Source organism: Musca autumnalis, unplaced genomic scaffold (assembly GCF_047663935.1).
Source record: "Musca autumnalis isolate F117 unplaced genomic scaffold, ASM4766393v1 scaffold_5, whole genome shotgun sequence".
NCBI classification, from domain to species: domain Eukaryota; kingdom Metazoa; phylum Arthropoda; class Insecta; order Diptera; family Muscidae; genus Musca; species Musca autumnalis.
Genome location: NW_027412088.1, coordinates 93,724,302 through 93,796,390, shown reverse-complemented (window position 1 = coordinate 93,796,390; position 72,089 = coordinate 93,724,302). Strand labels below are relative to the sequence as shown.

Genomic DNA, 72,089 nt, shown 5'->3' with positions numbered 1-72,089 from the left:
AAATTTGACTGTAAAGTGGTGTGAACGATAACTCTCGAAGGGAACAACATCGTAAAATTTCTACCAGAAATAGCTGAAGTTTCTATAAGAACTCTATTGGCCCACTCCTTCGGAATTTGACTGCAAAGTGGTGTGAACGATAACTCTCGAAGGGAACAACATCGTAAAATTTCTATCAGAAATAGCTGAAGTTTCAATAAGAACTCTTGTGGCCCACTCCTTCGGATACCTCCCACACAAAATATCGGAAAAGTGCAGTTTGCGACCTCCTCTCGAATACCTTTGATTTTTGTTGTAACAACTTTCGCCTCCATTTCGATGCTTCCAATTTTTTCAGGGACAAGTCCATACTTTCTGAGAAAATGGCCCGAAACTGTAATAAAACCCTGTGGCACAATGTGTAGTGGCTTAAGTGCACGATAACTCTCCAATGGATCAGCCGATTCAGTCCAAGATTTGGCCTTCGTAATATTTTGTCCAAACTTACTTTAAGTTCGAAGATGAGCCATATCGGTTCACAAAAGTTCAAAACTTTTCACTAAAATAGGCCTCACGATAACGCTCGAAGGCATTGTAATATTTCTAAGAGTCATAGACGAAGTTGGAATATGGTCTATATAGGGGCACTCTTTCGGGTACCTCCCACACAAAATTTCGGAAAAGTGCAGTTTAAATCTCCTCTCGAATTTTTTTGATTTTTTGTAACAAATTATATTCAGTACCCAATTACGAAGGTAAAATTTTTTCAGGGCAAGTCCATACATCCTTAGTTAATGGCCCAAAAGCTGGAGCACACGATAACTTTCGAACGTATCAGCCGATAAAGTCAAAAATTTGGCCTTTGTAATATTTTGCCCAAATTTAGATTAACTTCGAAAATGGTCCATATCGGTTTTCTTCTTAGAGAAGAACATTTTTGTTGCTGTACAGTTTAGGATTTGTTGGAAGATCTTTTAGAAATTTATACCGAAGCTATTCCTTGTGGTCCTGTTTACAGCACAAGTCCATGCATCCTGATGTAGTGATACAAAAGCCGTAAATTATATGGCGACCAACTGAAAAGAAATGACTCCCAAAAATAAGGTCCACTTCCAAAATGATATCTCCCCCGCAGCACTTTTTAGTTTTAATTGAAATCCACATTTTATCGGCAAAATAAAATAAGTTAAGCGTACTAATCAACCGGCAATACTTATACTGTGTTCTCCGTGCTGATGTACTGATGCTGAAGGGAAATAAAAATAACATCAATTAGGCCATGAAGGCAAAAAACTCATAGAGAAAAAATATGGATGATAGTTGTCTTGCCGGAGGAGATAAGCACTTTCGTAAAAGAAAGGAAACTATGTAATTGGGTATTCCTTTATAGTTTTGTACTCGTATGCTTCATGATGGAGGGTATAAAAAGTTAAATAGTTATTTTTATATTATTTATTGAATTAACATTTAAAAAATTCAAATAATACTTCCACTTAATTATCTATTACCTCTGGTGGTGGAATGGAATTCTCATAGAACTGTCTATTCATTGCTCCATAATATTGGAATTTTGGACGCTTTAAAGGTTTCAATTTGACATCCTTAGTTATATTTGTTGTAGCTGCATACCCAGCTAAGGGTTTTGCTGTTGTTGTTCGTGGAATTTTTGTAGTTTTTGTTGGTTTCTTGCCGCTTGCGTTAGACCATTGCTTGATAGTTGATTGAGTCTTCACACGTAAATCTGTAACGATTTTCTTCACTTGATTCACAACACGATTGACAGGTGTCATCAGTTTATTGTGGTTGGAGTTGGCTGTTTGAAACAAAATAAGCGGCACTATTTACAACATTTGGAAAAATATGTTCTCTTTATTACTTACACAGAGGTGTTACATTTTCATCAATTTCCAAATTTGTTGTTGATGATACTGAGGCGCCACATTCGACGCTTATTAGCATAGTGTGAAGAAGAAGAAGTAGTAGAACTGTAGCACGTAACATTTCGTATAATTTGTCGGTGGCAAATGAGTTTCTTGAATTGTTCCTAACTTGTATTTATAGAAATTTTGGAAAAAAAAATTAGGAGAAGTGTTTTGTTGTGGGGAAATGTAAAGTGCTATGTATCAGATGAAGATACAAAACTTTCTAATACAACAGCTGTAATAATGAAAGGCATTCATAAACTTTTGGAAAGGGGGGGAGGCGGGATGGATTTATGTTTCTTTACGTTAATAACAAAACATACACTAGCTTACAAAATCAAAATGTTTGATGCCAAAGATGGTATTCAAGAATAGGTGCAAGTGAAATGGAATGCCATTTTTTAGTATCTTCACTCATTCTTTTTACAAGAGCGTGACCCCCAAAAGATGCAATTCATTTTCAGATCCTAAGCATGTCATCTTCACTAACCCGGTGGAATGGCATCTTCACTAACTCTTTGGCATGACATCTTTAACAACTCTTTGGCATGGCATCTTAACCAATTCCCTAGAATAACCCTTTGGTATGTCATTTTCACCAACCCTTTGGTATGTCATTTTCACCAACCCTTTGGCATGTCATTTTCGTAAACCCTTTGGCATGACATTTTTGTGTGTGTGTGGAAAATGGAAAATGCTGTATTAAAATATAAATCTTTATAGTTCAAAGGAATTAATGAAATAACTATAATTTAATTATCATCAAAAAGTGTATATCCAAAATTGCAGTTTTTTGTTGTAACAGTATTTTATATGGTTGTTGTTGTAACAGTGTTTATTATTATGTTTGTATGTTCGTTCCTCTGTTCAATCTGGCTCTAGGGTTCTCTAGACCCTAGAGTTTAGAGCAGGCAAGGAAACTTTTATAATACCAAAGAGTGCAGTCCGACTCAATTTTTTGCTAAATGATTGGGACTAACATAGCTTTAAACGTATTTAGATAAATAAAAGAAAATATACATGTGTATAAATAAAAACACAAAATGCATCTCTATTGGATCGATGGAATGGGTTCAAATGCTGATGAAAAGATCGGATCTTTCACGACTTCCTTTGAACCAATGCAAAGATCCAGTGAAATCATGGCATATCATGGAACCACTTCCATAAAATTTTGCAGGGTTTATATTAGCTCAATTAAATGGGATATACGGTTTATCGCCTAGTGCGGACGGCGCACAGTTGTTCAGAACCGTTTTTTTCCTGGTCAAAACTTTGTAACTTTTGAACTGATAAAGATATTTTCATAACTTTTTTTTCGACTGATAACACATTCAGATTTCCGATACATCAAAAGCGATCAAATTCGGGCTAGTAGTTGCAGAGAAATTCAAGATCAAAGTTAAAATGTTGAGTTCTTTTGATATTTTGCATCAAAATATGAGTATTTTTAAGTTTTTCATATATTCCAATTTATAAAAAAAAGTAAAAAATACAACAAATTAAAAAAAAAAACATTTTATAATTTGCATACCATCCACCCTAATATGGAGGGTATAATTAAATTTGTCATTCCGTTCGTTACACATCAAAATATTCGTCGGATACCTGTAACGTATATACATATGTATATTTTTGATCAGCATAAAAGTCGAAATAGCCCTGTAAGTCTTTTCATCCGCCTGCCTTTTGAAATCAAGATACATGTCGCAATTTGTAAAATACAGCTTTATAATTACATATACCCTCAGCATTTATGCTAACCTTTCGTGCCTCATCGAAATAATGGCTTAGGCCCCAAGTAAGTTTGGATGAAATCCGTTTCAGGCAATTTGGAGTCGATTTAGCAATGTCCGTCCGTCTGTCTGTCTGGCTGGAGTCCAAAATTTACTTACTTACTTAACTCGCCCATTACATAACATTTGTTCTATAAGTCGAACTAAGAAAAGATCTCCAATTCTCTCTGTTTGCTGCTTCGCTGGTTCATCATCGCTCATTTTTATGATATGACCTAGTCAACGCAATCGTTGCATCTCGATACGTTTATCAGATACAGCTCGTGGTTCATACGAAGTCGATATTCACCGCCAACGCAGATTGGTCCATAGATCTTTTGAAGAATTTTTCTCTCAAACACACCAAGCACTGCCTTGTCTGCTTGCGCAGGCTTCGGAACCATACATTAGCACGGATATTACGGGGGTGCCGAGGTCTTTACTACCTCAAAATTATAGGAACCAACGTCAACAGTTGGTCCGATCTCTGTGGACACATTACGCGTCGTCACTATCAACTTGGTCTTCTCACCGTTTACCGCCAGACCCACTTTAGCAAATTCCCTTTCAACTTTTGCAAAGGTATCAGTTACTTCCTTTACCGATCGACCCATGCTGTCAATGTCATCGGCATAAGCAAGTAACATATGGCTGTTTGTATATATTGTGCCACTTCTTTTGACCTTAACATCTTGTATAACCTTTTCCAGAATGTTGAATAAGTCACACGAGAGGCCGTCTCATTGTCTGAAACCTCTTTTGGTACTAAAATCTTCGGATTTTACCTGAGGACCGACTATCAGTTAATGTCATTCTACAAAGCCGAATGAGCTTTGCAGGGATACCAAATTCAGACATGCTTAGGAATACCTTTGAACGTAGGGGGCTGTCGCAGGGTGCTTTGTAATCGACAAAAATTGGTAGGAGTCGATCTGCATCTCTTGGGTCTTCTCCGGGATTTTCCGCTCGGTAAATATCTGGTAAATGGTGGATTTGCCAGGTCTTAAGCCGCTTTGGTATGGTCCAATTATTTCAGTGACCATAGGCTTTAGTCGTTCGCATAATATCCCTGACGCTATTTTGTAGGCAATAGGGAGAAGACTTATGCCCCTATAGTTAGAGCATAGAGTCTTATCTCTTCTCTCCATTTCTCCCGATACCTCTCTCGTGCGCTACGCGTTGCACTGATTGTAGAGTAGCCCTATATGCCGCATTTTTCTCTTCGGTAGCAGTACGACACTCCTGGTCATACCATGGATTCATATGTGGAGGTCTCTGGTATCCAAGTATGGATTTTGCGGCTGTTTGCTAATATGTTATCGGGACGAGAAGTGCTTTCATTAAGCAATTGGGCTAGTTGAGTGGAATATGCTGTGGCTATCTGTTGTGTTTGCAGCCTATCGATGTCCAAATTCTGCGTTGTGTCTCTTCGTGCTTTATTTGCAACGTTTAGACGGGTACGTACCTTTGCTGCAACAATGTAGTGGTCCGAATCAATGTTTGCGCCTCGGAATGATCGTACATCTAACACGCTCGATGAATGTCTTCCATCTATCACAACATGATCAATTTGATTACTTGTTCTTTGGTCTGGAGACAGCCAGGTGCCCTTATGAATATCGAGATGATTAAATCTGGTACTGCTAACTACCATGTTTTTTGCAGCTGCAAAGTCTATCAGCCTCATACCATTGTCAAATGATTCACTGTGGAGACTGAATTTCCCGACTGTTGGGCCAAAGATATTCTCCTTTCCAATTTTGGCATTAAAATTGCCTCAAAATTTGGCTTTCTTAACATTTTGTCCAAACTTAGTTTAATTGCGAATATGGGCCATATCGGTCCACCTCCCACACAAAATTCCGGAAAGTGCAGTTTAAGACATCCTCTCGAATCGTTTTGATTTTTGGTGTAACAACATGTATTCCCCCATTACGACGGTACAAGTTTTTTCTTGAGAAAATCGCCCGAAATCTGTAAAAACCCGATAAGCCACCATATGTAGAGGATACATCCATAACTCTACAAAGTTCAAGTTCTAAGATGGACCATATCGGTCCACTGCTTTCGTTACCTCCCCATAATCGGTCAAACTCTCGAAGGCTGTAACCGATTTCGTCTACACTGTGCACATCGTGATATAATATGGGCTATATATATGATCAGGTTATAATATGGGATATATATGTCAACTACTTCGTGTACCTTCCACACAAAATTTCGCAAAAGTGCAGTTTAGAACCTTCTCTCGAATCGCTTTGATTTTTCTTGCAACAGGTTGCACTCAAGGTCTCTATTGCCATGGTACAAGTTTTTTTCAGTTGCAAGTCCATACTTCTTGAGAAAATTACCCAAAAGCAGTAAAAAAAACCCTACGGCTAGTATGTGTAGTTTCGAAGATGGTGCTTATAGGTCTAGTCCTTTCGGTACCTCCCGCACAAAAGTTTGAAAATATTTGCTAAAATGATAAGCGCGTAGCTCATAAACGGTGCAACCGATTTGGATTTCGAAATATTTTGTCCGCAGTTAGTTTATGTTCAAAAGAGGGCCCTTTCGGTTCACTACTTAGGGTACCACCCACACAAATGTTCAACATTTTTGGTTAAGTGCGATAAAGGGTGAGCTGCGATATATTTATCGAGAGGAGTGACTCCCAAAATAAGACACACTTCCAAAACTGACTATGTCGGACCATTCCTTTAAGTAGGCAAAATGTGCTTGATCGAAATAATGGTTTTAGACCCCATGTATGTTTGGATGAAATCCGTTTCAGACAATTTGGAGTTTATTTAGTCATGTCCGTCCGTCTGTCTGTCTGGCTGGAACGCACGATAACTCTCGAACGGATGAGCCGATTTGGTCCAAAATTTGGCTTTCGTAATATTTTGTCCAAACTTAGATTAAGTTCGATGATGGGTTATATCGATCCACTTCTTCCGGTAACTTCCCCACAAAAGTTCGAAAATGTTCAGAAAATTTGTGCGCACGATAACTCTTGAAGGGAGTTACCGATTTGGTTTATACTTTGCATTTCGTGAAATTTCTACCTGGCTTAGATGAGATTCCAATATGGACTCAACCGGTCCACTCATTCGGGTATCTCCCACACAAAATTTCGATGAAGTTCAGTTTTGGACCTGCTCTCGAATTGCTTTGAGTTTTGTTGTAGCAATTTACATGCACTGTCCTGCATAAGACGGTTCAAGTTTCATCAGGGGCGAGTTCACTCTTCCTGAGAAAATAGCCTGAAAGGTGCAAAAAAACTCCTATGACACCGTGTGTAGTGGTTGGAGAGCAAGATAACTCTCGAACGGATCTGCCGATTCGGTCCAAAATTCGGCTTTCGAAGATAAGCCATATCGGTCCAATCCTTCAGGTACCTCCCGCACAAAAGTTCAAAAATATTCGGAAAAATTGTGCGCACGATAACTTATGAAGGGAGTGATCGATTTGGTCCATACTTTACACATCCTAATATATCTACCAGATATAGATCAGGTTCGAATATGGATTATGTTTGTCCACTCCTTCAGGTACCTATCACACAAAATTGCGGATAAGTTCACTTTAAGACCTGCTCTCGAATCACTTTGATTTTTGTTGAAGCAACTTGCTTTCGCTGCCTCAATTACGACGGTAAAAGTTTTTTCAGGGGCAAGTCCATACTTCTTGAGAAAAAAACCTATGGCCGCATATGTAGTGGCTGGAGAGCACTATAACTCTCGAACTAACCGATTTTGTCCAATATTTTGCCTTCCTTATATTTTGTCATACTTTCATTCGAAGATAGGCAATACCGGTCCACAACATCCGGAACTTCCCCCGAATATATAAAAAAATGTCACTTAAATGGTATGCACGATATCTCTTGAACAAATTTGGTCCAAACTTTGGATCTCCTAATATATTGTCCAAATTTAGTTTAACTTTTAAAATGGAGGTACAAAAGTTTAATATTTGTGTTTAAGTGCAGTTTAAGGCCTGTTTGAAGATCCTTTGGAAGTGTATACCGATGCTGTTCGTTGTTGTCCTACTCCTGCAACACTTTTAAACTTTAATTCTAATCCATATTATCGTCGGCAAGTTCAAATGTCCAAAAAATACCATAAATACATTCGATCTGATCGTAGGTGAAAGTTTCAATCCACATAGGCTGAGGGTATATCTCTGTCGGCAAAGCCGACTGATACTTTTTTACTTGTTTATACTCCAATGGAATAAACGTTATTTTTGTGATTAACAGGCAAAAGTTCATATTCATCTATCTGTCTGTCAGTCTATCTTTCTGTCTGACTGGATGGTGCGCACGATAGCTCTCGCACGGATTAACCGATTCGAACCAAATTTTGGGTATCGTAATTTTTTATCCACTCCTTCGGGTACCTACCACACAAAAATTCAATTTTTTTTGTAAAATGGTGTGAACTATAGCTCTCGAAGGGAGCAAGTTCAAACTTTGCACATCGTATTTTTCTTTCCTGATATGGATCGGGTTCGAATATGGGGTGCATCGGTACACTCCTTCTTCGGCTAACTCCCACATAAAATTCGGATAAAGTGAAGTTAAAGGGCTCCACTCGGATCGTTTTGATTTTTTTTAGCATGTTGTCTTTTTTACACCCTTTACGACGGTCCAAAAACTCAAAAAACTTCTATAGATGACAAAAGTATTGTTTGATTATTTTCTTAAGGTCCGAGGCTGAGGGTATATTTCTTTCGGCATAGCTGACTGATACTTCCTTTCTTGTTATTTACTTTTTTAATCCAAAAAAGTTAAAAAAAATATTGGTGGTCGGAACAGATTTTAATATTTATACCCTATACCACAATGTGGAAAAGGGTATAATAAGTTTGTTTTCCCAAAAATTCATGTAACGCCGCGAAATATTCGTCGTAGACCCCTCATGTGGTATACCAAACTTCATATCTCGACGAGATAAAGCGATTTAGCGATGTGTGTCCGTCCGTCCGTCCGTCCGTCTGTCCGTCCATTAAAAATTGTAATCAAGCTAGAGGCCGCAATTATGGACCGATTGTCACGAAATTTAGTATGGAGGTCGGGTTTGGACCAGAATAGAACTGATTAGTTTTTGGCGATGATCGTGAAATGTTAAAGGGATGAAATGGACCAAAAACAAAATTTTTGCTCGATTTTGTAGCCGCTCTGTAGGTCGCAATAATAGTCCGATCGGCGCGAAATTTTAAACGTTGTTTTGGTTTGAGATGAAGAAGTAGCGTGCAAGTCAACGGTATGATCGGATAATATTTAGCGGGTTAAATTGATCAAAACTTTTGTGTGAAAATTGGTAAAATTTCTAATGCACATCTTATAACAGCTAGCCCGGAAAGCTAGTGCACAGGGATAGTGGTATAGGGTATCACATGGTCGGCCCCGTCCGACTATAGTCTGTTCTTACTTGTTTTTATTTATTTAAATAAAAAAATTAAAATAACTTAAAAATACTAAAAACGTATATAAACTAAAGAAGGTAAATAATAATCTTAATTTGTAAAAAGTTAAAAAATTTCCTTTGTCGTACGGGAAAAACCATCACAACTTAACCGAACCATTTGCCAAAGAAGGGCTTAAAGCCGTGCAAACCCAAGCCATGTAATCCCAAACCGTGAAGGCCAAAACCACCAAAGCCTCCCTTGAAACCGAAATGTAAGCCTCCAAATTTGGCAAAACCTAAGCCACGGGCAGTGCGCACCGCAGAATCATCATCACCAGCAGCAGAAGATTGTTCAGTTACAGGTTCAACATCCAATAGTGAAACGGGGACAACAGCTACCATAGCTTCATTGGGATTTGTTTCATCTTCCAATATGGCGGGTATAGGTACGGCAATCTGGAAGGTGGGCTCAGGATTTTGTTGTTGTTCATTCTGTGTCTCTGTTTTTTCAGCGTCAATTACAGCGGGTAATGGTACGGCAATTTGTAAATTAGATTCAGGTGTCTGTTTATTTTGCTCCTGGGACTCATTTTGTTTGTTACTTTCAATGGGTACACCATAAATATTCGCCACAAGGCATCCCACCACAACGAATGTCACAACTATTGAATTCATTTTGTGTATTTTTTTTCTATTTGTATCTTAATCACCAACTGGAACTATACTGACTGTGATTTTTTCGGGGTATTGACATTTTATACGCAAGATTTGGCAGCCATTGGACTTCACCGAACAATGGGAAGTACAAACATTAAAGGGTCTGTTTACTAATCATATTTGATGGTCATCTTAGAGGAGGGGAGAAATTTGTTTGTGTAACCACCATTCCCGAAATTTTTGCTTAGTTTATTTGTAATCATTATTACCAAATAAGTAGGCATCTTTAACACCAACATACCTGAAGTGTTAATGGGAAAGTTCAATACACGAAAATTTACTACTCGTGTAAAATTTAATGTGAAAAACAACAACAACATAAACAGTTGGTTTCAGAAGATAGTTTCGCTGGTGGTTTTGTGCGTTTTATACGAGTATATGACCCCCAGCCTATGTGAATTGAAACTGTAATCTACGGACAGATCGAATACCGGCTACACGACCAAAGTTATTTTTCCCAAAATTATGCATTTCGAGGGTTTTCAGAATTTTATGGCCCTTTTTGAACAAAGCTCAAAAATGTTGCGGAGGTGGTACTTGAAGGAATGTATCGATATAATCCATTTTGGAAGAGGACCAGTCTGTCAGTTGGTCACCACATAACTTAGAGCTGTTGGACTACTATGTCAGGAAGCATGGACTTTCCCACGAAAAAAATAATATTGCTGTGAACTGGACCACAAAGAGTAGCATCGTTATAAATTTCGAAAGGATATTTTCGAACAGACCTCAAACTGCATTGAAACAAAAATGTTGAACTTTTGTGGGGAATGTATCCTAAGGAAAGGCCGATATGGACCATTTTAGAAGTTAAATTAAATTTGGACAAAATATTAGGAGATCGAAAGTTTGGTTGCTTCGTTCAAGATATACCACGCCTACCATTTTATTGCCATTTTAAATTTTTGGGGGGATGTACATACATGAAGGAGTGGACCGAAGGAGTGCTTCGAACTTAAACTAAGTTTGGATAAACTATTTCGAAGGACAAATTTTGGACCAAAATTGTTGATCCGTTCAAGAGTTATCGTGCACTCCAGCCACTACACATGGTGTCATAGGGGTTTTTACTCCCTTAGGACTATTTCTCAGGAAGTATGAACTTGCCACGGAAAAAAACTTTTACCATGGCGATGGGAGCAGTGAATACAAGTTGTTACAACAAAAATCAAAGCGATTCGAGAGCATATCTTAAACTGAAATTTTCCGAAATTTTGTGTGCGAGGTACCCGAAGGAGTGGACTAATAGAGTCTATATTGAAACCGCATCTATGTCTGGTAGAAATGTTCACTTTTATTCCCTTCAAAAGTTATTATGCGAACAATTTTTCCGAACATTTTTGAACTTTTGTGGGAGACTGCCTGAAGGAGGCTCATCTTCGAACATAAACTAAGCTTGAACAAAATATTACGAAGGCCAAATTTTGGACCAAATCGGTTCATCCATTCGAGTGTTATCGGGGGGTCCAAGCAGACAGACGGACTGACATTGCTAAATCGATTGTCTGAAACGGATTTCGTCCAAACCAATTTTTAAAAATTTTTCCGATATCTTAAATGAAAAAATGTTATCGTAGTAAAAAGTAGTAGCTTCTTGCAGGTTCTGTAGGCCTATTCTGTAACTTTTATCGATTGAAAAGTTATTAAAATTTCTTTTGTTTTTGTAACAACTACAAAACAAACAAAGGAAATTGTTGTAAAATAAACAATGAGTGAAGTTGTTAAAAAGTTACAGAATAGGTACCCGGGAACAGAGCAATTATTTCGATGAGGCACATTTTGCATGTATTATTGTGTATATACTAGGCCGGGGCGATTTGAAAACCTTAATGGGCCCTTCGCGTTTCTGATTCCTGGGGTTGAACTGAGCAAAAAAGTCTACTGGACCATATATCTACCGTGAAAATCGAGCCTCCCGATTTTGACTTTAAGTTTTTTATTGACGTTTTTTGGATATTTTGGCATATAACAGCCAAACCATTGAGATTTTTGATCCAACACAAAGACAAACATTGTAGCCAAGACAGTAATTGAAAACTCTCTAATACATCGCAAAAGCATTGGAACGCTCCTTCAGGCAGTTTTGGCCTTAAGAATGTGCAAACTTTTCGGAAAATGTCGATAAATGACATTGTGCTACAAAATTTGACCCGAAAAATATTCAAGTGTTCTGATGCAAAATTATATCGTGTTGGGATCCATGGACAACGACAATGCCTTTATTTCGTTTGGGTCACTTCGTTTTTTTTTATAACGGTAAAAGTAGTGAAAATCTGGTTTTCTTACATTTTCAAATTTAAACGGGCATATCTTACTTTTTTCCACAACGGATTTCTTTTGATCCTTCTTCCTTTTAAAGGGGTGAATAATGTCTTTTGAATAAGCTATTATTGTTTTAAATCGGTTAACAAATGGCTAAGTTATAGTGGTTTATGTCCCAAACCCCACAAAAACCTATAAAGGAATTTCTCATAATTTTCAAAATAAATATTGAACAAAACAAAAAAACATTATATTTTTGAAAATTATGAGAAATTCCTTTATAGGTTTTTTGTGGGGTTTTTCAGACATAAACCACTATAACTTAGCCATTTGTTAACCGATTTAAAACAATAATAGCTTATTCAAAAGACATTATTCACCCCTTTAAAAGGAAGAAGGATCAAAAGAAATCCGTTGTGGAAAAAAGTAAGATATGCCCGTTTAATTTGAAAATGTAAGAAAACCAGATTTTCACTACTTTTACCGTTATAAAAAATAAAACGAAGTGACCCAAACGAAATAAAAGCATTGTCGTTGTCCATGGATCCCAACACGATATAATTTTGCATCAGAACACTTGAATATTTTTCGGGTCAAATTTTGTAGCACAATGTCATTTATCGACATTTTCCGAAAAGTTTGCACATTCTTAAGGCCAAAACTGTCTGAAGGAGCGTTCCAATGCTTTTGCGATGTATTAGAGAGTTTTCAATTACTGTCTTGGCTACAATGTTTGTCTTTGTGTTGGATCAAAAATCTCAATGGTTTGGCTGTTATATGCCAAAATATCCAAAAAACGTCAATAAAAAACTTAAAGTCAAAATCGGGAGGCTCGATTTTCACGGTAGATATATGGTCCAGTGGACTTTTTTGCTCAGTTCAATCCCAGGAATCAGAAACGCGAAGGGCTCATTAAGGTTTTTTTCCTTCCACACAAATCGCCCCACCCTAGTATATACCCTTGTTAGTCTAAAGACTGAGGTTAGATAGATACAGCACTGAAAGAGGTCGTTGAGTTTATCGAGAGAATTTTGAAAGGCTAAAACTATACGTTAGCAGCCTTTCTTGACATAGAAGGTGCCTTCACTCAAAAACATAGGTGTTTCCTCCACATTGATCAATTGGATTGGTGAAATGCTCGGCAGCAGAATAATTAACTCAAACATCGGTGAGAGTTCCATTCTAATATCTGTTACCAGAGGCACCACAAGGTGATATCTGAGCAGCAGTACTGCGGCTTCTAGTGAAAGGGAAAACGAAATACTTAAGGAATTCGATAAACTACAAGTTAAGCCATTGTATAAGCTGACGACGCACAGTGGTGCCGCTTCCTTGTAAATGTGGACAAAAATAGAAGGAGTGAATTTTTGTACAAGTACTTATAAGGGCATAGAAATGAAAAATACTAACTTTGGTCCATATCGGATCAGATTTAGATATAGCCCTCCATATATATCTTTCCTCGATATTCCTATTACTCGGTCAATTTTAAGAGAATAGCCTTCAAATTAAATATCTGACATTTTCTTAGGCCCCTAATCAGTTTTACCGATTTCCTTTAAATTTATTATGCGATGTTTTCATAGGCCGTTGATCAGTTTTATCGATTTTGACAAAAGTCGGTTCAGATTTTGATCATCCATCATTCTCCGATTTTGCTATAACTCAGTTAATTTTAATTTAATAGCCTTCAAATTTAATATGCGATTTTTTGCCTCAATTTTACCGATTTAAACAATTTTTCAGATTTGGATGAAGTCCCTGTATATAAAGGTACTTTTGTTTTTAATATTCCTTCCTTAACAACCTGCCTGGAGTTGCCACATAGTTGGTTTAAATTTTAAATAAAATTAATTGAAACTATAGTCATGTTTATACGGTATTCTATCTCGATTTATTTGACCTAAAATGTCCTAAACCACATGCCAACTAAATCTAGATAGATCCATTATCATAACAATGTAAACTTTTTAAGGTCAATAAGGGCCACTCTTTATTTCCCAACTCAAAAGTTGTAATATACTCTCTGTCTAAAATTAGAACTTTCGTAGTTTGAATTTATCTAATACATATAACAACAATTTCCCTCTCCTATCAAAATTGTGGCATTAACTATCGGCAAAATTATTCCAGATTCGAGCCTTTTTAAGTGTTTTCGACAACGTATTAACAAAAATAACAGGAGGCAATCAAGTAACTTGAATTGGTAAACTGAGGCAAAATCAGGAAACTTGTATTTTTCGTACACACTGTTTATGAAAATGTGGTTGTGTATCAAAGAATCGTATTTTGTCGGATGTAATATGGTATCTTCGTAAATTAAATAACGTCCGAAGAACGGCATTAATCCTAATGATCGGTGCCACGAAGATCACTCCAAAGGGAGTCCTCAATATGCTTATTGATATCCACTCTCTGGATCTTGTAGTGTAGGATCTGACATACAAGCGCAGGCTCAAGGATTTTAATTGATGGCGCAGCCCTGAATACGGTCACCCTGCGATCTTACAGCTAATAGTGATTATATGTATATCGTTACAAATGAATTTTGATGAACAAATACCTCACAGGCAGGCCTGGACCTACAACTCACCACTTCTAAACGGTACATCCCACGGCAGCGGTTTCATTATATCGGATTGACCCGAAACCAAAAGGGTTTCGGCCATAAAATCTGTTTTCAGCACTGTGTTTATAAGGGGTCCATAAGGTTTCCGAGTGAAGTAGCTTCAAATTACGACAGCTACGCGTCCTAGGTACTGGAAAAGTATGCGTCCACTTGAAACGAAAGAGGAACCAACAAACACTTTCATGTGGAAGGAAGAATCTACGAAGTTTTGCTACGATAAAAAAATTTTCCTTTATGATATCGAAAAAAATAGTAAAAATTATTAGATTCTTGCAGTTCTGGAAGGACAAAATTTCTAAAACAAATTTCGTCCAAACATACTTGGGGTCTAAAACCATTATTTCGATGAGGCACCTTGATATTGACAACCTTGTTTTCTTATAAAAATTATCATTTTAAAACAAGTAAGGAAAGGCTATAGTCGGACGGGGCCGACCATGTGATACCCTACACCACAACCTGTAAGAATTAGTTATGTGCAACCGCCTTGCACGCTGATTGTCAACGGTGGCAAAATACACCTTAGTAATGTTGGCGATATTTCCTGAGTATTTCAGCCATGAAAAATGTCTCTACAAGTGGCAATTTAATACACGCCGTTCGGACTCGGCGATAAAAACTAGGTCACACATCAATAAGTTAATATGAATCCATTGACATAAGAGAAGCCTCCCTTGTCTTTACTGGGATGTTTGTGGAAAAATATATAAATTATACATTTTTTTAAAAATATTCGAAAATTGTCTTTGAATATCAGGTTGTTGGAATTCACCTATACAATGCAATTTGGTATATTTGATAATTGGGAAAATTGCGAGTTTATTGAAGATCTATCTTCCAAAATTGTGCACTTGTACCTCAGATATGCTTCGAAAATAGTTCACTGTGGGCATATATTGTGATATCTAAAATATATTTCATACCGGTAGAAATAACTAACAATGAATAGAAATTCAAAAATTTTGCATGCAAACAAATTTATAAATCCCAAAATTATTCATAATCAATCACACAGCAAAGAAGGTAGTATAAGTCAGCTGCGCTTACGGTGCTATACCCTCAGCCTCTGTCGTATAAAAATATATTTATTTTGTAACACGAGTTTGCTTCAAAATACGTGGTATCGTAATATGGGGCTTTACCAAATCAATTTTAGTTAGCTAACTTCTGAGTTTTGGAAAAGTTTGAGAATTATTTTTTCAGATTTGTAATTTTAGTTTTTTTTTTTGGAACTTCCATATACATATATAGTCCATATTCCAACCTGACACATGACTGGATGAAATAATACGATGTGTGAAGTTTCGACCTATCAGAAAATCCCATTGAGAGTTATCTTGCGAATTTGCAGCGCAAGTACAATCTGCTGTAAACAATTCAAAACGTTTCGAGATGACTCTTAAATTTCCCTTTTCCGAATTTTTTGTGGGAGGTACCCTAAGGTGTGAACCGATATAGTCTTATCCGAATCGAATGCTCAAATCGAATGCTCACATCGCCAGTTATCGTTCACAAAACCGTTATATATTAGGCAGTAGGCCCGTTATCTAGCACACACATTATTGCAATTTGCATCATGGGAAAGGTCAGTAGTTATTATTGCATATGTAGGCTATTTTGTCGGTATATGCCGTCCAGGAATTAAAATATGGACCAAAAATAAAATGTGTGTATTTTTTATACAATATGGTCTATGTCACCCGCTAAATAATATCAGATCATCATGCGAAATTATAGGCATTTTCTTCTACCTAAACTCTTATCTCGTGCAAATTTTCGTGACTATTGAGCTATAATTGCGACCTCTAGAGTGTTAATTACTACACTACAAACAAACAACTGGATATATTAGGCTGTAGCTCTGTTATCTGGGGGTTACTCTGTATTACGATGCGTTTGCGTTTGGTATTTTGTTAACGCAAGATATTTGCATTAACGCGCGATTTTGACATACGCTTTTGTATTACAGATTGCGACGATGCCAGAAAGGAAAAAGGAACAAAAATAGCTGTGAAAGGACATACGAAAACGAATTAGAGACGCATTTAATTTCCTTACGCATCGCATTTTTCTTACGCATCGCAATAGAGAGTAACCCCCCTGATCACGTACATCAACGTAATCGACATCAGTGCAAAAGTCAAGAGATCGTCTTCCAAATATAACTCAAGAGGGAAGAATGTGTGGAACAAAGATATAAGCTGTATATTAAAATTTTTCACAATTTTCACACAAAAGTTCTGGTCCATTAAACCCTCTAAATATTATCTGATCGGCATCTCATATTGCAAGCTACTTCTTTGTCATATACTCTTGCCATATTTAAAATTTCGTCGATCGGACTATTATTGTGACCTACAGAGCCGCTACAAAATTGGATACAAATTATGTTTTTGGTCCATTTTACCTGCTAAATATTTTAGGGATCTATTCTGGTCTGAACCCGTGAAGATCGGTCCATAATTGCGGCCTGGAGTTTGATTACAATTTATAATGGACAGACGGACGGACGGACACACATCTCAAAATCGCTTTATCTCGTCGAGAAATAAAAATTGGTATACCACATTGGGGGTCTCCGACGAATATTTCGCGGTGTTACATGAATTTTTACCAAAACAAACTTATAATACCCTTTCCACATAATGGTGTAGGGTATAAAAAATTACTGAGGGAGTGCTTTAATTTTGTCCGACACTGTATGCACACAAACTTATTGTTACTTCAACTTATTTATAACTATGCAAACATCGCGTCTGATAATATGAATGAACTTTTCTTACATCACAGATATTGTTAATCCACAATTTGGGTTTGGAAAAAATACCCAACTTACATATGTATGAGATACATATGTATAACATAAATGATTTGAACTTGAAACTTTAATGGTTTAGTTAAATATTTACCAAATCCATTATAGATGAATCTTTGAAAATATATTTGTAATATAGAGTGAAATTAAAAAAGAATCCCACTTCCAAAGAACGTATTTCGTGATTAACTGCACGAATGCCAGCAACAATTGGAATGAACATATTATCAAAAATAAAAAAATCAAATATATCTCCCATTGACAACAACTTTACAACAATGTACGCACTTAAATAATTTGTTTATATAGCCAAATATTTAAATAAAACAATTTGTTATAAATTAAATATGTATTAAAATGAATTATTTATTTATAATCAATTGCATATATGTATTTCATTTTCTTTTTATGGAAATTATAAATCAATAGCAGCGCTTTAGCTATCGCAATTATTCGAAAATAATAATTATTTACAATATCGAAAAAAGGTTAAAAAATTAATTCAACATTAGCTGTGTCTTTTTACGTGATAATTTGTAATAATTATTACTAATGTTGCAGATTTTGACAGTTGTATAAAGGCAAAGTTGCTGAAAAAATGTTTCAGCAACATTTAGTAAGTAAAAAGACGCACGTATTATTTAAAAAATCCATTATTATGTATTATGCTGAATGCTTGTTAATATTTTTTATTAATTGTATGTATGATTAATATGGATAAAAAACCACATACACCTAAATTAATAATTCATAATTCAAATGTTGTATTTCCGAATAGTTTTTAATTAATTATGTTATATTCTAATAAACATATTTTTATATATGTACGAAGCAATAATAGCTGTGTCTTTTTACGTGATAATTTGTAATAATTATTACTAATGTTGCAGATTTTGACAGTTGTATAAAGGAAAAGTTGCTGAAAAAATTGTTTCAGCAACATTTAGTAAGTAAAAAGCCACCCTAAATATCAAAACAAATTAAATTAATGGATTTATTTTAACACATAAACAATACTTATTACAAAGCCAAGACAACATCTTTTACAACCACTTATTAACTATAGCCATACATTTTAAATGAATAATGGCATATCTCGAAAATGTTAATAATAAGGGACTTTTATACGTACACTCGAATAGCATCATGTATATTTGGGTTACGCACACATCTTGGAAGCAATGAAACCAATTGTATAAAAATATTTTGAACTTGCGAGGAGAATTCCACTACTGGCAAACGAAAGTGGACCATATAAATCCCAATAATTTATTAGCACAATGTTAAAGCATTAAGCACTCCATGCAAACATTCCCAAAATCTGTGCTTGGATACCAGACGCCTACGCCAACGACATCAAACAGATGACTTTGCGCCGACCCAACCTCTTGTGGGGACGAACAACGAATCTAATAATGTGCAAATATTGTGCTAAAATTACGGGAGGAACACTTGTTCAAACTGCTGGTATTAAATAGTATAGACAACAAATATGCCAACGGAAGCAATTGAATGTGTACCACTTAGCCAAAGTGAAGACAGAGCAGTAATTAAACGGCTAGAAAATAATAAAGTAGAGGGGTATATAGCGTTGTGCGACAAAGCTCATCATGCTCCATGCGAGACTAGCAAATGTCTCGTCGTTTCTGCTGGGAAATTTTGTCTGTTTTCGGGTATACGACCAACGGGTATTATGTGTTTGGTGTATGCCATCTGATTGGGGGTTAATTTGAATGAAACCCCACATGAGTTTTGTCTCTCTGCCGTTTTAAATATATATGAGAAAATGCGAAAACTCACGGGGAGTTTTCATTCGACAAAACCCCCAATAAGACGACATACACCAAACACATATAGGGCAATCATGAATAAAAATTCCGTGTGGAATTTGTTCCCTTTCCCCAATTTCGCAATTTGTTATTTCCATATTTATGTCCAAAGAGGGAATATTTTTGTTGATTCGGCGAGAATATTCAGTAAATATTGATTTTAAAAGTTTTCCGTGGGAAAATTCCGAGGGAAATATTCATGATTGCCCTGATAATATCTGCTGGTAGTATATCCTAAATCAGACGGAAATGAGCGTCTTGAGCTTCATCGCACGAACCCTAAAGACCCAAGACTTATACAACTTACACTTTAAGTCAACATACTAGTAGGCGAACACAAGCGGAAAAAGTGGCTAGACTACCTGAAGCAATGCAACATGGGTACAGGATTAATGGGGCGATTCCGTACATCGAGGCGAGTCGTGTCGCGTTGCCAGTTGCAATTTTTCCATTACGTATGGCAAAAGTCGCACGACGACGTCAAATTTTGTGGCCGTAATGTTCATTTTCCGGCGACAACAAATTAGCTGTCGCCGTTCATTTTTACTAACGAATAAAAATAAAATAAAAAAAATAAAAATAACTTGTTATCGACGATTATTTTCTATCGCTGTACGTAGTGCATTTTTTAAATTTTGTCAAAGAGACGATAGACGACGCGACATGACTCGCCTCGCTGTACGGAATTGGCCCATAAGTAACTTGTGAGTAACGGTTAAATCACTGTCGAATCCGGGAAAGTGGTTATTTCAACGGCGTGACAGTAACTGGCCCGAAGATTTGCGCGTGTTATTTTAACCGGCAGTTTATAGAGCACCCCTAGAGCAGCGCCGCCCAAGAGAATACCATCAAACTAAAGCAAATGTTTATGTATAGTTGAAAAAAAAACAACAACCACATTATGTTTATCATTCGTTTTTGCACACGTACGCTGTGAATGAGAGAGTACAGCAAATGCAAAACATCTCAGTGGGCGCCCGCACTATACAGATGGGCGATCCTGCTCTAGAGTGATAGGCCGAAGAGGACTGTGCTGCGCCGTATAGGAAGAGCCCTCCCGGCAGATGATATATCACCATAATTTACGATGGGTCATCCGAAACGCGAAATCATCCCAAGCCTTGAGCCCACACGAAATATCAATGGCAATGCTTAAGCAATGAACCCGAAGTTGAGTATTTAACAAGTGTCCTCAATCTATCGTTAGCCAACCATATTTTTGGCAGGGTGGTTCGCTACTGAAGCCAGATCGATTTCGCTCCTGCCGCCAGTAGCAAAGATTCTGGAGACACTACTCTTCTCTCTCAACATGGATTCCGGGAAATGCATAGTACTATAACAGCATTACACGCCATATCCTCGCATATCAGTAGTGGATTGAACTAGAATAGGCCGTGCGACATAACAGTCATGTTGGCTCTCGACCAAACGAAGGCCTTCGATACCGTCAACCATACAATATGCGTGGACGCCAGAGGTTTGTGGAATTAAGAAATAAGAAGTCCAAAGCCCTTAGAGTGAAATTCTACACTCCCAGACAGCATAGATATGGTAATGTATGCGGATGTTTGTACAAACTTGGCGTCGGGTACTATGGTCGATGTCATATGTGATAGGTTCAATGTCTACATATATCCGTCGATAAATCAACTGCCACACTGTTCACCACTTGAACGGTTGAAATGAGGCTCTCACTGAACATATTGGTCGATGGTGTCCTGTTTTCGACCACTAACTATCCCTAAATAGCATTTTAAGTCATCCGTGAAAGCCACAGTTATTTACGATAAGATCAGAAGTAGGAACAAGATCCTCAAATCGGTGGCCGGCACACTTGGTGTTGACCTTGTTGATCTCTTACAAAGCCTGCGTGGTATGTAAATGTTAGCGCTACGCAGTGCAAGAATATTCAAACCTGCCAGAATGCCTCCGTGAGGACTGCAACATAGTGACAGGATGTTGTCGAAGCAGTTGGAAGTTATCACCGTGAGTATCTCTGCCACAATATTGTGGATAGAATTCCCACAACTAGACAGAGTGAGAGGTCCAACGAGCAGCAGGCAGTACAGAGATACAGTGTCGGTATCTCAATATCTGGAACCTCATTCTTCCTAAAAATAAAAAAGAAAAGGGTCCTGCTGAGCTAAGGGACATTACAATTACATTGTTAATTTTGTCCAGGAGAAAATATAACGTGGAATATACCACTTAAGTGATTAAAAAAAAAACAACAACCACATGGCGTTACTTTTTTGCAAACTCAAAACAACACGTTTAATGTGTTTTCAGCTTGAAAGAACAAAGACGCTATAATCTTGATATGGGACAGATAAGATATCGATGTAACTAGTTTTATTTCTCTAAGAATTACCAAGTCAGCAAAATGCTAGCCATATTTTCTGAATATTTCATTATTTGCACTGCAATGTTGAAGGGAATGAGATTGTTCACGAATTAGCAAGGCGAGGCTCCCAGTCCTTGGACCTCATGGTGGAGGAATATGTAAAGCCACCGCTTTGTTTCTTTCTCGGCAAACTCAGCCAGCTCTACGCAGAGAAAACCGTAAGAATTTGGCAAGACGTACCTGGTTGCAAGGTATCGAAGTCAATCTGGCCGGCAATCTCAGGCCGTAGAACTGCGTACCTTCTCTAAAGGTAGAAACACAATGAAATACGCCGCTTTTTCACGCTCAGTTTCATGTAAAAGACTAAAGGCCAAGTACCACCTAATTCAAATGAATTAGGCAGCATTTGAATTAGGTAATACTTGGCCTTTTATCTTTTACATGAAACTGAGCGTGAAAAAAGCGGCGTATTTCATTCTGTTCACACCTTAACTACGCAAGTCAGAAATCAGAATCGCTACGTCTATGACATTGAGTATTGTAGGTTATGTGAGGATGAGGAGGAAACGGAGACAATCGAGCACCTTCTCTGTCAATGTCCTAGACTGATGGTCAAAAGACATAGACTATTTGGTGTACATGTGATAGAATCTCTCTCTTACGTCTCCTCTATTGACCCTATAGTCCTGGTAGCATACTGCAAGAGCTATGGGCGGGTCATTATAGACTACGAATAGTCTAGAAAAAATTGTCTAAACCTAAATATGAAAAAATCATACTATGAAAACCTATTCGCGCCACCAACCGTACATTTACAAGGTAGATTGCATTAGCAATTTGTTACAAAAATGTTAAAAAGTTTTACAAAACAAAAATCATTTCGAAATTATTACTAAAAGTATTATTCAACGATTTCAGCAAATATTTGTATTTTTTATTAATACATTTGTTTTTTAGTTTTTGCTAAAATAAACACATTTTTTACCATCTACCTTCTTAATGTTCTTTAAAGAACACATAGGATTTTATATTTCGATTTTTTCATTTTCGAGCAAATACTCGATCGAATAGAATGTCGTAATTAGGCCCCTGAACTTTTCTCTACATTTACTTATTCTTTTTACTCTTCCCTCTTGTCTTACCACTTCCCTCCTTTCCCACATATTCAACTTAATCTACCATCTCCTCCCTCCCTCTTAGCGATACCGGAATGCAAAAGTCACACATCACCATATAGCCGCATATACAACCACCCATCTCATATACAATCACCTCATCCATAACCAGCATCATATAATGCATTTATTTCACACCATTGCCGAATCCATAACCGGGAACACCTCTTCAACAAAATACATAGCTGTTCGAGATACCATATCCTACATCTACAAACAAATAACCCGATTTACACACAACCCATCATAACAACATCATCATCTCTACCATTATATAACTTCAATCGGCAGCTGCTCATCATAAACCCTAACCTATTATTGAATTTTAAATAAAATCGGGCTGCACTCATTATATATAGGAAAGAAGTTTCACAATGTACCTTCAAGGACGTTGTCTTCTCACTCTCTCTATTTGCAATGGGTGAAGATAGTGAGCATTTATTGGCCAGTGAACCTTTAAAATTGGGCTGAAATTTTTGGATAAAATGTTTAAATGATATGAAAAATAAAAATTAATGAAAAATAAAAAAAAAAATAAAAAAAATAAATGAGTTATATAAGTCTTGAAACAACTTAAATCAAAGGTAATCAAATCATTTTATCAAATCCTCAAATTAAGAAAAAAAAACTTGCATATATGTATTTGTCTCAAAATTAAAGAATTTATTGGAATTTTCAATAATCAAATACAAAGAAAACTTGTACAACCAGCAGAGAGAAAATGTTTGTTTCTTTTTTGAATTTCACAAGTTTCGAAATGAGAAAATCTAATGTTAAACAAATATTACATAAAAATGTTTATAAATTGTTTCTTAATTCAAATTTTTGTACAACTACAAACTAAATATTGAAAAGTTATTCATTAAAAAAAGAAAGTGAAACATAGTTTGATTACCTGTGTCTACAGGTAAAAGGAAGGCAAATATAAACGTTACAAAATAATTTCATTTCATTGCTTTTGTTCAAGAGTGTGTAGGTTTGCGGTTAAGGGGCGTGCGTCATAAACTAAATAATGCTTATGTATAATTGTTGTCTCAACGTAATTGAAATTAAAAGAAAAAACAAGGATTATAATGAACACACGTTGAAATGTGGAAATGATTGATTTATTCAATACTTTGTAAAAACATGTTCTATCGCCACATCTGATAGAAAGGCGAGTGTTCATTATAATCCCGTTTCGTTTGTAGTTTAAAAATTAATTCATACGTACATACATAAATATGTCAAAATATCTATATGTTAAGTTTTTAATGCTATGGGCTTGTTTTAGTCCAACTTTGATTTAGCTGGAATTTTCTTAAATTAGACATTACCATTGCTGGTAGTTGATTGCTGCTCATCCGTAGCTATTACGGAATTCAGTTCTTCTATTTCATCTGTTGCAGGAGGATTAATAGTGACTTGTTGTTTTGTTATTAAATCATCATTAGAGATACCAGCTTCTAGAGGCATTGCAACATTTAGTAAACTATTGTTTTCCGAAACTTCATCCACAAGGGGCGTAGGTGGTTTTTCTACTTCATCGCTGGGAATATTTTCCTCCTCCTCAATATTTGAGTCTTTTTCTTCTATTTCTCCTTGTGTTAAATTTTCGTGATCCTCTTGCTCCGCTGCTGGAATATCAGCAGCAGTTTCATTCTCTTCGGTTGTGTCTTCTTCCTGTTGTTGCTTATCGCAACTCCTTCTCTGTAAGACCTTTGCAATTTCTTTATAGACATCAACATCCTCAATATCTGCTACATCTTTTGCCGTAGATTCTTCATTATTTGTTTCTTTGTCATCTTCAATATCTACGTCCATTTTAGTATTATCACTTGTTGTTTCCATAGATTCTTTAGGTTCGGCGACTGAACTTTCATCATTTGCATCCTTGGGATCATTGCATGAAATTTCCTTTTCAACAACATCCTTTACTGTTGTTTTTTCTTTTTCTTCTACTTTAGAAGTTTCTAATATTTCTAAGCTATTGTCTTTGACATCGCGTAATACATCATCGGATATTTCAAATACGTCCATTGTAGCTTCCTTTGCCTTTTCGTTACTACTTTCATTGAGATTTGTTTCTTTAGAGCCATTTTGTTCAGTGGAATCTTTACGTTTATGCTGCTCGTCCTCTTTTCCACTGGAACCACCATTTACTGGTGGGTCATCTTCGATAACCAAATGCACTTCCACAGTTTCTTGACCAGTATTAACCATCATGGTGGTAGTGGACTCTGGCGATTTCTTATTTTTCTCCAACAATTGTTCTTCCTTTTTACGTTTAGCCTCCAATAACGACTTCACAAATGGATATTCATCTTCAGCCTTACTCAACTGTACCTTACATTTCATTTTTAATTTCTGATCATTTCGTTTCATTTCTTCCAAACGTTCCAATTCCAGCATGGCTTTTTGTTTAAGCAGAGTAGGGTTTGGTTTATTAGTCGTTTTCTTACGTGGCTGTTTTTTGGTTTGTGGTGTTGTTTCACAGCTGCTACGTGAAGAACCATCATTTACATCAACTTCCAGCATACTGGCAAGAAAACTTTGAGCCATACTCATCAAGTCCATATTTTCATCATCTTCAAGGGAAGGCGGAGCAGGCTGAGCAACAGGAGTTATAGTGTTGTTAACCGGAACTAACGGCGGAAGAGCTATTGGTGCTGAAGAAGTGCCAATTTTTATTGGTGTAATTTGTGTCGCAGCTACAGGGGCGGCGGGAGGAACATAGGTACCTCTTGCAGTCATGGTATTGTTGAAGCCTGCTACTGGAAGTCTTTGTGGTTGTTGCATTAATGGTGTTATGACCACACGACTTTGAGCTATAGTGGTAGTAGTGGGTGTGGTGGCTGGAATTGATTTTTGTATTCTAATGAGTGGTTGTTGTGGTTGTGCTGGAGTTGCTGCTGCTGGTGTTTTTGCTGCTGGTGCTGGCTCATCATCATCATCGGAATCCAAGGTAATAAGATCGGTCTTAGGCTCTACAATTTCTATTTCATTATCTTCATCATCACTGGCTTGTTTGTCTGTAAATATGAAACAATGATTGAATGAGACAGTGTTGACTAAATTGCAATATCTAACCTAAGATTTAAAGAACTTGAACTGTTCTCAATGAAAAATTGCTCCGCAACAATTTTTTATAACGAAAATTTTTTAGCAATATCTTTCTTTCTGTGCGAAAAGTTATTCGGTAAAAAATGTTTCTATTCGAAAAGTTGTTCGGAAACATCTTTGCAATAAGAAAAGTTGCTTGGCAACAATTTTCTATACGAAAAGTCGTTCGACAACAATTTTTCTATACGAAAAGTTATTCGGCAACAACATTTCTATACGAAAATTTGTTCGGCAACAACATTTCTATATGAAAAGTTGTTCGGCAACAACATTTCTATACGAAAAGTTGTTCGGCAACAACATTTCTATACGAAAAGTTGTTCGGCAACAATATTTCTATACGAAAAGTTGTTCGGCAACAACATTTCTATACGAAAAGTTGTTCTGCAACAACATTTCTATACAAAAAGTTGTTCGGCAACAGCATTTCTAAACGAAAAGTTGTTCGGCAACAACATTTCTATACGAAAAGTTGTTCGGCAACAACATTTCTATACGAAAAGTTGTTCGGCAACAACATTTCTATACGAAAAGTTGTTCGGCAACAACATTTCTATACGAAAAGTTGTTCAGCAACAACATTTCTATACGAAAAGTTGTTCAGCAACAACATTTCTATACGAAAAGTTGTTCGGCAACAACATTTCTATACGAAAAGTTGTTCGGCAACAACATTTCTATACGAAAAGTTGTTCGGCAACAACATTTCTATACGAAAAGTTGTTCGGCAACAACATTTCTATACGAAAAGTTGTTCGGCAACAACATTTCTATATTTCTATACGAAAAGTTGATTTGGCAACAACATTTCTATACGAAAAGTTGTTCGGCAACAACATTTCTATACGAAAAGTTGTTCGGCAACAACATTTCTATACAAAAAGTTGTTCGGCAACAACATTTCTAAACGAAAAGTTGTTCGGCAACAACATTTCTATACGAAAAGTTGTTCAGCAACAACATTTCTATACGAAAAGTTGTTCGGCTACAACATTTCTATACGATAAGTTGTTCGGCAACAACATTTCTATACGAAAAGTTGTTCGGCAACAACATTTCTATACGAAAAGTTGTTCGGCAACAACATTTCTATACGAAAAGTTGTTCGGCAACAACATTTCTATACGAAAAGTTGTTCGGCAACAACATTTCTATATTTCTATACGAAAAGTTGATTTGGCAACAACATTTCTATACGAAAAGTTGTTCGGCAACAACATTTCTATACGAAAAGTTGTTCGGCAACAACATTTCTATACGAAAAGTTGTTCGGCAACAACATTTCTATACGAAAAGTTGTTCGGCAACAACATTTCTATACGAAAAGTTGTTCGGCAACAACATTTCTATACGAAAAGTTGTTCGCCAATAACATTTCTATACGAAAAGTTGTTCGGCAACAACATTTCTATACGAAAAGTTGTTCGACAGCAACATTTCTATACGAAAAGTTGTTCGGCAGCAACATTTCTATACGAACATTTCTATAGGAAAAGTTTCGGCAACAACTTTTCTATAGGAAAAGTTGTTTCGGCAACAACTTTTCTATAGGAAAAGTTGTTTCGGCAACCACTTTTCTATAGGAATAGTTGTTTCGGCAACCACTTTTCTATAGGAAAAGTTGTTTCGGCAACCACTTTTCTATAGGAAAAGTTGTTTCGGCAACCACTTTTCTATAGGAAAAGTTGTTTCGGCAACAACTTTTCTATAGGAAAAGTTGTTTCGGCAACAACTTTTCTATAGGAAAAGTTGTTTCGGCAACAACTTTTCTATAGGAAAAGTTGTTTCGGCAACAACTTTTCTATAGGAAAAGTTGTTTCGGCAACAACTTTTCTATAGGAAAAGTTGTTTCGGCAACAACTTTTCTATAGGAAAAGTTGTTTCGGCAACCACTTTTCTATAGGAATAGTTGTTTCGGCAACCACTTTTCTATAGGAATAGTTGTTTCGGCAACCACTTTTCTATAGGAAAAGTTGTTTCGGCAACCACTTTTCTATAGGAAAAGTTGTTTCGGCAACCACTTTTCTATAGGAAAAGTTGTTTCGGCAACCACTTTTCTATAGGAAAAGTTGTTTCGGCAACCACTTTTCTATAGGAAAAATTGTTTCGGCAACCACTTTTCTATAGGAAAAGTTGTTTCGGCAACCACTTTTCTATAGGAAAAGTTGTTTCGGCAACCACTTTTCTATAGGAAAAGTTGTTTCGGCAACCACTTTTCTATAGGAAAAGTTGTTTCGGCAACCACTTTTCCTATATGTTTCGGCAACAACTTTTCTATAGGAAAAGTTGTTTCGGCAACAACTTTTCTATAGGAAAAGTTGTTTCGGCAACAACTTTTCTATCGGAAAACAACATTTTGTACAGACATTTTTTTCATACAGAAAAGTTGTTTTGGCAACAACTTTTCTATAGAAAAAGTTGTTTTGGCAACAACTTTTCTGTATGAAAAAATGTCTGTACAAAATGTTGTTCGACAAAAACTTTTCAAGATAAAAAGTAACGTGGCTATAACTTTTTCATATGAAAAGTGTTCGACATTGATATTTCCACACGAATAGTTCTTCACCTACAGCTTTTCTTTGGGCAAAGTTGTTCACCAAGAACTTTTGTATGGAAAATGCTGTTAAGGAACAACAATTCGATGGAAAAGCTTTTAAGCAACATTATTTCAATTCAATTCAATTCAATTTATTTTCATAAATGGGAACCTAGCCCATAGGGCCAAGAGCGGTTCCAAAAGCTACAAAACATACACTACTCCAAAAGCTTAAATCTAACAATAAATTTAATTTGATAGTCTTAAAATTCATTAACAGGATGTAATTAAAGAAAATATGAAGATCTGTTTAGTAATCAGCTAAGCAATATTAGAAATAAGGAACATAAACAATCATAACAAAAATTTGTACTAGTCGAAAAATTATTAATCTTCAAAATCACTCCGATTGAAATGTTCAAATAACTTCATTTTATAACGGATTAAGGAGCCACTGAAGGTCTTAAGATCTTGCGGTAAACCATTGAACACACGGGCAACCCGTACCAAAAAGGATTTTTCCAAAAAAGGCGTCAAACGCGGTAAATGAATTTGTTTATTCCTCTCCGATCTACTAAAAACAAATAACTTTAAAACAGAGGAAGGGGCTTGGATTATTATTTCAATGGGAATAAATAATTTAGCTTTATTTTTGAAATAAAACACGTTCCAAACTTATATGGACTTTCTTGTATTGAAAATGTCATTCACTTTATTTACTTAGACTTGTAGTATATTCGTATATATTTGCGCAGATTATAATTTATGAGAACTTTTGGAATATCGAAGTGTATTTAAAATATGTATGGCTATCTTTATTGGAAAAACGTAATTAAAAGTGTAAAAAATATATAAATAATAAAAAAAAAATTAAATTAGAATTAGAACTGAAACGATATGGAAGAGAGTGTGAGAGAGAAAGAGGAAGATGCTAAATGATAATATCCTGTAAACTGATATCTAATATAAATACAATTTGGAGGAAACTTATTATAAAAACAAGAGGAGGATTAGAAGGAGAAAAGGATACCAAATGAAAAATGAGATTCTAATTTTAATTCAAAAAATCCATATCTTCAATGGGTAGATTTTTGCAATACTGTTCCATTTTGGAATTCTCCATGATTTGGCCATTTTCACGTTTGTAGCGATAATAGCTAAATTTAGCCAATTGCCAGCGTAATTTGATTGTTTTGACTTCACCTGCAAATTGAATAAAGGAAGATTTTAATTGAGTTCTAACAAAAAAGCATCATATGTAAAAACTTACGCTTGAATTCCTCCAATTTTGCGGCGATTTCTTGCCAATGATTATCACGGGCCATAATGTCATTGTAATCTGGGTGATTTGTGTCCCATAGGGCAGGATATTCCTTTACACATTCCACCAATTTCTTAAGGAATTCCTTATCATCCGGCATATCTTGTAATTTTGTGGGCGCCGCTTTTAGCGTTTTATCCTTGTCATTACTATTATCGGCTTCATCTTGACCACTATCATGTTCTGCTGAATCCGGCTCCGCTTCATCATCAGCATCTGGATTATCTGCTTTCTTACGTTCAGCAGCCTTTCTTTCTTCCTCTTCGGCCTCTTCATCATCTTCCAACTCAAAGCAATCTTCAAAGAGACCATTATTCTCATTACGCAGCTCACTTTCGTCGATTTTATAGAGGAAATATAATTTGGCAAGATATTTTGAATATTTCAATTCAAGATTTGCTCGATCTTCGGCCGATTTAATGGTTTTCAAACGGAATGTTTTATACATTTCATATAAATGTTGCCAACGATCTTTGATGTATTCACTGGAGACAGCTAAAAATTATAGAAAAATAAATTTATTCATTACTAAAAACGGGTAGATTGAGAGGTTGTCTGACAACCTCTTAATTGTGATCAAGAAGTGAAAATATAGTCCAGTGGCTTTATTGTTCCTAAACCCAGAGGAAGTTTGACAAATTTGCGTAGCCTTAGTTCTGTGGAGAATAAATACCTAAATCGGAAGGTACTGTTCTATGAGGGCTGTATGCAAAGGTGGAGCTATACTAATAATTCCCTTCTGATGTATTAAATACCCCCATCGAAAACTAAAATGTCATCAGTTTCGCTGAAACTAAAACCTTCAAAATACCGAAAATCGGGAGGAACCGTTCTACGGCAGCTATTTGAAGACGTGGTCTTATACTGACAAATTTCTGGTGGAATGTTGTACACCCGCAACGAAGACTAAACATTAAATTTCAGCCATTTCGGAGGTATATTGACCTTAAACCCTTCAAAATACAGAATATATAGTGATAATTCACTTCTGGTGTATTATATACCCCCATCGTAGACTAAATACCAAAATGTATCCATTCCCATTTGATAATGACGATGAAACCATGAAAATACCGAAAATCGGGAGGTACCGTTCTATTGGGGCTACATAAAGACGTGAACCTATACCGACAAGTTTCAGGTGGAAAGTTATATACCTACAACGGAGACTAATTCCAAATTTCAGTCATTTCGGAGGGATATTGAGGCCACAACCTCCCAAATACCAAAAATCGGGAGGTACTGTTTTAAGTGGGCTATATCAAAGCATGGACCAATATATCGCATTTTCAATACATTCAGTAATAGAAACATCTACACCAAATTATAAAGATCTATGTTAAATATTGCGAGCTGTATCTTGATTTCAACAGACAGACGAACGGACTTGCTTATATCGACTTAGAATTTTATGCTGATCAAGAATATATACTTTAAAGGGTCCCCGACGAATATTTCGATGTGTGACAAACGGAATGGCAAATGTAATTATACCCTCCATATGATGGTGGAGGGTATAATTAGCCAATGTCTCAACACATAACTTAGCCCACTTCTTTTTAAAAAGTTCGAAATACTTTTTTCACTTCTTGATCGTTAAATACAATCCTACACATTTCTTAGTTCCCTCTACTTACTCTGTAATGATTTAGCCAATTGATTCCAGACGGTGGCTCGCGTTTGTTCATCAATTTTATCTGCCTCAGGATCCATTGATTTCCTCCATAATACTGGATTTGTCTTAACAAATGTGATGATTTTCAAATCTAAGGGATCAATTTCAATGGGCTTTACAGCTGGTTGATATTGACTAAATTGACGTTGGTTGTGGTGTTCCCTTGGGGGGCCAGCCATTGCACTGCCACCACCACCATCTCCACGTTTACCACCACCTCCAGGGCCAAATTCATCTCTCTCATGACGTGATAAATTCTTTTCCATGGCATCTAATTGCCTGCGATCATAGGTGTCACCATCATCTTCCCCGCAATCAACGGGTAACCATTGATTTGGTGGTAAATCGCGATTAGCCAAGAAAGCCATGGCTTTATCAAAGTGACCATTAAAACGTTTACCATCGGCAATACGTTTTTCAATGCGTACAAAACGTTTACGTATATTTTTCCAGCGGAGTTTTATGTTTTCGTTGCGATCAAAGTGGGCGGCAATGATGCGCCATTGTTTACGTGTTACCTCAAAGTTGCCATAGTCCGGATGACGGGTACACCAAATAGAGGGATATTGTGACACTAATCGTGTCAGTTTACGATCATAGGCATGTGATTCTTCATTACGACGCATAGACTCTTCTGTTCCCTGCACAAAACTAGCACCATAACCACCCACAGATCTGCTATAACCATCTTCTTCGTCATCATTGTCCATATAAGATTCATCGGGTTCTTCATTTTCTTCATTCTCTTGATCATAGGCAGGAGCTGGAGAATCTTCACCACCGGCCATCCAATTATCGCCACCACCTTTTGTTTCAACTTCTGGTCCATCCAATAAACTATCTTCACCATTTTCATCATCAGATATTTCATTCGATTTGCCTTGACCCAATTCAAATATGGGTGGTAGTGGGGATTTGGGACCATCTTCACCATCCTTGAGATTGGCGTGCAGACTTTTGCGATATTCATACACTTGATTATGGAAGCTGTTGGAACCAGTATTAAACAAGTCAACATCATCCAATTGACCATAGCAGACATAGTCAACAGCTACACGTTGGTGGTACGAAGGAGAACGCGCAGCCATGAAATAAAAAGAAAATAGATAATAAAAAAGAAACAATTAAAATTAACGTCAAATGAGTTTTAATTTCATTGCCTTCAGACATTTTTCACTCGCTCTGCCATTCTTCCAGTTTGTTTGTCTGGAATTTTGAAAAGATGCGAGTACAACACACATGGACAAAAAAATCAAAGTGCCATCGAGAGACAATTTATTTTACAAGTCTCAAACAAAACAAATTATTGTACAATGGTTTAATGGGGTTTATTGCTCCATTACTGGAACTATGTGCTATTTGGAGTCCATGCTGATAATTTCCATTTCCAGGATAATATCCAGGTTTTGCACTTCTTTAAAAATAATAGCCGGAAGTCAATGAAATATAACTCATTATCGGTTAGTTTTAAATTTCTGGTTGGTACTTACATTCCGGTTTAGTAACTTTTTATTTATTTTTTTTTTTTACTTTTTTATTTTCTCAAACACAGTTTTCTTCGTTTTCGTAAAACACTTAATTTAAGTCCATGTGTAAGAAAAATGACTTAAGACAATGATAAAGAGATAAAATTTGTAATAAAAAAGCAACAGCAAAAACTACAAAATATTTTTGTTATCTAAAAACTAAAAAATCATTGAGGCTCAATTAAAAATTATGCTATTTTTTATAATCCCCATGAACATACACTCATCTAGTCCACTTTCGCCTCACATGTCATTTTCTCCCATAGCCTTTTATGTTGCTCTTTTTCCTTGCCCGTTAAAATTTATAATAAATATCATTCCTATTTGGGAACGTACCTTGCAATATCCACCGACATTTTTAAGGAAGGAAGAAAGGAAGGAACAATTGGAAAATACATACATATTTTGCAACCATGAAAACATTATAAAGGTTATGAAGATCATTGTCTATTTTTAGTTATAATCGGTGTGGCACACTACATAATGTTTGTATCGTTTTTCTGTTGTTGTTGTAGCAACGCATATATGTTCGTTCGTGTATTATTTCAGTTATCAAGTTCCTCTGTATCCAGACTCAAGGATTCTGCAACCTGGACTGGTTGCGTCCATAAAGAATGAGGAGACAGGTGAGTGGGATTAGCTGGGCAGTTGAATAAATGCAGAGTATCGTGTGGTCCCAATCCACATGCTGGGCATATGTTGGGTATCGTGGCGTCAATTCTGGCCCAATACGAATTGAGGCGGCTGCATCGTCCGGATCTTAACTGAGCTAAAACCACTCGTGTTTGCCTTGGCAGCTGTCGTTCCTCTGCTGCGATGGATGGGGGATGTTTCCAAGTACGGCATTCACACTGTATCTTCGTACTGCTTGCGCAACCATGTTGGTGTGAATGCGATTCAAGCCTGCCTGATAGGCTCGTTGATCTAGCGGTTCTCTTTTATACCTTTGGACCTCTCTCTCTAGATCATGAAGGTCTCTCCTGACGTGCCTGGGTGGGGGGGCGCCTGTCCATTAAATAGCGACAGGGATGCTCACTGCGGTAACACCCAAGCAGGTACTGCATCGACAACATCTTATTGTGCTGACGCACCGGTAAAACCTTCGCCTCCTCATGAAGATGGTCTACTGGTGTCATGAGGAGGCACCCTGTTGCAGTCCTCAGGGCGGCATTCTGGCAGGTTTGAATCTTCTTCCACTGCGATGCGCTAACCTTTGCGGACCACGCTGGCGCCGCATAGCTTACCACAGACCGGCCTATTGCATTGTAGGTGGTCAACAAGGTTTCTTTATCAGCACCCCAAGTGCTGCCGGCCAGCGACTTGAGAACCTTGTTCCTACTTCTGATCTTATTGCAAATAGCTGTGGCATGCGCGGACGACTTGAACATGCTATCGAACGTTACACCCAGTATTTTAGGGTAGTTAGTGGTCGGAATCAGTGCACCATCGACCAATATGTTCAGTGGGAGCCTCATCTCAGCCGTCCATGTGGTGAACAGCGTGGCTGTGAATTTAGCGGCGGATATTTTCATATTCTTCAGATGGAAGAACTGCACTAGGTCAGCTATGTATACATTTAACCTATCACATATGTCATCGACGATATGTGTTTATGTGTTTGTGTTCGTGTATCGTTTTTCTGTGTTGGGAGCTGCTTATCCCGCAATGCCTGCTCCGGATTCTTGTGGTCCGTGCCGGGACGGAGAAAAACCCAGGACCAATATGAATGTGCTCAGTTTGTCACATCCGCATCCACCACTCTCAAACTTCGGTGAGATGAAATAGATGCAGGGTCCAGGTGAGGGACTACGACAGGAAGTCGTCTTCGTTATCAGAATACGCGACTCCTCCGCAGTCCCCGCAACAGCATCCGCATACGCAGCATTTGGCTGGCACTGGAAGTTAACTGTTTGGCAAAGAAAAATGTATTACGTCACATTAGATCTATTCCTGCAGAGGATGACCCAATACAATTTACAATGGATGATGACGCCAATGTCATCAGGAACGCTCTACCATCCAAAGTGTTGGGCCCTGATGGAATCTCCATCGTATTGCTGAAACGGTTGGAATCGGGAGTCGAGTAACTCACTAATGTTCTCAATCTGTTGCTAGTCACCCATATCGTTCCAGAAGTCTGAAATATTGACAGGGTGGTCCCGCCACTGAAGCCAGGTAAGGATACCAGCAAATGTGAATCGTACATATCGATTTCGCTTTTGTCGCCCGCAGAAAAGACTCTACTCCTCCCCGGCGTCAGAAACAACCATCCAGTTGCCCATCATCAGAATGGGTTCCGTAAGCCGCAGAGCACGACAACAGCTCTGTACGTCATCTCCACACATATTAGTCGAGGACTCAACCAGAGCAAGCCATGTGATACAACAGTGATGGTGGCGCTTGACTTATCAAAAGCCTTTGATACTGTCAATTACTCGACGCTGTTTGAGGTCATCGAGCAGACAACCCAAATTTTGAATCGTTTGCTAATCAATTATATATGCGGACGCCAGGCGTACGTGGAATTCAGGAACAAGAAGTCCAAGCCCCGTAGAGTGAAACAGGGAGTTCGCCATGGTGGGTAATATCTCCAGAACTATTTAACCTATACCTCTCCTGTATTCCGCCCCTCCATACGGCATTGAGATCGTAACGTGTGCGAAACATTGTACGATCTTGGCACCAGGTACCTTCCCTGATGTCATTTGTGATGTGAAAGGCTGAATTCCTATTTGACTGATCTTAACACCCCTAGATCAATAAGCATATCAAAGCAGCTTTAAATAGCATTCACACGGATGCAGTCGCAGATGCCATAAAGTACCTCCGCAATCCCACGGCGGCCAGTTATATCCACCGGATTGACTCGGAGGAATCTTCGACCAGGGGCCCTCACATCAACAATTATGTGTTTGTGTTCGTATAAAGTACTAACGTGTGAATGCGATCCACGGAGAACATCCCCAATCTATCGCAGCCCTAACGATACACTGCACATTTTCAATTGCCCTGCCAAACCTACTCAACTAACTCCAGTAGATCTGTAGTTAAATTCCATCAAAGCAACCAGGGCCAGCTTAAGCCAACACTACTTCCCAGCAAAAAAACTCCACCCAAAATCATGGGTTTCGTAAGGGATTTATGGCAGCCGTAACTACTCTCAAACCCCCTTTCTTCCCCATTATTTTTAGAAGGGCATGTCGCACTCAGTTTGTAGATATTTTATGACCACTAGAATAACTAGTTATTCTGTGGCCACTAGAAGTTGAAAAGTAAGGTGAAAAAAATTCTATTTTTAGACAGTTGATGTAGAGAATTTGTTTTTAATTGCCTCACACATCTTACTTTTATTTTACTTTATTTTATTTCGCTGTCTGCCCGAATTGAACCCACGAACCCTCTGATTTCTAGCCAAAGACACTACACACTATACCACGCACACGAATATTAAGGGTTGCTTAAGAACTTAAATGTGCAGTGCACATGTTCACCACGAACTGTTATTTTTTAATTAAAAAAACTCGCGTGCCGACAGTGAGCGTTGAACACACAACCCTAGGATTTATAGTCGGACACACACTCACTGTGCCACCGTCGTCATTACTTAGGGAGGAGTAAAGTAAGTAGGTTTACCTTGTTAATTTTTTAAGAAGTAACCCATTACTTTTCAGAAGAAGCTTGTTTACATTACTTTGTAAAGGGTTACGTAATGACTACCGGATCCAAATTTTTGCTGGGTTATCACTTTCAAAAAATCGACAAAAAATTTATTGGCTTATTTTGAAGTACAGTTAGTATAGAGTAGAGTAAATAAGTCGATCGAAGCAAAATTGGCTGAGATATGACGATTCAAAGTGAAGAATTCCTTGTGTTTTCTGTGTAGATCAAACGCGTTTTTCTCGAAATGACATTTTAGAAGTCGGTGCCAACGATAGCTCGAAAACGAACAGAACGATCATTATATATGTTGGTGAGCTTATTAAATATATAAAAATCTTGTCTTGTCTTTACCACCATGCAATATTTTTCAACAACAAAAATTCCAAATGTAATTTAGGATATGCTCTTTCATATAAAGAAAAGAAAGACTCAAAAATATTGGTAGTTTCTTTCAAAAAAAAAAAAAAAAAAAAAATCATGAAAAAGAGTTTTTTTGGTCTGCACAACTAGGGATAACACCCTTAAAACTTAATGACGCTTTACTTAGAGCGCCTTTCAATATTCTTGCAAAGGCTCTTGTTTAATAATTTTGTTATTTGATTAACTTGAATAATTTATACACATTCCATATTTATATTTGTCTTGAATACACTCTCCTATTTGAATTGCATTTCACTATTTGAAATACATTTCTGTTTTATTTGAACTTATAACCTTTCTTTATTGTTTTGTCCAAGATAATAGTGTTTCCCCGCTCTTTTGAATAGAAAAATCTATACTGAGATAACTACTTCACTATCCCCACTATGCATTTACTTGGAAGACTTGAATAAATAACATTTTCCATACATACTAAGTAACAATGTAAAATAAATTATCTTAATATCACTTAAGCAGACAATTATAAAATAATAACAACAACAAACTTACCTGCAGCCAATTGACCATTTTCCAAACAATCAGCATCATTGCCGAAACCAAGATGACGCATATCAGCCAAACATTTATCTTGCAAACCCTTAAAACGACCAATTGCATAGGTCAACAGATACGATAAGTGAATATAGAGTTCCTTAACTTCCAAATAGTTTTTAGCCTGTTTATAGGCATTCGAGTTGGTTAATGTTTGAACTTTGTTCGTAAGATGTGTACAAATTTCCATGGCATTGAACACTTGCTCTTGCAGTTGAGTACGTGCCTGACCTATGGGACTGTCGGGGAAAATGTGACGTACCATAACCGGACGTATGGGTTGTCCTGGTGGCATTTGCTGTTGGACATTAGCAACTTGGGGTTGGGCTTGTATTTGACCATTTATAGCCTGTAATGGTGTTGGACCATTGTGACCAGCAACAGCATTGATTGTTGTCGAACCAATAACATTATTATGATAGCGTACCACCTGCGGTTGACCAGGTGGTGTTTGAATTACATTTGGTCCTGGATATGGATGTGCGGTAATTTGCACTGGCCTAGATGCAATAGTTTGTGGTACAACTCGCTGTTGTTGTTGCATTTGTTGCCAATTATTTGTGGGTGCGGGATTAGCACCTGGTGGTGGACCTTGCCTCTTCACCTGTATAAGTTTGCCATTGGGCAAACGGAAAGTTTCCTGTTGTGCGGCAGAATTTAAGTCAATGCGATAGCCGTTAATGGTGTGATACACCGGGGTTGTGCTTCCGCCTGGAGCTGGTGTTCGGGGACCAATAACAGTGCGCCGCACAATTGGTGGCTGTGCAGTTGGCCGCAATTTAATGGCAGTATTTCTAAGTAACAAAGGGGGTGGTACAGAAGATTTCGGTGTTGACGATTGGTTTATGTTGGCACCACCACCATAGCTGCTTGGTGATTGTTGTATGGATATAATTCTTGGCGATGGACCCGACGACGATGGTGATGGCATTGGCCGCTGCTGGGGTGTGGAACTATTGTTTTTCTGTGTCACCGTAATTTGGCAATCCGGCTCCAACATGCTTAACAGGTCCGGTGTACAAACCACTTCATCATTGTTTTTAGATCTTTTGGCATTGGGCTGCTGGGGTGAGGGTGTGGTAGCATGTTTTGCAGCCTTCTTTGCCGAACCTGAAGAGCTACCCTGGCTACGTTTGGATTGAACTGAATCTAAACTTTCCATAGAATCTGACATATTGCCACATTTGGCTTTGGCCAAACGACAACATTTACTGCGATCTCGTCTTAACCATTGATTCAATTCTGGTTCACTTAAATTCATGCCATAAGCTTCCCTGTAAAAAACGATTAGCGGGGGATTAATAAAATCACAAAACTGTAAATTTCCTTTTAAACTTACTTCTTTTGCTGTTCAATGTAGTTCATGAGAGCCCAATGCTGTGCCCTCAATGGCCATAGTATTTTCGGTGCACAACTGAAACAATTCCAATTCTCATTCTGTTCAATATCTGCCACCACGCCACGTGATAAATTCTTTACAATGCACGATTTGCAAAATACATAGGGGCAACTGGAACAGCAATACACTTCACCACCTTGACCACACCAACGACAATATAGCTCTGAGCCATCTTCACCCTTACTAAATTCCCCGCTATTATAGAAATCGTGGCATTTCAAGCAGTGTGTAACACGTAGAATGGGATGCATTTTAATTCCAGTCTCCTGTATGGGAGCTGTACCAATGTGTGTCTTACATACTGTACAATGAACTTTGCGATCACGTACAATATCCACTGTTGGATAGGCTTTGAGATAAAAACGCTTTTCCTCTTCTGAGATGCTCGGATGGAATTCATAATTAGAAGCTGTAAAAGAAGAATATACATTTTGTTAGTAAAAAGCAAAGGATTAATTTTTTTAATTGGCTTATTATAAATTCGGAACAGATTTTTACAAGAAAGTAGGATTTTTAATTTTTAAATTTATTTAACACTTATTTGAACACCGACATAATTTTATTCCTGCTAATCCTATGCAGAGCGTATGACTGAAGCACATTTGTACAACATATACGTTCAATGTATGCTTCAGTTCAAATATTTGGAAGATCGGGAAGAAATTCCCTTTACAAAACTTTGAAAGCCCCTATCGATCATTAAGATACGAGAGGCGAAAGTACTACCAACAATTTATGAGCATTTCCGCCTTACCGACCACCAACACAGCTTCCGAGGTGGAAGGAATACGGTCACAGCACTCTGTAAGTTAGCCTCTAAAATAACCGAAGGTTTTAACAGCAAAAGGCCTCATAAAAGAATAATCCTTGTGGCATTGGATTTGTCGAAAGCGTTAAACACAGTTATTCATACCACTATTTTAAAGGAGGTTATGGAGACAACGCTTACTAACGACATCAATAGATCGTGGACTTACTACTTGGACAACCCTATGAGGAATTTGGGCAACACAGATCCCCCAGGGAAAAATATGCAAGGAGTTGTTCTTTCTCATCTACTGTTTGTTTTTGTCCAAAGCCATCTAGTGTCCTAGTGTTATGTCAACTGGCAGAGAAAAAAAGGATCAAGAAAATAATGTAAATAACTGTCGCTTTTCCAATATTCCGGCGAACATTATACAGCTACCATAATAACACCTTCGACAAAAGAGTGGCAAATCAGAGAAACTACATCCAGACCTTAGAATTGAATAATATCCCCCAATATCCCATAACCCCTGATGATATAGAACAGGCAATGAAGCAGGTCCATACATCGGTGGTAGACCGCCACCCATTAGCGAAGATGAAAATATACACTCATTTTTTTAAAGTTGTCGCCAAATTCTACCGATGGCAACAGTCAACTTTTATTAGGACTTTTCATTCACAATTTTACGTTTTCAGTTTTACGATTTTTGTCGGTAACCAAAAAGAAAGTTACAGAATTCCAATACTGATCGGTATTATCACAACATTGATCTGTATTGCTATTTTCTAACTAATTTTTTAAGTTAACGACAACAAGTAAAAAAGTATCAGTCGGCTTTGCCGACAGAAGTATACCCTCAGCCTGTGTATAATGAAACAATTTAGGGGGTTTTAAAAATTTTGGGCGTTTGGACCGACAAAAATGTTGATTAGGATTAAAGATCAAAAGTCTAAAAGCAATGGGTCGACATTGACCGTTATAGAAGTGGATCTCCAGCCACAACATATGGTGCCATAGGGGGTTTTTACACTCTTCGGGCTGTTTGCTCAAGAAGTATGGACTTGCCCCTAAAAAACTTTTACCATCGTAATAGAGGTAGCGAATACAAGTTGCTTCAACAAAAATCAACGTGATTCGATTGCAGGTCTTAAAGTGAACATTTCCGAAATTTTGTGTGGGAGGTACCGGATGGAGTGGACAAATATAGACCATATTTGAACCTGATCTATATCTGGAAGATATATTAGCATGTGTAAAGTATAGACCAATTCGCCCACTCCCTTCACCACTCCCACTCCCTTACCGCACGAACAATTTTTCCGAACATTTTTGAACTTTTGTGGGGGAGGTACCTGAAGCAGTGGACCGGTATGGCTTATCTTCAAACTTAAACTAAGTTTGCACAAAATATTATGAAGGCCACATTTTGGACCGAAACGGCAGATCCGTTCGAGAGTTATCTTACGCTCCAACCACCTCAAACGGTGTCATAGGGGTTTTTTTTGCAACTTTCATGCTATTTTCTCAGGAAGTATGGACTTGCCCCTAATGAAACTTGTACCGTCGTATGGGGGGTAGTGAATACAAGTTGCTAAAACACAAATCAAAGCGATTCGAGAGATGGCCCTAAACTGAACTTTTCCGAAAAAAAAAAAAACCTGATCTAAGTCTGGTACACGCTCCACGATGGGCAAAGTATGGACCAAATCGGTTACTCCCTTCAAGAGTTATCGTGCGCACAAATTTTCCGAACATTTTCGAACTTTTGTGAGGGAGGTACCGGAAGGAGTGGACCGATATAGCTCATCTTCGAACTTAAACTAAGTTTGGGCAAAATATTACGAAAGCCAAAATTTTAACCGAATCGGTTCATCCGTTCGAGAGTTATCGTGCGCTCCAGCCAGCCAGACAGGCAGACAGACAGACGGACGGACATTGCTCAATCGACTCCAAATTGTCTGAAACACATTTCGTCCAAACATACTTGGGGTCTAAAACCATTATTTCGATGAGGCCCATTTTGCACGTATGAAAGTGTATATACACTCGTTAGCATAAATGCTGAGGGTATAAAAATCGGTGGCATTAAACACACAAAATTATGAATTAAAAATTCAAATAAGAAGTAAAAAAGTATTAGTCGGCTTGGCCGACAGTACAAGGTTTGGACCAAATCGGTTTCACTCTTCGAGGATTATCTTACGTATTAACCACTTTATTTGGCGCCGGCAGGCTTTTTTGGAGCTTTTGGGCCATTATCTCAAGAAGGACTTGCCCCTGAAAAAACATGTACCGTCGTAATAGGGAAAGCGAATACAAGTTGTTACAACAAAAATCAAAGGGATTCGAACTCCAAATTTTTGACCATTTATCGTGTGCCACTACACCTGGTGCTATGGCGGTATTTTAAACCTTTCGGACTATTTTCTCAGGAAGTATGGACTTTCCCCTGAGAAAACGTGTACTGTCGTAATGGAAGCAGCGAATACAAGTTGTTACAAAAAGAAGCAAAACTATTTGAAAGTAGGCACTGCACTCTACACAAATTTTGTGTGGAAAGTACATGAAGGAGTGGACCTATATAGTCCATATTCAAACCTGATCTTGTCCCGTAGAGATATTACGATACGAAAAGTATGGACCAAATCGGTTTCTCCCTTCAAGAATTATCGTGCACACAATTTAGGAGGTACCTGAAGGAATGGATCGTTATGGCCTAGCTTTGAACTTAAACTAAGTTTGGACAAAATATTATGAACGCAAAATTTTGGACCAAATCTGTTCATTCGCTCGAGAGATATCGTGCGCACCAGCCAGACAGAAGGACGGACATGGCTAAATCGACTCCAAATTGTGTGAAACGCATTTCGTCCCAACATACTTGTGGTCTAAAACCATTATTTTGATGAGTCACATTTTGCTCATATGCAAGTGTATATACCCTCGTTAGCATAAATGCTGAGGGTATAAAAGCGGTAGAACTTAACGACTACTTTTTATTAGTCGCTTATTTAATGAATACAATAATTACGTGAATTAAAAGCTTTTTAATTTTTCTGTTTTTTTTTTTTTAACAGTAACTAAAAATTAAGTTGGAGAATCGCACTATTGGTATCTCCAGTTACTTAAGAAGTTACTTCTCTTTTCTAAACCCTGACATCTCAGATGTATGCCCAAATTGTGGATAGACATCGCACATTAGAAGACACCTTTTCGCATGCCCAACAAACCTCAGACCTGCAGTGAGACATTCTCTGACATTTGTCACCGACAAAAATCGGTATATTTGAAAGAATATTTGAATAAAAGTTAACAACACTGTTGGGACTACCTAGCCACAACTTTATTTTGGTCGCTAACATACCGACAAATTTCGTTAATTACCGAAATTGTAACTATTTTAACTTTACCGATCTTTGTCGGTATCCAAAATATGCGTTACAGAATCCCACTACCATTCGCACCCAGTCGAAGCAGCCCGCTTCCTTGGACTGGATTTGGAAGCTTAAATGTTATTTTTAATTTTCTCTCTCTTCTTCCCTATTTTTCTTTCAATCCACGATACATGCCAAACCTGTAGATGCTACAACAACAACTGCTTCACTTGTCATCTTTAAGTTCGCAAATTTGGATTAGATTTTGGATTTTTAAAATTAGGTCTATGATCTATATCACGTTATTGTCTCATATTTTGTTGACCATATGTGCCACTTGCCTACACAATATGTTCGGAAGCACTTTGTGTGCGATGAGTAGGAAATTTATACCACTATAATTGTCTATTTTTACATTACTGCATTTCTCTAGCCAAAATTGCAATTTTTAATATTTAGCTTCCGGTCATTTACCGCATACATTTTATTTGAGATCTGTCGCGCCTTGAACCGAATTGGCACGAAACTCTGAACCAATTTCTGATAAAAAGTTGTTTCTAAAACTAAAATTAAGAGTACGTTTATACTTGCTTTTATCATCATGATTTTGGCTTTATCTTAACTTGGTTGACAAATGTTTTCATACATTATAGGTACGTCAAATGAAATCGAGATAAACCAGTTATCATGATAATAATGGTTAGTGTAACCACGATCTATATTATAAATTCTAGGAAAGTTCCACTTTTTTGGATCATGTACAGTTAACCCACTTAGCGCCGAGAATTTTTTTTGCGAGAAAACTTAAAATTTTTAATGAAATTTATATTTTTGAGACTTTTTAAGCATTTTTTAACAAATAACTTTTTTCTCTAAAACGTAAAGTTTTCCTGCAATCTGGCCTTCTTTTAAAAGTTCCAAAAACTTTGGAGCGTAATAGGCCGTTTATATATAACAAGGTTAACCCAGTGGGTCTGGGTTTCAAATGTCATTTCCATTGTATATACTTCAAACAAATCCTCATAAAGAAGGTTAACCCTGCAAAAAACTATAATATAAACGCCGTATAATATAGGTGTGTCCTTACATGCCAATCCCTTGGTTTTTGATTGAGAAAATACTCTTACTATATTCCTAACAAATCCCTGACTTTATATGATTCTAACATTTTTGAATAAATTTTTATCGCATATTTAAATTTTTCATCAAAAGTCGAAAATTACGAAAAAGTCGATTTTTTTGAATAGCTTGGGTGTTTGGCCAATTGCGTGGAAATGCGTAGGTCAAATGAAGCGTTATCAGCGTGAACTTACAGATAACAGACAATACTATAACAAAATGCAAAAAAACCCACAAAAATATTCGAAAAAACCAGCGTTTTACGTCAATTTTTGCAACCATTTTTTGTGGCGTTTAAACGACCAGTGGCTTTATCTGGGTTAAAGTGCACACGCGGATAATTTTGCCATATCTGTTACCCAAGGGCTACACGTTTTCCCCGCCAGGGTTAACAATATAGACGCGATGCGGGGGCTTAGTCCATGCGAATGTCCATACTTTCCGAAATGTGCCCATAAAAGTTGGATAAGTTTGTTATGTTTATCTCATTAATGATTTTATCTCTTAATATATTTATAATTCATGGAGTCCAATCAAATGCTGAAGAAAGATCGGATCTTTCATTGGAACCAATGCAAAAGATCTAGAGAAATCATGGCATCCTGGTATCAAACCACTTCCATAAAGTATTGCGGTTTATTTTATGTTCATTAGGTCTTCTATGTTATGCTTTAGTCGATTTTAGATACTACGTTTCTCAGTTTTATTTTCCCCTCAACTCTCTCACCTATAAAATAGGAACTGCGAAATTATTATTACTCTTGGTCAATTTTTAATTCATTCATTTTTACCTTAAAAAAATTTAAATGAAAAAGCAAACTACCTACATTTGATGATCCAATAACAACTATCAAGATCAACAGGTTCAAACAATTCAACTATCTCCCTCTCTCACACAGAAAACAAGAATCAGCTGTTTTGTTCTAAAACACGTTACACCTATTAATTGAATCTTGTATTAAAAGAAAATTAGTTCTTGGGGCATGGTTCAACAAGCTTTTAACCGCCATATTAGTAGATACAAATTCAAAGCTTTTTTATTTCAAAAAGAAAATGTTTTATCGTAAAGCTTTTGCAAAACTTATGGCAAGTGATAATTGGGTACAGGAATTATGGCAAGTGCTACAAATACAACTCTGCAATGTTATGAAGGTGGTTGTCTAGGCTAAGCTATAAATTTTGAATTCGCCGGTAGAATGAATTTGCATTTAAAGCAAATTCATAATACGCCAGATTTTTTACAAAATGGCAGGCAAGGCACAAATTCGCCTTAAACAAAAAGACAAACGAAAAACCTCACAAGAAATATTACAAAAATAAAAACCAAAAATTGGAAACTTTTCTTCAACAAAGTAATTAAAATTTCTTGAAATTTACAATTTTTGGCGCAATTTATATTTGTATGAAAACAGACACAGTCACACACACTCATATAAACGGACAAACCTTTATTGCTATCGGCCACATTTATTTCGGAGCTGGAGCCAGCTGCCGCCGCTGTTGGTTCACTCATAATTTGTTAGAATTCTTAAAAACTAGACGGACACAACTATATTCAGAAATTGTATCTTCAACACGTTTAGTTGGTTTCTTTTTAAACAAATTATTTAATTTTTGCTGTTTTTACTTTTTTTCTGTCCGTCCGTCAACAACAAAAAAAAAAGTTTCCCTTTGCCTTTTGCTTGCTTCTTCTTTACATTTGACAAACCGACCCAACAAGATATCGCACAAACACACACTGTTGCTTATTTTTGCACTTTTATTCACATAATATGATAGACTTTTTTGGATTATCAATAATTTTATCCAATTTGTTTTAAATTATTCCACTGAAAATTAATTTTTTCTTTTCCAAAAACGTTCTTCTTTCTCACTTATAGATGGACGCAACAAAAATGTACTGATGGTGTCTGTCTCTCGTGTCGTTGTTGTCGTCATATGCGAAAAAATTTCTATGTGAACCACACACAAAATATTCATCAATATGGCGGACGCTTCGTTTTTGTTCGTGCCATTCGAATTTTGTATGTGGAAAATAGTTTACGAGCAAAAGAGAGCCAGTTTATTTTGTAGACAGAGAGGGAGAAGAGAGAGGAGTACTAGAAATGTGTGGTCGGTCTGCGTCGTGTCAAACAAGTCGTCGCCATCTTGGTTCAAGAATCGTAAAATCGTTTGTTGTAAAACACAAATATCGAAAGATGTTTCTAGGTTATACAAAGGTAAGGTAAAGGGCCAAAGTTGTAATTAAAGGACTTACTAAATTAAATTTTGGTAATTATAGGGTACTTTGGTGGAAATTATATGGGTTTTGGTGATCTTTAGCATAATTTTAGGAAAATAAAAAATTAAAATAAAAAATAGCTCTCAGAATTATATTAATAAGTGATCGATCGAGTGAATACAAATCCCATAGGCTATAGGTACTGATATTTATAAGTTCCTAGAAACTTATTCTGAACCAAAAAATACATCATCCATTGTCTGTGGCACCAGTTTATACCACAAACTTTATGGAAATAGTCAAAATGGGATAAAACCGGAACCGGGACCATTAATTACGAAAATGTTTAAGGGAATTTTGCGCCTATGCTCCTTTGCCTATGATACAACATTACAAACATTACAGTAAAATTGCATAACACAATTGACCAAAGATCCAAATTTGTGAAATCGGACGGTTTCAGCATATGTACTATATCAAAACGTGGACCAATATAGCACAAGCTTAAGCACAATGCAAGGTGCAATATTCTACTATAGTTTTTAAGACATACTAAGATCGATAAATCTTTTGCTGGTGTTTAAAAATTCAAAAACCTACAGCTTTCAATCCAGAAAGTCTTAAAAATACAACCCTGAATGTGGATGTACGAATGTACAGTGAAGCATTTTATTGACGACACAAACGAGATACCAATGCTAATTGATAGCTATAACAGGTTTCACTGTTAATAATTTGAAGAACATTCTCATCAATAAAGCCAAGTTCGCATATTCAAAATTAACTGATTTATCTTTTAAATGTTATATGAAAATATCTTTATATTATATCATCATTAAATATAAAATAAGTATGTAAATACAACAAGAAGACATGAAGTGTGACATAACGGTTTATTTTGATGAAAAAGTTGATAAAATAATGGGGGATTTTTACAGTGAGTGGAGTTGATTATTATGTATCATTTTTTAATAAAAAGTGAAAATCTCAAAATTTTGAATTACTAGCCTTTAGTTGAACTGGTGCGATATTGAATACATTGAACAGCTGAGGCCACCGGGGAACTCATTGGTCGCACACACACACATACATTTTTAAGAAATACGAAAGAAGATGAGATGAAGTGGGAGAATATGGAAAAATTGTTCTCATTCCTCACCCTTCTTTCCGAACTCTCATCTCTACCATATGAAACTTTTCGTATGTGACATTTATTTACTGTTTTGTACCAAAAAATACAACTCTGTTCATCTAAATCCAGAAGACAAAGTGCCATGGCAACATATCAAGTTTCTTTTGTTACGTGGGACACAGCGGCTGACTTCCGTATCGTCAATTGCTTTACAAATGACAAGTAACATACAATGTTTTTTTGTTTCTTATTGCCGCAGGTAAAAAGCAAACAAGTATCACTTTGTTTTTTTTTTGATGCATTGTGATTTTGATAATTTTGTAATTAAACCAAAAAATATATAATTAAAATGGATGATTCGCGAAGGTAACTATATGTATATAAGCAATAAGGCGGCCATCAGACCATCTGCTTTTTCACATGTATGTTGTCACTTTGTACTAATATACAGAACAGCTGAAGTCATAAATGTGAAAAAGCAAATGGTCTGATGACGGCCCAAGTAATAGCAATTATGTACAAAAATTTTGTTTTTTTATTTACAGTGATTACACTGTGCAACATTTTAGAGCCAATCGCGTGCAAACAGCTTCAGTCCAGAATTTTATGAAAGTAGAGGACCAATAGGCAAAAACCATATTTGGGTTTTGTTTTCTTAGATCGGGTTCGGTTTTTATGGCCTCATCTAAACATGGTTATAGATCGAATTTTTAAAACAAATTGGGGCTGTATCTCTGAAACCAATACGAATCTTGTTTTGACACCTGCAGCAAACTTGTAGATAAGAGCAAGAAGAAAATATTTGGAGGAATAGTGAACTCGAAAAACTGCATTTATTGCCTCAAATTTTATAATATATCTAAAAATTCTATAATTTGTGTATATTTAGCAGCGTATTTCCCAAAATATTAAATCCTTCTTAATGTTACCTTTTGGGAAAATATTCTCTGGAATGTAATACACAACTCTTCAGAACATTATATTGTTGTAAAATGCCTTTATCGCCTTGTTTATAGCAAATTTTTCAACAACAATTTGATAAATATTTCAATAATTCATTGAAATCCCCAACATGAGAATAAACAGCCTGTGTGAACATTGTTTGAAATAAGTTTTGTCAAAGGTATGTTATGAAATACCCCTTTAACAACTTGAAATAACAATTTTAGAGGTTCAAAATGTTCTGAAGAATTGATGGTTACAATATTTGGAACATGTTTAGAGTGGTTACTTGTTTCAACTTCCAACAGTTTAGTTGTTACTGACCAGAATATCAGAAATTATGTAAACTTTTCTATATTTTAATGAGTTTGATGCGCTAGATGCAGCTTTTCCTAGTTCATCTGTTTGACACATAAGTTCTACTAATTTAGGGCTACAATATTGCTGAAGACTGCAAAGCAAAATTCTTATTAGCTTCGGAGATAAAGGTCCGATCACTGGAAAAAAGGCCATTTTAGGGCGGTTTAGATGAGGCCATAAAATCTAAACCCGATCTAAGAACACAAAACCCAATTAAGGTTTTTGTAGTCTCAATATGTACTTTCAGAAAATGCCCATTAGAAGTTGTTTGCATTTCCAGTGTTGCACAGTGTTATAGATGGAGATTCGAGCAAAAAAAATATTATATATCACTTCCCAGAAGTTACATGTCTTTGGAGTCTTTCTGCGTTGCAAATGTTCTAAAACATTTCTTTTTATTGTGTTTGTCACACTCATTAAATTTTTACTGGAGGTTCCATTCACGCAGTGCGATAAATTTAAAAAATTTCAAACGAAATTTGTGCGGCCGGCCGCGTTCTTCATGTTTGTTTTCCCTAATAACATCTATCAGCTGTTCCACATCGTCAATGCAAACAATGTTCACAGTTACATTGTTGTGTACAATGCATGAGTGTGCAACTGAAATATTTTAACTACGTTTACAAAACACAAAGCAATTGACAATACGGAAGTCAGCCAGCATTAAAGCTGTAAAAATGCAAACACAATGAAATTCGTCGCTTACTTCACGCTTAATTTCATGTAAAAGAATAAAGGGGAAAGCTGTGCATAAATATCTAAAGAGCAGACCGTTTAAAACTGAGCGTCGTTGTGTGCAACACAAAGAGAAATAGAACAAGAGACATTTTTAGCCGTCAATACCAAACGGAAAATTTTACCCAAACGTTGGATGTTCTTAAGGTGCACACACAATGAGAAATTCAGGCTTATCCAATCCGCATTTTATGTTAAAGAATAAAGAAAAACAAGATCGCATTTTAATTAGGTAGAACCTCCCCTTTATTCTTTTACATTAAATTAAGCGTGAAGTAAAGGTAGAAACACAATGAAATACGCCGCTTTTTCACGCTCAGTTTCATGTAAAAGACTAAAGGCCAAGTACTACCTAATTCAAATGAATTAGGCAGCATTTGAATTAGGTAGTACTTGGCCTTTAATCTTTTACATAAAACTGAGCGTGAAACAATCGGCGTATTTCATTCTGTTCACACCTTAAGTGACGAATTTCAGCGTGTTTGCACCTTTACAGCTTTAATGGAGTGTCCATGGCAGAACTACCAGGTAGTGGTATCACACCAGCTGATCGAATATGAAAAGTCAAATCCCTTTATAAAAAAATTATTTTTGTTGCAATTTCCCCAACAACATAAAAAAAGTTTTGACATAACATATTCAAAATTTTACGATGCCACTACCTGGGTAATTGTGCCATGGCAGTGTCCCACGTAACCATGGTACAAATACACAGGTAGCCGCATTGGCAACTGTTGGTAACATAAGATGTCAAAATTTGATATTAATTCAATGCAATTGACACATTATGTTACCATCAGCTGGCATGATAATGCTACCTGTATTATTGTACCATGCACATAACAAAAGAAACTTGATATGTTGCCATGACACTTTGTCGTCTAGATTTAGATGAACAGAGTTGTATTTTTTTTGGTACAAAACAGTAAATAAATAACACATACGAAAAGTTTCATATTGAAGAGATGAGAGTTCGGAAAGAAGGTTGAGGAATGAGAATAATTTTTCCATATTCTCCCACATCCTCTCATCTTCTTTTCGGATTTTTTAAAAATTTATAGCTCTGTTCCTTTACGTGCAAGAATCTTCAATTTTTACCCGAAAAGTGTTCCTTTTCTTGATGTTAGCATACAATTGTTATTATATTACCATTTTTAAAAGTAAAGGAACAGACCATATGTGTGTGACCAACGAGTTTGCCGGTGACCTCAGCTGTTCAATGTATTCAATATCGCACCAGTTCAACAAAAGGCTAGTAATTGACAATGTTGAGATTTTTACTTTTTATTAAAAAATGATACATAATGATCAACTCCACCCACTGTAAAAATCCCCGATTATTTTGTCTACTCTTTCATCAAAATAACCGTTGTCACACTTCGTGTCTTCAGAGTTACTACTTATGCCTCAACAGTTTTTTGTCTCTACTAAAAAATAGAACATTTTGAGTTATTAACCTCTTGTTGAACAGGTGATGACGATTAATTGTATTGTTGTATTTTTAAGATTTTCTTGATTGAAAGCTGTAGGTTTTTGAATTTTTAAACACCAGCAAAGGATTTATCAATCGCAGTATGTCTTAATAACTAGACTGCGGAATCCTATGCAAATGCATATATAGTTAGGATGGTCGTAGGGAAAATCTGATTAGACAGAAACTCGTTTTATTAAAAAGTAAAACGAATTAGGCCCAGAAATTTTTGCATATTTTGCATTTTTTGCATATCGTGCATATTTTGACATATTTTTACATATCTGCATAAAATGAGTATATGCAAAACCATATGCAAAAATATATTAAAGGATTTGTGGTCTAAATACCCCACCGAAATGGCTGAAATTTGGTATTAAGTCTTAGTTAGGGGTATGCAACTTTACAACTGAAATCTGTCCGCATAGGTCCACGTTCTTCGGTATTTTGAAAGTTGTAGCCTCAATATCCCACCGAAATTACTGAAAATTGGTATTGAGTCTTCCTTGGGGGTAAAAAACTTTCCACCTAAAATTTGTCGGTTTAGGTTCAGACCTGCATATAGCCCCCATAGAACTATACCTCCCTATTTTAGTTATTTTTAAGGTTGTGGCTTCAATATTCCTCTGAAATGACTGAAATTTGGCATTTTGTCTTCGTTGTAGGTATAAAACTTTCCACCTGAAATTTGTCGGTATAAGTCCACGTCTTCATTTAGCCCCCATAGAACGGTACCTCCCAATTTTCGGTATTTTTGAAGGTTGTGGCCTCAATATCCCACCGAAATGACTGAAATTCGGCATTTTGTCTTCGTTGTGGGTATAAAACTTTCCACCTGAAATTTGTCGGTATAGGTCCACGTCTTCATATAGCCCCCATAGAACGGTACCTCAGGATTTCTCATATTTTGAAGGTTGTGCCCTCAATATCCCTCCGAAATGGCTGAAATTTGTTATTAAGTCTTCCTTGGGGGTAAAAAAACTTTCCACCTAAAATTTGTCGGTTTAGGTTCAGGCCTTCATATAGCTCCCATAGAACTGTACCTCCCTATATTCGGTATTTTGAAGGTTGTGGCCTCAATACTCCACCGAAATTACTGAAATTTGGCATTTTGTCTTCGTTGTGGGTATAAAACTTTCCACCTGAAATTTGTCGGTATAAGTCCACGTCTTCATAAAAAAACTTTCCACCTAAAATTTGTCGGTTTAGGTTCAGGCCTTTTTATAGCCCCCATAGAACTGTACCTCCCGATATTCGGTATTTTGTAGGTTGTGGCCTCAATATTCCACCGAAATTACTGAAATTTGGCATTTTGTCTTCGTTGTGGGTATAAAACTTTCCACCTGAAATATGTCGGTATAAGACCACGTCTTCATATAGTCCCCCTGAAACGGTACCTCCGTTCTGGTATTTTGAAGGTTGTGCCTTCAATATCCCTCCGAAATGGCTGGAATTTGGTATTAAGTCTTCCTTGGGGGTAAAAAACTTTCCACCTAAAACTTGTTGGTTTCGGTTCAGGCCTTCATATAGAAAATTGTCGGTTTATGTTCATGCCTTCATATAGCCCCCATAGAACGATACCTCCCGATTTTCGGTGTTTTGAAGGTTGTGGCTGTGGTTATACATTTCTCTATTTTATTGACTTGTCTGAAGAGAATTTAAAACAGAAAAATTGTACATGCAAACATTTTTATACCTATTATTCAAATATTTGTTGCATAAGAAAATATGTAAAATGCATAAATTTTGCATATGTCATATGTTTCGATTGCAATGTAATCAGAAACCAAAAATATGCCCAGTCCCAAAATTTGACATTAATCGGACCAAAAATAGGGATTGCATAAAATTCCGCTGTCTATTAATAGCTGTGTTCCTTTACTTACCTGAGGTTACCATTTGTTACCATTTTTAACCTGCAGAGGGTTCCCTAACCCCGAAAAGTGGCAAAGCTGGAAGCAATTTTTAAGAGAGTGAGAGGGGAGAGAGAGCGAAAATGGCTTTCTCTTCTACCACAGGCTACCAGCAAAATTTCTGCAGGTAGAAAATGGCAGAACTGATTTTTCGACTTTTGTTTGACGATTATTTCACAAAATGGACGAAAAACCGAAGAAAAAGTCGAACACTGACAACACTAAATTAAAACTGTGAAATAAAAGACGAAAATTGATTTTTTATGTTTTTTTCTGACATTGCTGCCGGATCTACCATTTTTCCGTTCCTTTACTTTTCTGGTAAAAATGTTCATGAGAGAGCAATTTTGAACAATTTTGACACTTTTCTCTTTTACCACTCTTACCATTAAAAAAGTAAAGGAACAAAGCTAATAACTATTATGGTAAAAATACACAGGTAACCGCATCGGCAATTGTTGGTAACATAAGATGTCAAAATTATTATTGTACCATGATAACTATAGTAGAATCGTGGCACAATTACCAAGGTAGTAGTAGCACACCAGCTGTTCGAATATGAAGTGTCAAATCCCTTTATAAAAAAATGTTTTTGTTCACAAATTTGGATCTTTGGTCAATTGTGTTATGCAATTTTTTGTTATTTTTGTTGCATTATAGGCAACGGAATATATATATGTAGGTGCAAAATTCACTTAAAAATTTTCCTTATTAATGGTCCCGGTTTTATCCCATTTTGACTTCCAATAATTGTGTGGTATAAACTGGTGCCACAGTCAATGGATGATGTATGTTTTGGTTCTGAATAAGTCTCTAGGAACTTATAAATATCAGTACCTATAGCCTATCGGATTGGTATTCACTCGATCGATTACTTATTAATATAATTCTGAGACCTATTTTTTATTTTCTAAAAATTATGCTTAAGATCCACCAAGGTACCCTATAATGACCAACATTTAATTTAGTATTTAGTGCCCCTTTACCTTACCTTTGTATAACCTAGAAACATCTTTCGATATATGTGTTTTACAAGAAGAGATTTTACGATTCTTGAACCAAGGTGGCGACGGCTTGTTTGACAACGACACGACGCAGACCGACCACATATTTCTAGTACTCCTCTCTCTTCTCCCTCTCTGTCTACAAAATAAACTGACTCTCTTTTGCTCGTATAGTATTTTCCACATACAAAATTCGAATGACACGAACAAAAACGAAGCATCCGCCATATTGATGAATATTTGGTAACTTAAGGTGAGAACACAATGAGAAATTCATCCTTTTCCAAGCCTGAATTTGTGTAAAGGAACAAAGAAATCCAAAATCGCATTTGAATTAGGTAGTACCTGTCTTTATTAATTTACTTGAAATTGAGCGTGAAGCCAGACACAAAAGTCATTGTGTTTCTACCTTTAAATGAAGAGAAAACTTGCCGCAAGGAAAATCGCCTAATGTAAATCGGGACTAATGTCAACTACGAAAAAAAAATCCTCTTGGGAATTTGGAACATTTTCAATTGGCCTGTTCCCGTACTTTATAAAGTGGTAAAAGTCGTAAACGATTTTCATATAAATTTTGTGTACGGGAACGCAAAATGTGTAAAAGTGGTAAAAATTGTAAAAACTTTTTAGTTCTGGAACAGAGCTATTGACTTTAAATATCGTGTCCAAAAACATGTCGAGCTCAAATTGATTTTGCCAGCTGCCATACGCTGAAATTCAAGTAACCACAAATGTCATTCAGTGTTGTACATTTTAGGTCGGTCTCGTTTCAATGTGAATTTCTCTAAAAAATGCAAAAACTACAAAGACATAAATACAACTAAGACTTGACAAAATGCATGCAACAAAAAAATGTTTACGAAACTTTGTATAGAAACATTACCCTTAACAGGTTGCAGTTAATTCAAAATCGCAACCAAGGAGGAACATTTCATGTAATGGTATCAGAAACGAAATTTATGAATTCAAGGATCTATTCAAGAATAATTCTATGTCAATTGGATCGGTAAATTCGGTTAAATACGTAAAAATGTATAAAAGAAAAAAATGTTATATCACCATATGGTGATATAACATTATGTTAAATTCAAAGGCCATTCACTGAAGAATGATAGCAAACAAAATGTCTTATCTTGTTGTATTTATGTCTTTGAAAACTATCAGTATCCGCAAAAACATAACAGCTGATAAAAATCCGGTATAAACAACCGATTGATGTACGGAAAAAGAGGAACCATTTAGAAAAAAATTGTGTGGTGAAATTAAAAGGCAAAGCAAAAATAAAAGCAGCGTTGACAGCAAAAGAAAGCCAGCAAATCATGTCTGCGACGGATTTTTATGGCTGGGATTTATTGTTTAAAACAATTGCCACACAAATCAGCAAAAAGGATGACTTGCTAATTGCATTGGTGCATTTTGTGTTGACAAAAAATTCCCAATTCCGATGCATTGGACTGGGTGACGATGTAAGTATCGAAACGAATATTATTGGTTATCATTTTTAAAAAACTTCTTTTTTCACAGAAAACTTTAACTCAAGAGGATGAAGAATCTGGTTCTGAACTTTTACCCGATAATTGGAATGACGATGAGAATAACTATGCCTTACGTTATGTACACAACAAAGAGTTGTACTTATTGTTGGGTTTACGTACGGAGGGCTCCTTAATAATAACTTTAATGGATGTCAAATCGCACAAAGTATCTAATATTTGCTTTAATGCTGATGAATCTGTTAAGGAGCTAAAAGGAAGCCTCACAAAAATGATACCAACAGCATCGCAGTTATCAGATCGTATTCGTAAGGAGCTATTGGAACCGGTAAGATATTATACCTACTAGCTTTGATGAATGTAATTGTTGGTATGGGTTTTAAAAGTTAATATTCCTTATGGCAATGGATTAAATTAAAGGTTATATTGCTTTAGAAGTTCCTGTGGTAATCACCTTCGTAATATTGCTTAAAAATTTTTGTTTAAATTGACACAAGTAAATGAATGTGAATTTGTTATGCTTTTTCACTTTAAGAGCTCTTCTTAAATAGTCATCATTTGTAGGTCCTATTGGGTTGATTACAACAATACTCATTTTATAAGTGTAGAATTGACATGTTTTAGTTTTTAGCTCTTAAATTTTTAGAAAATCAAAAAGTCTTCTGGCAAAAATAACTGAACAAATTATCCTTTGCCACCCTAGGTATTTTCTGGAACAAGCCGTGAAGTTACTACCCAAACTTCCGCACCTGCATCAACATCTAATCCCGATAATGATCCCTTGCGTGTTGGAGAGCCTAGACGACCATTTGGTGGTTTCGATCCAGATCCATTGCGTATTGGAGAACCTAGACGGCCATTTGGGGGGTATGTTATTGTGATTAGAAAATATCTTCGTATATAGTAAATTTCCTTTTTTACAGCCCACCACCATTTGGTTTCCCTGAAGTTGGTCGTGGTGATTTAGATCCTTTGGGTCGTGGTGGTCCCGGTAATCTATTTCCATTTCCCTCACACCCAGAATTTCGCATAGGACCCAATACAGGGCCACGTCCTCGCTTTGATCCATATGGACCACCAGAACGTGGTATAAGACCCAACCCCAATCCAGATCATTTCCCACCTCCTGGTGGATTTGGGGGAGATTATTATATGTGAACTGGAGGAAAAATGACAACAAAAAATGCTAATCATGCCAATTTTTTACATAATGAAACTAATGAATCTTATATATGCCGGATATATAAAAATTTGTAATCGGAAAAAGAATTTATATACTTAATGGAAAATAAATATGGGGAAATTCAAAAAATACAATGAGGTAAGAATTAATGGGGGCTTAACATTGTGTAAGTTCACCTTTATTTCTTAGGATAGAAAGAATTGTCTATAATAAGGATGTAAATATCCAAAAAGGAATAAACGGAAGGTTTTACACTTCAAAGAGTAAAGTTTAATGATGTGGAGCTCCTTCCTAGCATCAATTCCGAAAGACGTGCCGAAAATAGTACGACATCTCATGTTGAGAAGTTTTAAATGGCTGAAATACTCTGAAAATATAAGACAATATGTCGGTAATAGGAAACTAAGGAGCTTCTGTGTTAAGAAATCTTTCGTAGATGACTTAGTTACTAGTTACTTAGTAAACAGGCAAAATATTAGATATAACACCCGACTGAATATTTAGTATCTTCAGACAGGCAGGAATTGGTTGCCGACAATATTTTTGTAATAAATTTATTTAGCTGAGCTCCAGTTGAGTAGAAATACAATGCCGCTTGGAGTTGTAGTCCAGATTTCCTCCTCATGCCATAAGTGGGTCTTCATGAAGTGGAGGAGATCTTACCGGTGCATCAGAGACATCGATAAAAATTGGTGCAGAAGTTTAGGGACCACAGACAACCTCAAATGCCAAATTACAGCTAGTTCGTTCAAAAAATGTAGCTAAATGAAAAAGTTTCTTGAGCTCTTAAAATTCCAAGTGCCAAATTGAAGCCAATGTGGGTGGAAAATGTAACTAAAATCCTCAAAATACCTTAAATCGGTAGTTATATGGGGCCTATACCTAACTAAACGTGGACCAATCTTGGCATTTTTAGTGAAGAAATTTCCTGAGCTTTGGGAACCTAAAATTTCAGCTAGTTCAGTCAAAAAATGTAGCTAAAATCATCAAAATACCTTAAATCGGCTGGTACAGTTGTAAGGAGGTTATACCAAAACGTGGACATTTATAGGCCATGTTTGAACTTGACCTGCGTGTGCGTTCTATATCAATTAGTGCACACGCTAGAGCGATTATAACATGCGGACAGACGGGCATGGCTAGATCGTGTTAGAATTTTATCCTGATCAAAAATATATCTATTTTATACGGTAGCAACTGATTAGTTCGATGTGTTACAAACAGAAAAACAAACTCAATATACCCCCATACAATTTTGTACGGTATAAAAAAATCAAGACGTTGTGAGAACTGTTATAAAGCTGCATTGCTCCGTTAGAGTGTTATCATGTGCTCCAACCAGAAAGATAAACGGGCGAGCGGACATGACTTAATCGACTCTAAATTGTCTGAAACGATCTCTATGATGCACAATTTTATACCCTCCATCAACACCAAAATATCGAAATTTCCGTCGGAAAAACAGTCCATACTAGGTGTTGCTTCTTTTATACCCTCCACCATAATATGGAGGGTATAATTAAATTAGTCATTCCGTTTGTAACACATCGAAATATTCATCGGAGACCCTATAAAGTATATACATATATTTTTGATCAGCATAAAATTCTAAGTTGATTGATCTATGTCCGACCGTACGTCACTCTGTTGAAATCAAGACACAGCTCGTAATTTTTAAGATAGAGCTTTATAATTTGGTATGGAAGTTTCTATTACTCCTAGGAATGGGCTATATCGGTCCATGTTTTGATATAGAGCCCATAGGTTATTACCTCCCGATTTTCGACATTTGGATGTTTTTAGTTTAATCACATCGAGATTTCTGAAATTTAAACGGGTATATTCTGAGAGACACACTTCACCTCTCACTTTACGCCTCAAGCATTTTGTTCAACTCCATTTTTGCGAATTTCTTGGGGCTAAGATTCATTAGGTTATTTAAAAAGAAGAGTACAGCCTAATACGTCCATAAAATACACGAAAAATAAGCGTAAAGGCTGTCAAAAAATGTCCTCACACTACACGAGAGGTGCAATCCGGGATTCTCAATTGAGATGGAAAAGGAACGTCGAGGAACGGACGAAGAGAGGTATGATCGCACTCTATTCATGTAAGAATTCGATTGGGAAAAGTTGGGGATTAAATCCAGCTATTATACACTGGTTGTATAATACTGTTGTGAGACTCATCCTATCCTATGGATGTCTTGTCTGGTGGCATGCGCTTCGACATAAATCGAACTCTGGCAACAAAGATAAGGTGCAAAGGGCAGCCTCGATCCTGATAACTGGAGCTTTTAGAAGTACACCACAAGCAGCTCTGAATGCGATGCTAAACCTCTTGCCCACGAGACTTGCACCAAAGGTCAAGCAGCACGTAGTGCCCTAAGGCTACATGAATTGAATCGTTGGCGTGACAGCACCTATGGTCATGCATGCATTCTTCGGGAGCTAGGGCCAAACCTTAGCTTGAATCAGCAGGGGAAATTCAGCGACTACTTATCACCAATCCATAGATTTGATGATTTTGAGGTCGTTATCCCTAGTAGAGATGACTGGATCCGTAGTAACCCTCCTCTGGACGGTCTGGCTTTCTATACAGACGGTTCCAAGATGGAAGAAGGTACCGGAGCTGGCGTCTACTGCGAGAAGCTTTGACTCGAGTACTCATATATGTTGAACAGCGACTGTAGTCTTTTCCAAGCAGAAATCTTCGCGATCAAAATGGCCGCAGAGTTGATAAAAAGTCTGGATGCTGAAATCTTTGAACCGGTGACTATATTCGTTGATAGTCAGCCGGCTCTTAAAGCCATCAAATCCCCCAATATCAAGTCTGAGGCCGTTCTTGAGTGTAGAACTGCTTTGGCGAACCTCACCAACGCTGTCCGACTCTGCTGGGTACTGGGGTACACTGTGGCATTGTGGGAAACGAGAAGGCAGATGAACTGGCAAGACATGGATCTCAGTCAACAAGTCAAGCTATCACTGATTCTATCAAACCACCCATATGTCATGTTTTTCGGAAGGTGGAGACGTTCTTTGAAGAACAAGCCAAGGAACTATGGCATAATGAACCAAGGTGCAACGTGTCAAGGGCCATTTGGCCGAATCTTTCAACAAAGAGAACAACTTCACTTTTAAGTTTGAGTAAGTCAGAAATCAGGGTATTGACGGGAGTCATTTCCGGCCGTTGCAACATCCGAGCTTTTATCGGCAAATGGCAGGATGATGGCGTGGACTATTGCAGGCTCTGTGAAGATGAGGAGGAAACGGAGACGATCGAGCATATTTTATGTCGTTGCCCGATGTTAACTCGAAAGCGATATAGATTAACAGGAATACGCTTTCCTCCAAGCTTAACCTTCTACTCAAACATGGAACCAACAATCATAAACAACATCATCAAAAATCTGAATTGCCTGGGACGGCGCGACCCATAAGCGTAACTACTTCTCTGACAGTTTTTTCCACCATCACCAAATAAACCACCCTCTCTTTCTTTATTATATCTTCATTTTTTCTCTTTAGTAATTCATTTATTACTACTTTCCAAACCACACCCTCTTTTCTTTATTCTTCTCTCTTTTCTCTTCTCTTGTCTTTTCAGGTAATTCTTAACCTATTTTTTATGGATGATCACAATGGACCGAAAGGTCTCCGAGTGGCGTGGTCAATATATATATATTGACTACACATCCCAAACCTAACCTAACCTACACGAGAGGTGAAGTGTATCTCAAAACATACCCGAGTATTTACTCTACGCTGGAGCAACAAAACTTTCACCCAGAAATTTGTTAGTACAGGGGCTGGATTCTTGTTCTATGAAAATTTGTCCCAAATTACATTAGGCGAGTTTACTTGCGGCAATTTTTCTCGTCCCTTTTTAAACTTGCCTCTTGCGTTTATAAAAGGCAATTCTGTTCCGACAATTTTTGTTTTCAAAACAATGAAAATAATGTCAAATGCGATAAATATAAAATGAATTGCCTGAGAATTGCCGGTACGAGCAATTTTTTCCATTTCCATTCCCCTTACGTGTCTCTTCTACAAACTGGGACTTGCCGCAAGTAAACTCGCCTAATGTAAATTGGGACTAAGTCCCAATTTACATTAGGCGAGTTTACTTGCGGCAATTGTCAGTTTGTAGGTGAGAGAGGGTGCTGAGAGGCAAAGGGTTACCATATGCCTCACCTCTCTCTCCTACAAAATGACAATTGCCGCAAGTAAACTAGCCCAATGTAAATTGGGACTTTGAAATGAAAAATATTTCCTTTAGGTCGAAACCTATAACTCTGCGTGTGCGTTTAAAAAAACAAAAACAAAATACATGTATTCCAATTTGAAAGGGTTTCACCTTTTTGAACGCACACGCAACACGCAGAGCTATAGGTTTGGCCCTTATAAAAGTTTTCATTTCACATTTTCATAGAAACAGAATTGAGCCCCAGGTCTGCGTTTTGAAATAATTCCCATAAAACGGCACCTCCCGATTTTTGCTATATTGAAATTTTAACCATATTATCTAAAAAATGGCTGAAATCTGGTTTCAATATAATTTATGGTGGAGGGTATAAAAAGTTGTGTTAAGGAAATTAAAGCTGGGAATCTCAATTCTCAGTTAAATTTTCAGGTGTAGAATTATAGTGATTCTCACATATCTTGGATTACCAACTGATTAAATGATTTCATGTGGTCCTTAAAAAACTATAACATAACTTTTCATGATGGAATCTCTCAAATACAACGCCTGCATTTGAATTAAAAATGGTGACAATAGGTCTGTACGATAACTTCGCAAGTGAAAAGTACTTGCAAGTACTCAGCAAGTTCTCAATAACTTCTCTCCACTTATTTTACTCTCTCGTAGCTAAAAATTTGCAGAATGTTATCGAACGACAACTTGCAAAAACTTGCAAGATGTGACAAACAAGAAGTTTGGCGGATAAGATTTAATTTAACAATCAAAGATTGTTTACGAAAATTGTTTGATTACCCATTGCTACAAAAATAATTATCTTTCCATATCATAAAATAACGGCTGACCGTCCACATAGTGTTCCTCCTACTCCATGGATGCGCCGCTTTTTGCTGGGATTTGATACCTTAGAGATAAAACAATCATCACAAACTACAAAATAAGTCGTTTTCCATAATTTATTTAGTTATCTCTTCTCTTTTTTATCTTGTAATTATTTTAATAACCAAATATTTGCTTATATTTTTGCCAAGAATTGCAAAGGCCGCCACAAAACATTCGAATTTAAATCAGCTGATCAAACTTGCAAATTCTTACAAGGAAAATTTTGCTTGCAAAAACTTGTATGTTCTCAGTAACAAAAGTCTCCAAAATTCTCTCACAATTCTCTCCAAACTCGCTCTCTTTTACATTACAAGTTTGTTATCGAACAGCATTTTGTAAAAGTTTTTACAAATTTGTACAAACTTTTGGGTTATCGTACAGACCTAATATTAAACGGCAAGCGTTTATTTGAGAGATTCCATTATGAAACATTATTTTCTAGTATTAAGGGCATTTATAAATAAAAAAACTGTAGCTTATTTTTTAAATTCTAATTTTTTAACTTTTTAGTAAATACATTTTATGACCACTGAGAAGTCTATAACCAAATTACAGCTAATTTAGGTCGAAAATGTAGATAAAAAACTTTAAATTACCTGAAATCGAGTGGTACCGTTGTAATGGGGCTACACCAAAATCTGACCCATGTCCACAATTTTTGGTGGTGGAGTTTCTGTACAATTGGGAACTCGAAATACCAAGTTACAGCCAATTCGGACTAAAAATGAAGACAAAATCCTCAAAAAATAGGGTGGTACCGCTATATAGCCCCCATATAGCGGTACCATACCATATGAAAAAATCGACCCATATTGGTTTTGGTTTCATACCCATGCATTGTCATCCAAATCTGAAAAGTGTGAATAGTTTCAGTTCGATTGGTCAACTGCAACTGTGTGGAAAATGAGTTACTAGATTTTAACTAAACGGAGACCAAAGCAATAAAACACTGTAAAAATAAAGAAGGCCGAACCAATTTCGAGCTAGGTTGCCCTTTTTTCTTAATTCTTTTATTTTTATTATGTCACAAATGAAACAAGACAAGAAAGCTAGGCGGCGAGTATGTAGCGATGAATTAGTACCATTTACCCTACGAATTGGTTGCAATTTGTGATTCCAGAGGTTTTAAAAACATGTCTACTAAAACTTGTTTATCTAGGTTCACGTTATGGTACAGCCTCAATGAAGCGCAAAGCGTCAATTTAAAGTATTCTAAAGGTCTATATGTACCACATTTACCCAACGAATTGGTTGTAATTAGAAATTTTGTGTTTCCAGATGTTAGAAAACATTTATACCAAAAATTGTCGCAAATAAAGCAACAAAGTTTTGCACGGCCGATGCTAACCCCGTTTTTAGTGGTTAATCTTAGCATGATGTTAATTGGGAGTACATATCTTCAATGGACCCAACTCTAGTTGCTTGTAGACTGTTGGATGAGGAACTACAGCAAGTTCCGAAGTAAGAAGTAAATACGCCATTTTTGCATAAATCTAAGGCAGTATAGCGTGGAATTTTAATTTTGAAGACCAGTTGCTTACTAGGCTGCCGACAATATTATGCTATCATGAATTAGTGTTTCCCGCAATAATTTGTCTGCCCCCCCTTACAAATGTGTATAACATATTTTTCGAGACCCATTAGTGATTTCCCTTTAGCTAAGGCTATAATGTTGTTAAACTACAAAAATAAACACACTCTACAATAACTTTGTTATGTGCATATTATGCATTTTGGACTTACCATGCTCCGCCGTCCTTTCGGCTTTTTTCGGCTGTAGAAATAATGTTGGTATTGCATCCGGATTCAGCTTAGTCTTGATGTGATTGGCAAAACAATGTTCTTCGAAATGTACTTGGCACACCTTCTCATAGGAGCATTTAATTTCTCTTCCCTCCATATCTAGTTGCTTTAACCAAATATCCATAGTCTCGGTATTGAAGCTAAACAATGGCACCCCCTGCTCAGTGCAGCCTCGGACAATACAATGCCTCTGGACTGGCATTTTGATGTGGATGATATCCCTTTACTTGTTTTTAAGTTTTTTTTGTTTAGATTTCTTTACGATTTTGCATGCACGGAAAACAAAGGATAATTTACAACTTTGATTGAAGACAGACCGACTGAATGTCTACTTGGCCAAAAAAAAAAAAAAAAAACTGGCTGTTTAGTATGTATTTCCGACCCGACCGTAAACTAACAGAAAACCGGGTGACAACTTGCCGAACCACAAAATGTGAACACCCCACACCAATTTTTTGGACTTTGCTGGCTGGCAAGTGTAAACAAATGACACAAATGGCGTTAATGAAAGTAACAGTAAAATGAAGAAGAATCGGAACTTAACATGAAACGGAATTGAAAATAAGGTTACTTTATACGTGTTCCGTTTTATCGCCAGTTCGTAATCTATTTTTTTTAATAAACAATTCACAATTACTTTAGAAATAAACCGGATGCCGATATCATAGTGTTGTCACACTATTGTGAATGACTTTATTAATATATTTTCACTTACTTGAAAGAAAAATAACATTTTGGGGGAGAAATATGGAACGATATTATCCGGAACTTTGGAGGAAACCAGGTGATAATCTTTACCACTACACTTTGTGGAGAATAGCCTTCACATCGACCTTTAATATAAGTATATGGAAATGGTCTTATATTGAGAATCTTTGTAAAGAATTTATTTACTCGCTAAGGAACAATCAAAGGAAAATATTTTTTAAAAAATGTACTGAAATTTCAGTAAGAAGCAGTGTATTTATTGTAAAGGGTGTCTAAAGTTGAGATACCTATCTATTTAATTTTAATGTAGTTGAAACATAAAAATATTTTATGCCCCATGAACAGAAACAGCGTTTCATTAGTCACAATAGAAACGTTCGAATCTTCTTTCAGGGCGTCTAGAAATAAATTAGTCCCGGTCCAAAGTTCCGGTCCACACTAGAGTGATTTCATTGAAAAAATTGCATGAAATTATGCGTCTCTAGATCGACCTCCATGGTAGAGTAAAATCATAAAATTGCTGTAGTGGGGAATTCGATTTAAGAACACCTAATTCATGAAAGGTTTTAATGAAATTTACGCTAGTGTGGACCGGGACAAACTAGAGAGATTTCATTAAAAAAAATGAAATTATGCGTTTCTAGATCGAGTTCCATAGCAAAGTATAATCACGAAATTGCTTTAGTGCGGAATTCGATCTAAGAACACCTAATTTCATGAAATTCGCTCTGGTGTGGACCGGGACTTATATCGTTTAAATAAGAACCATTGAGAAATTTTAAAATCAATCAATTGATTCAAGACTAGGGTTAGAGTTAAATGGATTTCACAGAGATTATCTGCGGTACAAATTACAAATCTATATATATAAAATAGAAAAATGTTTGTATGTTTGTTTGTTTGTTTGTTTGAAATTTATAGACTCAAAAACCGCTGAACCGATCTTGCTGAAATTTTCAGGGTATATTACTACATCGCCTGAAAGTTACAGAGGCTATAAAAAGTTTCGAAATTCCGCTCCGATCCGGAGATATAGCATCAGAATCGGAGGTACCACCAAAAAATTTAAACTTTGTATGCAAATATCTATAGAACGGTTACAGATACAAACTCCAAAACTGAAATGTGTGATGGATTTTATCCTAAAAATAAATGTGCCAAAATATATCGAAATCGGCCCAGATTTGGATATAGCTCCCATATATATTTTCGTCCGATTTCAAGTATTTGATGTACCAAACACCCTATATATGTCCGATTTCCATGAAATTTGGAATGCGTGACAGAAGGTGGCTTATAACAAAATGTACCAAACTATACCGACATCGGTTCAGATTTGGATATAGATCCCATATATATTTTCGTCCGATTTCAAGTATTTGATGTACCAAATACGCTATATCCCAGCAAAATGTTCGATGCCAAAGATGACATTCAATCATGGGTGCAAGTGATCTAGCATGTCATCTTTTTAGCATCTTCATCGATGAATTTTATATGAGCGTGGACCCCAAAAGATGACGTTCTTTTCTGGATCCTAAGCATGTCATTTTAACCAATGCGTTGACATGTCATTTCCACCAATGCTTTGGCATGTCATTTCCACCAATGATTTGACATGTCATTTTCACCAATGCTTTGACGCGTCATTTTCACCCATGCTTTGACATGTCATTTTAACCAATGCTTTGGCATGTCATTTTCACCAACCCCTTGGCATGAAATTTTCATGTCTTGTTTGGAAAATGGAAATGCTGTATTGAAATATGGTTTTCATGAAAAACAAAACTCTTTATTAATTCAAACGAGTTCATGAAATAACTACAATTAATTTACCAGTTTAGTTTTTCAAAAGTTTACATCCAAAATTGCAATGTAATCACCACCGCTGCAACGCAAAAGATTACTTCCTCCGTTCTCCGCAACTGATATTCTTTCATCTTACAAAAGGTTTTTTCAATTATCTTCCCATCACCAGTTCAGATTTCGACATGGACTCCAAATACACTCCTTTAAGTATTTTTATTTCGTAAATTACTTTTATTTTATAATTTTGTTATTTAATAACAACATTTTGGTAATTTATACTCTTTTGTTTAGTGACGGAAATATGTAGGGATCTACAACCCGGCTTGCTTTAGGGAACAAAATGTAACGAACGGGGAGGAGAGACATTTATGCTTAATTAATTTATTTTTATTTGTTTCTTTCCAAAAGTAGTTTCTTCTTTATTTTCAGATTCTTGTTCCTTTTCGTTTCGGACTTTTTTTTCAAATTCCAAGAAGCGAGATTTGATTGATTTCATTCTATGTCAGATTTAGAACAGACAAGGGAACTTTTAAAATAGCAATGTGTGCAGTCCGATTCTATTTTTAGCTCGATGGTTGGGACTTCATATAATACCAATTGTTTAGAAGTTTTAGTTGTTTGATATGCAGGAAATGTAAGACAACATCACGACGACAGTTCTAACAACTTTGGTCTGTTCCAGAAACTGCAAGAATCTACTTATTTTTACTACGATAACAATTTTTCCTTTATGTTATCGGAAAAAATAGTAAAAATTAGTAGATTTTTGCAGTACTGGAACATACCAAAATGAAAATAAACAGGTGTGTAAATAAAAACACAAAGATCATCTCTATTGGATCGATGGAATGGGTACAAATGCTGATGAAAAGATCGGATCTTTCACGACTTCCTTTGCATTGGTTCAAATCCTAATGAAAAGATCGGATCTTTCACGACTTCCTTTGAACCAATGCAAAAGATGACATGAAATCACGTCATCGCAAAGAACCCCTTCCGTCAAATTTTGCTGGGATATGTCCGATTTCAATGACATTTGGAATGTGTGATAGAATATATAAATTTGAAATTTGTTTGTACGTTTGTTTGTTTGTGCCTTATAGACTCGAAAACCGCTGAACAGATCTTACAGAAATTTTTAGGGTACATTGCTACATGGCCTGGAATGAAAATAGGCTATACCATTTTTTGAAATTTCGCGTTGATCTGGAGATATAGCATCAAAACCGGAGGTACCTACAGAAAATGTAGAATTTGTATGCAAATATCTTTAGAACTATTACAGATACAATCTCCAAATTTTGTATGTGTGACAGAATTTGATGTAGAAATAAATGTACCAAATTATATTCAAATCGGTTCAGATTTGGATATAGCTCCCACATACATATATTTTCGGCCCATTTCCTTATTTTATGTACCAAACATGCTATATATGTCCGATTTCGCTGAAATTTTGAATGTCTGACGCAATTTGTTCTAGAAATAAATATGCCAAATTATATGGAGATTGGTCCAGATTTGGATATAGAGGATATACATATATTTTCGGCCGATTTCCTTATTTTATGTACCAAACACGCTATATATGTCCAATTTCGCTGAAATTTAAAATGTGTGATGGATATTGGCCTAGAAATATATGTGCCAATTTATATCGAAATCGGTTCAGATTTGGATGTAGATCCCATATATACTTTCGGCCGATTTTCCGCATTTGATACACCAAACACGCTATATATGTCCAAATTCGCTGAAACTTGCAATGTGTAACAGAACATGGTCTAGAAATAAATGTGCCAAATTATATCGAAATCAGTTCAGATTTGGATATAGCTCCCACATATATTTTCGGTCGATTTTCCGCATTGGATGGACCAAACACGCTGTATATGTCCAATTTCGCTGAAATTTGGAATGTGTAACGGAATTTGGTCTAGAAACAAATGTGCCAATTATATCGAAATCGGTTCATATTTGGATATTGCCCCTATATATATTTTCGGCCGATTTCCTGTAATTTATGCACCAAACACTGTATGTATGTCCAATTTCGCTGAAATTTGGAATGTCTGACGGAATTTGGTCTATACATAAATGTGGAAAATTATATCGAAATCGGTTATAATTTGGATATAGCTCCCTTATATATTTTCGGCCGCTTTGCTAAATTTTATGCACCAAACACGCTATTTTTGTCCAATTTCAATGTGCGAAATTATATCGAAATCGGTTCATATTTTTATATTGCCCCTATATATATTTTCGGCTGATTTCCTGTAATTTATGCACCAAACACTGTATGTATGTCCAATTTCGCTGAAATTTGGAATGTCTGACGGAATTTGGTCTATACATAAATGTGCAAAATTATATCGAAATCGGTTATAATTTGGATATAGCTCCCTTATATATTTTCGGCCGATTTGCTATATTTTATGCACCTAACACGCTATTTATGTCCAATTTCAATGTAATTTGGAATCTGTGACGGAATTTGGTATAGAAATGAATGTGCCAAATTATATCGAAATCGGTTCATATTTGGATATTGCCCCTATATATATTTTCGGCCGATTTCCTGTAATTTATGCACCAAACACGCTATGTGTGTCCAATTTCACTGAAATTTGGAATGTGTGACGGAATTTGGTCTAGAAACAAATGTTCCAAATTATATCAAAATCGGTTCAGGTTTGAATATAGCTCTCATATATATTTTCGGCCGATTTCTTGCATTTTGTGCACCAAACACGTTATGTATGTTCAATTTCATTGCAATTTGGAATGCGAGACGCGATTTGGTGTAAAAATAAATGTGCAAAATTATATCGAGATCTGTTCAGATCGGAATATAGCTCCCATACATATTTCCATGTTTTTGTTACATATGTCTAATTTGAATGAAATTTTGAAGATACTTAGAAGTCATCATTATATACACAAGTACGAGTACTTATAGTTGAGAAGGAATTGCCAAAGGCTACAGCATTAAATATAATATCTTTGAGAGACTTCTTAAGAATAATGTTATAATATGATAAAACTAAATCATTATTTGAGTAAAAATTTTGAATTCGAGTGGGAGTTATCCTAAGAGTAATTTCAGATATCACAATATGTTAATATGTATATGACATGGAAATAATAAGTCCCATTTATAAAATAATTTACAACTATCCTCAAACCTAAGGTTCTCAAACCTGGTTCTATGTATTATTCTTAATTTTATTAACTCCAAATACAATCTGTACAAATAAAGAGAAATTAATACTGTAAGAGTATATAACTACCGTAGGAATACTTATAGTCGAAAAGGCTTTAAGAGGAGTGTTACCTCCTGAAACATACAAAAATATCATAGTAGCTCCAAAACAGCGCTGAATGGGTAGAAAACGCCTTCATATCTCCTATATTTATACGTTAAAATATTAAAAAAGCATTGTATTATATTTTATCTAAGTCGGGGTAGCAAAGCGCACCGGGTTCAGCTAGTCTATAATAAATTTGGCCTTAAAATTCACACACATTGTATGTATGCAAGTGCAAACAATTTTAATTTACATGCAAGATATCAATTTCGAGAAGTACGGACTACCAATAAAATATGCCGCTGTAACAAGGACCACAAGGACTACCTACTGTAAATAAAAATTCAGAGAAGTGACCTTAAGCGCAAACGTTTTTAACTTTGTGGAAAAGATTTCCGAAGGAATGGGCCAATCTAGTCCATATTCGCACATTTTCTAACTTGGAAGAAATAATACAATATGTAATATAGGTACAATATTAGGTGACGACATTAGGGTTATGACTTTTTCACAACCTCGTATGCCCGTATGATATTTTGATGAGATTTTACCTAAGATTACATACAATTTTAATTATAACGTGATTCACTAAATAAACCTTCCACACAAAATGATTTTAAAGTTTTTATTTTTATTAATTTTTCTCGTTTAGAGTTGAGTTTAATGACCGATGATTTTTGCAAGTGAAGAAGGAAAGCCGACGATTCGATCCCACACAACCACCAATTGATGTGACTAGTTTCGCTGTTAGTTTTGCAGCTCATCAGATATATCGGCAGTTCGAGTGGCTTCTCTGTTATCGAACTAACGCCATTTGTGCCTCTGTCATCGAACTTTAGACTGCCTTACCTGCTTGCCTTGCTTGCTTCTGATAAAAGAATAAAAAAGAATAGGGCAACCTATGTAGTTCGAAATTTGCTCGTTCTTCTTTATTCGTTTATTTTTATTATGTCAGAAATAAAGCAGCCGAGGCAGCTTATGTAGTCAGGCCTTTTCTTCTTTCAAATGCAACGTGTTTTTTTTACAGTGACGAATATTTGATCGTTCAACCTGTATGGTTTTATTTATCAGAACAGTGTAAGCAGATATACATATAACTGAAAACAAGCTTTATACCCCGGTTACAATTAGATCAAGTTTAAAAATACTGGTGCACTCCCTCAGGTACCTGACCCACAAGTTCAAAATTTTTCTCGAAAATTGTGCGCATCACTGTCACGGATCTCTCGAAGAAAGTAACCAATTTGGTCCATACTTTTTGTATCGTTAAACTTCTACTAGAGATACATAGATCAGTTTCGATTATGTACTATATCGGTCCACCTCCCACACAAAAATTGGGAAAATTGCAGTTTAACCCCTGCTCTCGTATCGTTTTGATTCTTGTTGGAACTGATTGTTTAGGGGTCCTGAGAAAATGGGTCGAAACTGTAAAAACCCCTACGGTCATCATGTGTAGTGACTAGTTCTCACGACAACTTTGGAACCTCCACCATATGGTGGGTATAATTAAATTTGTCATTCTGTTTGTAACCCATCGAAATATTCGTCGAAGACGTTATAAAGTATATAAATTATTGATCAGCATAAAATTCTAAGTCTATCTAACCATGTCCGTCTGTCCGTCCGTCTGTTGAAATCAAGATACAGCTCGCAATTTTTAAGATAGAGCGTCAAAATTTGGTACAGAAGTTTTTATTACTTCGAGGATGGTTGATATTGAAAAAGGGATATATCGGTCCTCGTTTTGATATAGCCCCCATAGAACGGTACCTCCCGATTTTCGGCATTTTAAAGGTTGTGGCCTCAATATCCTACCGAAATGGTCGTTGTTGGTGGTTTAAAACTTTCCCCCAGAAATTTGTTGGTATATGTCCACGCCTTCATATAGCTTCCATAGAACGGTACCTCCCGATTTTCGGTATTTTGAAGGTTGTGGCCACAATAATCCACTGAAATGGCTGAAATTTGGTACTTAGTCTAGGTTGGGGGTATAGAACTTTCCCCCAGAAATTTGTTGGTATAGGTCCACGCTTTCATATAGCCCCCATAGAACGGTACCTCCCGATTTTCTGTATTTTGAAGGTTGTGTCCCCAATATCCCACCGAAATGGCTGAAATTTGGTATCTGGTGTTCAACCGAAATTGGTCGGTATATAGATTGTGGCCTTAATATCCCACCGAAACAGCTAAAATTTGGTATTTAGTCTTCGTTGGGGGTATACAAGTTTTCAAATGAAATTTGTCGGTATAGGCCCCTATAGAATGGTACCCTCCAATTTTTGGCGTTTTGAAAGTTTTAGCCACATTATTCAAACGCAATAACTGAAATTTGGTATTTAGTCTTTGCTAAAGGTAAAAGACATTTTTTATACAGGTTCAAAACATCTCTTGCAAAAAATCAGACAGTATAGCTTTACTTTTTGTTATAGCCCCCATATATGTAAGAGTAGCCACCACACTTAAGGTGTTTTGAAGATTTTAGTCACATTTTACTACCGAATTGGTGCACAGTGGTCCCACTTGTATGGAAAAGAGTGCCAAAAATAGTTTTAATCGAGCTACCGCCTCCAAATTTTAAACGTAGGTTTATAACAAGCCAAAAAGATAGAAAACCATTTTTAGTGGATGTAGGTCCATATTTGGG

General features: G+C 36.5%; 2 protein-coding genes across 5 annotated transcripts; one reads left to right on the top strand and one right to left on the bottom strand.

The window, feature by feature from the left end:
* Positions 1-23,482: 23,482 nt before the first annotated feature.
* ADD1 (ADD domain-containing protein 1) lies at positions 23,483-64,199 on the bottom strand. Of its 4 annotated transcripts, none has more exons than XM_073955197.1 (6): positions 63,555-64,194; positions 38,972-39,440; positions 37,591-38,906; positions 31,437-32,525; positions 29,749-30,294; positions 29,154-29,681 (listed from the first exon to the last, which is right to left on the bottom strand). In XM_073955197.1, the coding sequence occupies exons 1-6, from the start codon at positions 63,814-63,816 to the stop codon at positions 29,533-29,535; spliced, it is 3,831 nt and encodes a 1,276-aa protein (XP_073811298.1). In that variant the 5' UTR covers positions 63,817-64,194; the 3' UTR covers positions 29,154-29,532. The 4 variants fall into 4 exon arrangements, with proteins under 4 accessions (XP_073811299.1, XP_073811301.1, XP_073811298.1 ...); XM_073955199.1 differs by lacking the exon at positions 63,555-64,194 and adding an exon at positions 45,722-46,405; XM_073955198.1 differs by lacking the exons at positions 29,154-29,681; positions 29,749-30,294; positions 31,437-32,525 and adding an exon at positions 23,483-25,851 and having other exon boundaries at positions 63,555-64,199.
* PI31 (Proteasome inhibitor 31 kDa) lies at positions 54,858-56,858 on the top strand. The gene is made up of 4 exons (XM_073990407.1): positions 54,858-55,519; positions 55,578-55,874; positions 56,250-56,413; positions 56,470-56,858. Exons 1-4 carry the CDS (start codon positions 55,373-55,375, stop codon positions 56,702-56,704), a joined length of 843 nt encoding a protein of 280 aa, XP_073846508.1. The 5' UTR covers positions 54,858-55,372; the 3' UTR covers positions 56,705-56,858.
* Positions 64,200-72,089: the final 7,890 nt, after the last annotated feature.

Excerpts from the sequence above, each read along its gene's own strand:
- PI31 (XM_073990407.1), top strand. The coding sequence starts at position 55,373 with ATGTCTGCGACGGATTTTTATGGCTGGGATTTATTGTTTAAAACAATT. Across the intron at positions 55,875-56,249 it reads GTAAGGAGCTATTGGAACCG|GTATTTTCTGGAACAAGCCG; the intron begins GTAAGATATTAT and ends TTGCCACCCTAG. Across the intron at positions 56,414-56,469 it reads CCTAGACGGCCATTTGGGGG|CCCACCACCATTTGGTTTCC; the intron begins GTATGTTATTGT and ends CCTTTTTTACAG.
- ADD1 (XM_073955197.1), bottom strand. The coding sequence starts at position 63,816 with ATGCCAGTCCAGAGGCATTGTATTGTCCGAGGCTGCACTGAGCAGGGG. Across the intron at positions 39,441-63,554 it reads CGAAAGGACGGCGGAGCATG|CTTCTAATTATGAATTCCAT; the intron begins GTAAGTCCAAAA and ends CTTCTTTTACAG. Across the intron at positions 29,682-29,748 it reads AAAATTGGAGGAATTCAAGC|GTGAAGTCAAAACAATCAAA; the intron begins GTAAGTTTTTAC and ends TTCAATTTGCAG.